Source organism: Herpailurus yagouaroundi, unplaced genomic scaffold (assembly GCF_014898765.1).
Source record: "Herpailurus yagouaroundi ecotype Mexico unplaced genomic scaffold, PumYag 190, whole genome shotgun sequence".
NCBI classification, from domain to species: Eukaryota; Metazoa; Chordata; class Mammalia; order Carnivora; family Felidae; genus Herpailurus; species Herpailurus yagouaroundi.
Window position 1 is genome coordinate 26633876 of NW_024412421.1, and position 72089 is coordinate 26705964.

Genomic DNA, 72089 nt, shown 5'->3' on the forward strand with positions numbered 1-72089 from the left:
TTAGTTGCCTAAAAAATGGAGGTCACATTACTTCGTAGATGATATAGATACATCATATAATCTCAGAGAAGGCTCTTTTTCCTTGTTTTTGCCACTTTCTTGAGTGGTAAATTGCTCTTTGGTTGTTACTTGTGCATGGTCTGCTTATTTTGAGATGCACGGGGTGGGGGTCTCTGTGTTCCTGGCCCAGCCTGGAGTCCTGAGTCTCTGGTTCTTGGGTTGGATTCTCTCAGTGATCCTGCCACTGCTCTGTGTATTAGGAAACATCTAATGGATTGAGTCCAGGTTTCCTGCCCCTTCCCTGAGGGGATGAAGCCTTTTTCCTTTTCTCTTTCTCCACTTGTCCCAGTCACGGTGGATCTTTTACTCTATCTTCTTAGGCATAGGGTTTGCTGCGTTTTCGTTGGTGGCTTACACCCTCCGTTATTTAGTGGAGAAGACACCAGCTGGTACTTTGTGTTTTTCTCCAGGGGCTGCCACTCCGTGTGTTCTGGCCTGCAGCACCACAAGAGGCTTTCCCCAGGCTTTCCCCCACTCCCGCTCTTGGTCGTATAGATTTCTTATGCACCTTCTGAGTCCATGGAGAAGAGTCTCTAGTGGGTGCAAGAGTCTGCGACTTTTAGGGCTTCTATTCTCTCCCGCTAGCTCACACTGGTAAGCCCTGTTCACTAAAAACATAGCTGAATTCCTCGTATCATCTTGTATGAAGATCTCATCGTCCTCCTGGTGCAGCTATTATGACTGTGCTCATGCCCTGTCTTTCCTTTGATAACAGTTGGTTCTTTTTCCTCACCTTTTAATGTGTCCAAGAACCATTATAATTTTGTAAATTATCCTGCTTTTTCTTGTCATTAGGGTGGGAATGACACTCTAACCAGCTTTATACATCTTAGGCAGAAACCTGAAGTCTGCTTCCATTTTCTTTGCCTTCAGTTGCTCCTGATGAGAAGTCACTGGTGTTTAAATCGGTGTTTCCTGCATGTAAGATACCTTTTGTTTTTGCTTGTTCCCTCACCCCCCCCCACTGCTTTCAATGTTTTCTCTGCAATTTTTGAGTGTTTTCCTATGATGTTTTGAGAACTGTGCTCTTCCCTTTTTCCAACTGTGTTCTTCTCTAGAATCTTCTTCATGATACTGTTTTTTGTTTTAAATTTATTTTTCAGTAGTTTCTCCAGAATTGATCAATGTTACCTGTAGGATAATTAGTTAGGAAGGACTGTTAAAACCATATCAGAAGTGGATTGCAAACAATTTGCTTTTACTTCAACCTTCATTCTGTGGCCGTGGTTGTCCATATACATGGCAAGTCTGATGTGATGTAACCTTACTTTTCTGCTTAGCCTGGCCATCCTCTGTGCCGCCAGATGTTAGTTCATCAGGTCCTGCAAACCTGTTGAGCTGGTGGCCGCTGCAATACCACTGGGACATTGTCAACTTTGGTGACTCTAGCAGTCTGCAGATATGACCCCCATTACTGGTTAATTTTAGAAGCTCCTTGGGTGATCCTAAAACCTGATCAATTTTAAAAACCACTTAAACAAGTTCTTATTCTACAGTTTTCATGACAAATTGAGTTTTAAAGGTTGTAGAGGACTTAGAATTGTGGAAGAGTGGAAAAAATTATTCTTGACAGCGGCAGTAGTACAATCAAAGAAACAGCCAGAAAAGTGAGGTGAATGTAATTACTGCTGCATTGCTGGAATAGAGCATGCGAACTGCAGATTAGTTTGGGGCCAGGTTTTGGATGGCCTTGGAAGTCAAGCTAAGGATACTAGGGTTCATTCTCTAGATAATAGCAACTCAATTAAGTTTTTTTGAAATGAAGAATAACATGATTAGTGCAGCCCACAAAAAAGAGACTAATCTACTAGCTTGAATAGCCCTGACTGACATCAAGAGACTAGAAGTGAAAAGACTATTTGCAGTATTCTAGGAGAGAGTAATTGTGGGCTTGAAGGAGAGGTTGGTCACTGGAATGTAAAGGTTGTGATAGATGTGAAAGCTAATAAGGCAAAGGAATCAATAGAGGAGAGGGCAGTGTCAAGGGTAGCACTGAGATTTTAAATGCAAATGATTAGGAGACCAGGCTGTCATTTATAGCAACTGGGAACAGAGAAGCATAAGCAGCTTTGGGAAAAGATAAAACATTTAATTGGGGTTAAAATTATTTGAGGGGTTGGTGGTACTTCCAATTGGTGATACATCAAACTAGTTCAAGTTCATTAATGCAAATGCACAGTTCATCAGGCATGCAAACTTTCTATTTGTAATAGTAAAATTCTATAATTGAGATTTTTCTCACTTTTATCCAGAATACCCTGTGGATATATTGAATTAATATTCCAACTTATTCACTTTGCATTTGATATGTAATATTTGATTTCTAATAGGAATTTGATTTTTCAAAGAGTTCTCAAAACTTTGAATCATTTAAAGAATGAATCAAGAAATTAGATTTACTTACTGTAGTACAAATTCTTAAGACTAATTATCCTCTGTTTTCTTTTGTGATTAATTTTGACATTATGTTTACTTTTTGTGTTATAATTCCATTTTTAATCTGTATTTGAATTTAGTTTTTATCAAATTATAATGCATATACAGAATAACACAGTAAAAATGGACCTTGAAGAATTTTCACGAATGTCCTTCTGTGTGACCCCTTCATTTTATTAGCCACCTTCTGCAAAGAAGCCACTTCTTTCACTGTAGGTTAGTTTTGCCTGAATGGAATCATACAGTATGTACTATTTTGTGTGTGGTTTCTTTTAGTCAAAGTTGCATGTGCGCTGTTGTTCCATTCTGTTGCATTAGAAATACGGTATTTATTTTTATGAATTCCACTAATCTTTATTGACATTTGCCTTGTTTCTGGTTTGCTGCTATTCACACAATGTTATTATAATGTAGTTATGCAAATCGTTCAGTCAGTATATGTATGCAATTTTATTAGGTTTGTATTTAGATTTGTGATTGTTAGTGGGGGATTGATAGGGTATGAACATGTCTGTCTTTTGTAGAAAGCCCCAGTTTTCCACAGTGGAAATGATGAGAGTTCCAGGTTCTCCTCATCTTAGCAGTGCTCAGTGTTTTCAGACTTTTACATTACAGTCATATTAACATATATGCACATGTAGATTGTTGTGGAGTTAGTTTACATTTTTCTGGTGATTAAGGAGACTGAATGCTTTTTCGTGTTTATTGATCATGACATATCCTCTTTTGAGAAGTTGCAAAAGTCTCTTGGCCATTTGTCTTGGTTGTCTTCTACATCTTGATAGTCATAAATTTTTCCTATATTCTGAATATGGGCCTCTTGTTTATGAAATATGTTGTGAATATATGCTTCTACTCTGGCATATATCTTTACTCTCTTAATAGTCTCTTCTGATGAGGATCCCTTCTTTATTTTAATTTGATTTATCAATATTTTTATTTATAATTACCCCATGAGAAAACTTGCCTATTTCTCCTATCTTAAGTTCCAAAGATTTTTTTATTATATATCTTAAAAATTTTTATTCCCTTTATTCTCCTATACTTTTATTTGTATGATGTGAGGTAGGTTGTCCAGTTTAATGGTCATCCATATAGATTGACCAAGTGCATATCCTAATACAATGACTAAACTAATTTATCAAAAAGTCTATTCTGTTGCAATCAAACATTTGTCACTCATCAAGTCTCTACTTAAATGTAATCTGAATCTTGTTCCATTTCGTACATCTGTCTGCCTTTGCTTGACTCAATACAGCATTCTCTTACCTTATTCTTTTTCTACAACAAATGTTGATATCTTGTTATGTAAGTCCTCCAGTTTTTTTGGGAGGGGGCTTTTTAAAGAAAAGATAGATTTGGCTCTTCTTGTCCACTTAGATTTTCCATACAAATTTTAGAAAAAGTCTGCAAGTTTAAAAAACAAATGTGGGTATTTTGATTGAGAGTGCACAAAATCTACATATCGATTTAAGAAAACACAAATTTTGGGGTGCGTGGGTGGCTTAGTCGGTTGAATGACCAACTTCATGTTGGCTCAAGATCTCATGGTTCATGGGTTCGAGCCCTGTGTCAGGCTCTGTGCTGACAGCTCAGAGCCTGCAGACTGCTCTGGATTTTGTGTCTCCCTCTCTCTCTGCCCCTCCCCCACTCCTGTGTGTGTGTGTGTGTGTGTGTGTGTGTGTGTGTGTGTGTGTCAAAAATGTTAAAGAAAAAAATAAATCTTTACAATATTAATCCTTTTGCTCATGAAGAAGTCATAACCCTCATTACCTTACATCTTTATTTTCTTTTGATAATTTTGTATAATTCCTTTTCTTTTAAGTTTAAATTTTTTAATGTTTATTTATACTTGAGAGAGAGAGCATGAGCAGGGGAGGAGCAGAGGGAGATGGAGTCAGAATCCGAAGGAGGCTCCAGGCTCTGAGCTGTCAGCACAGAGCCTGATGCGGGGCGTGGATTCATGAACCATGAGATCATGACTTGAGCTGCAGTCGGATGCTTAACCAACTGAGCCACCCAGGTGCCCTGATAATTTTGTATAATTCTTAATTACACTTATGCCTGATATTTGATGATTTGATGCTATTGTAAATTGTATTATGAAAAATATTCTAATTATTGCCTTTAAATGGAAACAAAAGTGATTTTATATTAACCTTTTAACCCATAAGATTCTTAAAATCACTTATTAAGGTGAAGAATTATCTTTAGATTTATCTATATGTTTTATATACATAATTTATGAACTTAAAGTTTTATTTTTTCTTTGAAATCATTCTAATTTTGATATTTTTATTTATTTCTCTTGCTTGGACCTTCAAGATTATATTGAACAAAGCTGGTGATAATGGACATCTTAGTCTCTCCCTACAGTTTCATGGAGAAACTTCAGTATTCATTATTGGGTGTAATTTTTTGTTGTAAGGTATTTTTTAGATAGCTTAAGGGAATCTTCTGTTAGTATTATAGTGGGTTTTATTGTGAATGCATGAAAGAGTATTTAATATTTCTTCAGATATACTCTTGAAAACATTAATTATTTTGTTAATGTGATGAATTACATGGTTTATTTTCAGATGTTAAAACCAATTGTGCATTCCCGGAATCAGTCCAACTTGTATATGTTTCTGGATTATTTTTGCGAACATTTTCTATATGATTTTGCACGTATGTTTATGTTTTTGTCAAATTTTGGAATGATAGTTATCTTGGTCTCAAATAGGCTGAAAAATTTCCCCTTTATTCTCTAGAAAAGGTTGTTTTTTTTTTAATTTTTTTTTCCACGTTTTTATTTATTTTTGGGACAGAGAGAGACAGAGCATGAACGGGGGAGGGGCAGAGAGAGAGGGAGACACAGAACCGGAAACAGGCTCCAGGCTCCGAGCCATCAGCCCAGAGCCCGACGCGGGGCTCGAACTCATGGACCGCGAGATCGTGACCTGGCTGAAGTCGGACGCTTAACCCACTGCGCCACCCAGGCGCCCCTCTAGAAAAGTTTTTAAGTAAGATTGAGGTTAATTATTTCTGAAATATTTGGAAGAATTCAATAATGAAATCATCTTGGCCTGAAGTTTCCTCTGAAGATTTTCATTTGAGCTGTCATTTTTTTTTTTTCTCTCTTTTTTTTTTTTTAAATTTTTTTTTTTCAACGTTTATTTATTTTTGGGACAGAGAGAGACAGAGCATGAACAGGGGAGGGGCAGAGAGAGAGGGAGACACAGAATTGGAAACAGGCTCCAGGCTCTGAGCCATCAGCCCAGAGCCTGACGCGGGGCTCGAACTCACGGACCGCGAGATCGTGACCTGGCTGAAGTCGGACGCTTAACCGACTGCGCCACCCAGGCGCCCCTGAGCTGTCATTTTTATAGGTATAGGAATATTCAGGGGTGCCTGGGTGGCTCAGTTGGTTGAGCGTCTGACTTTGGCTCAGGTCACGACTCAAGGTTCATGAGTTTGAGCCCCTCGTCGGGCTCTGTGCTGACAGCTCAGGGTCTGGAGCCTGCTTCAGATGCTGTGTCTCCCTCTTTCTTTGTTCCTCCCCTGCTCACACCCTGTGTCTCTCTCAAAAATAAAGACTAAAAAAAATTTATAGGTATGGGAATATTCATATTATCTGTTTCTTCTTGTGTTAGATTTATTAAATTGCATTTTACTAGCAATCTGTTCATTTTATCTAAAATTATATAAAGTCTTCATACCTTTTTACATCTTCTTCTTTCTCCAATTTTTCATTTAAATTCCAGTTAGTTAACATATATTGTAATGTTAGTTTCAGGTGTAGAATTTAGTGATTCATCACTTATATATAACAGGTGCTTATCCCAACAAGTGCCCTCCTTACTATCCTCCATCTCTTACTTCCCCCCTCCCCCTCCCCCTTCCCCCCTCCCCTCCAAGAACCTCAGTTTGTGCTCTATAGTTAAGAGTCTCTTTCTTGGTTTGCTTCCCTTTTCCCTGCCGTGTTCATTTCTTTTGTTTCTTAAATTCCACGTAAGTGAAATCATATAGTATTTTAATATTTTTCATTCCTAATATTATTTGGCTTTTCTTTGTCTCTCTCTTTGTCTTTGTCCCTCTCTTAAAGGTCTTTACATGGAGTCCACAGTTTTATTAAGTTATTATTTATTTTTTTAAACTATTATTTTCCAAACTTGTCATTTAAATTTTTTTCTCTAATGGGTTTTTTTCTTTATTTCATTAATTTTTTATCTTATTTTTACTATTGCCTTCCTTTTACTTTCATTGGATAGCTTACTGAGATGGTTACTTAGATCATTGAGTATTAGCATTTATTCTTTTTCTAAATAAGCCCTCAAGGCTATAAATTTCCATCCTAGTATCTTTAAATGTGTCTCAGAAGACTCAGTATAATTTATGTTTATTGTATTTCCATTTAGCAAATTAAAAAAATAGCACAGCAACTTTAGCTTTGACTCAAATATTGGGAAATTGTCTAGTTAGATTTTTGTTACTGGTTTCTCATCTAATTCCACTTGGTTAGAGATACACATGGAATTGTTTCAATCCTTGTAATCCTGTAGTCCTCTTGCTACTTAAGGTACTAGGGTGATCAGGTGATACATAGAGTCCTGGCCTAAGTCTCTCTCACTGTGAATCCATTGGTGTCATTACTTTTCTGGTGAATTCCCCAGTCCTTCCTTGCATAACAAAGATATATATGTATAATTATAATTAGGCAGAATTCTTACATTGGTTTTCTGTCTTACGGAGAAAGAACCAGAATGTTTGTTAAAAAAACAAGTGGAAATACCTAAAATTCCTCACTGGTCAAGAGACTAAATGAGAAGCCTAATATATCCTAAGAGAAAAGGCAGATTTAGTATCACCCCATGCACTTAAAGAATGCAGGGTTGGTGATCTCCATTGTATTTTCATTCACTTAACTCATCTGAATCCTGAACATATCAGATAGATAGGGAAAATTATGGGGAAGTACCATAAATTTAACCAAGTGATAGCACTGATAACTGTTGGCATCTATTGCAGTGATAAAGGCAAATAACATCTCAATATTAGGAAAATATTCTTGACTGCAAAGACCCCTCAAGGTATCATAGGATCTCCAGAGTCTAAGAACCAAGAGTGGGAGTATTAGTGGTCTCTTTCACCATTATTCCCAGGGACCCACTTGATGAATTTGTGCTTCAGTTTCCCTGAGAGAAATGCTTCCGCCAGGGTACATACAAGAGTTCCACAAAAGCTAAAATCACAGCTGTACTTTAGTCATGCTGGTCTTCCACCATGAAGTATAGAAGGCATTTGAGAAGTTATTACACTGTTAGTGGAAATAGATCATTACTATCGTGTGGATACAGAGTTGCTGCAACATAATAATGAAGGCAGGGAAGTTCCTTGTGTTTCTGTATCTAGTCATTTACCAGAAAGGGGTAATGGCAGAAAGCATGACCTACCAAGAGCATGGTAACTGCGGTCTCAGAATCCTCAGAGATGAAGACCTGGTTTATCCCAGATCATCAGAAGCACTGGCCAATTACCTTGATTGAGTGGTAGAAGAGACAGTAAATATTAGTTACAACTTTCGGATAAACTGCAATGAGGCATGTAACTTGTTCCACTAAAACTCCTGTGCATGTTAATTAAAAAACAAAACCAAATGAAACTTGACCCTGAAGGAAAGGTGACAGGAAAGAGTACACTTAACTTGGGGGCATGAATTGTTTTGAGTGTCACAAAGGTCAGACTGCAGGCTTACTGTATCTGTGTGCTCTAGATAATTGGTGGCTGCCAATAACTGTATGTTCTGCTGTACTCATGGAAGGCTAGAAGTGCTTTGGAACTATTTAACACCCTCAGAGATATCCCTCAGTCAATGCCTGATAAGAAAGGTCATACAAACCTTACCCCCCCCCCCCCCCCCCCCCCCCCCCCCATGGGATGGGGGTGAGGTATGTGCTTACATGTCCCAGAGTTAAGCCAGTTGTTTGTATCCTGCTTATTTGGGTGCTTCTTATTGGTTGTCTCTCTTCCTTCTATCAATTCCCACTTTAGTCTTCATGTTCCTTGCATCTCCCAAATGAACTACTTGCGCTAAAATATTTATCTCTGTTCTGCTTCTGGAAAAACCCCAAATAAGATTTGTGACCATCACTTGGTGCTGGGTTTTTCTGCCCCTTGGCCACTGCTTGGGAATTAGAAAATAAATGCCTTACAGGTGAAAGTACTTGTAAATATCCAGCTCATTTCTATGCTCTTCTTTTCTCCCTGGGTTCTTGACCCTTCAAGTCCTTTCTGACTTGGTATCTCTCTGATGCCTTCAAACAGACTTTAAAAAATGTATCTGGCTATTACATTTGTTCCCATTGGGAGAGTTGGTCCAATGTAACTGATAACCAAAATCTGTTTCTTTCATAATCCATGTGCGAATTAAAGAAACATTAATGAGAACTAAAAACAGTTACTGCCTTCTTCCATGATATTTTGAAAACTCAAGGAACATTTTTAAAACATACCATTCAATTTTATGGAAGCGAAAAATAACCAAGCCAAGTTCAAGGCATTCTTACATTATAACTCTTTGAGTCACCTTTGATTCTTTGTTTTCTGCTAATATCTACATCTTTGGGGAAGTTCCTTTACCCTTATTTTATGACAAAGAATTAGACTTCCAGATTTGCTATTATTTTCATGGTATGTTCAGGGAGTAATTAACAGGCTTTTAAGGATCATCCACTCATTCCTTTGGGGGTAAGGGAGTGAATATAAAACACTCATATTTCTCTTCATTTTTTTTTTTTTTAAATCAACGTTTATTTATTTTGGGGACAGAGAGAGACAGAGCATGAACGGGGGAGGGGCAGAGAGAGAGGGAGACACAGAATCGGAAACAGGCTCCAGGCTCTGAGCCATCAGCCCAGAGCCCGACGCGGGGCTCGAACTCACAGACCGCGAGATCGTGACCTGGCTGAAGTCGGACGCCCAACCGACTGCGCCACCCAGGCACCCCTCTCTTCATTTTTTTATCCAGCAAGTACATTCAGGAGGAGCACAGTGTACTCTTTGGAATAAAATAGAGGTGACAGGAATGAAAAAGTGCTCATTTGAAGAGTTTACCATTAATACTCATTTTGTAGATTAATAGATCACTAGCCTCTAGGGTTAACAAGTCAGCAATTTCATAAAAATTAAATTTACATGAAAATATGGGGAAAATGAATAACATTTCAGTCTTTGTTGGTAGTAGGTCAAAAAGCCATGTCCCCACTGAATTTGGACTCTGCTTTACATTGACTTTTACTATGACCTGTTTTCCAGCTTCGAGTTTATTGACTGGCTAAAGGCTTCTCTCTGAACCAGTTGTTTTTTCTTTTGTAGTTTTAGTTCCACATATTTTAGTTCCACATATTCAGGAAGCTGTGCCCATAAGTTGAGTTGTAAATACATGCTCCTTGTGACTTCTCAATTAGTGAATGCCGTGAAGTTTGAGTGTTTCCTGGAGGGTGAGAGGTTTTGCCATATAATTATATTAAGAAGTTGGACACATTGTCAGTATTATCTTGTTTGCTGATGTAAAGAGTGTCTTTTAACCCCTCACACATTGGAGAAAAGAAATGGGGGGGGGACAGCTGATACTGTATTTATTGTAAAGATTAGTGACAACCTGAATTTTTATCCCATAATAAAAAGATGAAAGAGAAAAATACACCCAAATGTTACCATCAGGCCTGTTAAATGTAGAAAAATGTTTTTCTCTATTCTGTTGGAGAAAGAATATAGCTGCTGATAGAATACTAGCTACCTTCCAATGAGATGCCACGCTAAAGCAAGGGGTATGAAACTTCTGCTTTATACCTCTGAGTTTAAGATTCAAAAAGGATATTAGGGTAATATTCAATGTGTAAAAGCAGAGTAAAGGAAGCTATCCTATTGTCTTGAATTCTTTGTTCCCCTTTCTTACTTCGGTTGTAAACATCATATCAAATCCTAGAATTTGCACTTCTGGTCCAAAATTTACAATTCTTGTGAAAGAACAGAGGTACAGCAATTTTGATTATAGTTATTGCCCACCATTGAATTCTTTGTGCTTATTTGGCCCACACAACTTGGGGTGGTTTAAACTCTGAGGCAGAGACTAAATCAAATGCTTTGAGACAGAGAAATGATCTTGTCCACATTTTTTCTTGATTGTTGTGATGGTGGTGGGTGACCTGCCAAGTGCAGCTAGCAGAGGTATACAAGGAAATATTCTGACCTGGGCAAGATGGATTTAAAAAATTTCCTCATAGAGGGAAAATAAATGTTAGATTATTTAACTTATATATTGTATGCATTCACTAGATATTTTCACTAAATATGTGAAATTTTAATGTATTTGTTATTCGTTCAAAATATATAGAAAACTTAAGCTTGAATATTGCTAAGTGGTTGATTTAAAAAGATTAAAAAATGATTTGCTTTCAAAGAACTGGCTAAACACTGATCATTTCACTTCAAAGTCACACACATATTTCACTAGCATTTGTCTTTCCAAATATATGTCACATTTAGGGTAGGTATTTGTGATATGCTATATGTTTATGACTGTTTTTATTAATGCCATGTTACATGATTTATTTAGAACGTTCAATATTTATTTCAAACCCTATCAGGAAAGAAAATTTAACATGCACTATCCTGAGATCAAGATAGATTTCTGTTATTTTTTTATACATTGTGGACCTGGAAGCAAGAGTCAGTGTAGCATATGCTACTCTTATCTCAAGTAGGTTTTTTTCTCCCCTAATATTCACCAAATGCTTAACATGTACTCAGAACACATTATTCTAATTTTACAAATAAGGAAGCGAACTTGTGAGGTCTTAAATTACATGGCTAGCATGTGTCAGGTTCATCATGGAACCTCTGAATCTGGATCCTCTTGTTTTATGATGAAGAGTACATTAGTCAGAGAAAGACAAAAATCATATGACTTAACTCATATGAGGACTTGAAGAGACAAAACGGATGAACATAAGGGAAGGCAAACAAAAATAATAGAAAAACAGGGAGGGGGACAAAACAGAAGAGACTCATAAATATGGAGAACAAACTGAGGGTTGCTGGAGGGGTTGTGGCGGGGGATGGGCTAAATGGGTAAGGGGCATTAAGGAATCTACTCCTGAAATCATTGTTGCACTGGATGCTAACTAACTTGGATGTAATTTAAAAAAATATAAAATAAAAAAAGATAAAAAAAAATAAAAGTATATTTTTCAAAAAAAAAAAAAAAAGTAAAAGTACAGTGAAACCTTGGATTGTGAATAACTTGTTCTCTAAGTATTCTGCAAGATGAACAAACATTTCTAATAAATTTTAACTTGATAAATGAGCCATGTCTTGCAATACGAGTAGTACGTGATGCTGAACATCACATGAGCACAACTGAGCCAATGGCTCTTCTCTCTCACACGCTGCTGGATTGTGGGTGATCATTAATGCGATGTCACATTTATGTGAAATCCTCAAAAGCAATCAGAAGCAAGTGTCATTGCATAGGTTCCTTGTTAAAGTTGCACAAAAAGAAAAACATTCCATTGAGCCAATAGACAGCAGTGGTTTTTCTCAGTGATAGTGAAGTCATCCTACACAGTAACCCTCCTCTCGTCTCCCTCCAGCCTCCCTCATGTCACACCAGCCACAGAAGTTTTCAGAGACAAGTGCAAGTTAATTTGCTTATTTTTCTTTATATTTTGTATTTTCCTTTATTATTTTGTATTATATGCAATATTGTAATCATTTTTAAATGCATATTTTTGTGTTGTGGAATGAATAATCTGAGTTTCCATTATTTCTTATGGGAAATTCACTTTGATATACAAGTGCTTTGGATTACAAGCATGTTTCTGGAATAAATTATGCTTACATATCAAGGTTTTACTGTATTTAGAATTTTTGTGGGGATTTTCTTCTCTTTCTTAAGTTTTTATTTAAACTCTAGTTAGCTAACATACAGTGTAATACTAGTTTCAGGTGTACAATATAGTGATTCAGTACTTCCGTACAACACCCATGCTAATCACAAGAAATGCACTCCTTAACACCCATCACCTGCTTCACCCATTCCTCCCACCCACCTTCCCCCTGGTAACCATCAGTTTGTTCTCTATAGTTAAGAGTCTGTTTCTTGATTTGCCTCTCTATATGTTTTTTTCCCTTTGCTTGTTGGTTTTGTTTCTTAAATTCCACGTATGAATAAAATCCTATGGTGTTTGCCTTTCTCTGTCTGACTTATTTCCCGTAGCATTGTACCCTCTGGCTCCTTTCGTGTCAGTGCAAATAGCAAGATTCCATTCTTTTTTATGGCTGAGTAATATTTCATAATATATATCTACCACATTCTTGATCCATTCATCATTTGATGGGCACTTGGGCTGTTTCCATAATTTGGTTATTGTAGATACTACTGTTATAAACATTGGGGTTCATGTATCCTTTTGAATTGGTATTTTTGTATTCTTTGGGTAAATACCTAGTAGCGTGATTGCTGGATCAAAGGGTAGTTTAGTTTTGTTTTTAATTTTTTGAGGAACCTCCATTCTGTTTCCATAGTGGTTGCACCACTATGTTTGCATTTACACCAACAGTGTAAAAAGGTTCACCTTCTCCACATTCTTGCCAACACCTGTTGATTCTTCTGTTGTTGATTTCAGCCACTCTGACAGGTGTGAGGTGATATCTCATTGTGGTTTTGATTTGCATTTCCCTGATGAAAAGTGGTGTTGAGCATCTTTTCATGTGTTTGTTGGCCATTGTATGTCTTTAGAAAAATGTCTATTCATGTCTTCTGCCCATTTTTAATTGGATTTTATTTTTTGAGTATTGAGTTTTATAAGTTCCTTATATATTTTGGATACTAGCTTTTATCAGATCTGTCATTTGCAAATATCTTCTCCCATTCTGTAGGTTATCTTTTAGTTTTGTTGATTATTTCCTTTGCTGTACAGAAGCTTTTTATTTTGATGTAGTTCCATTAGATTATTTTTGCTTTTGTTTCCCTTGCCTCTGGCAACATGTCTAATAAAAACTTGCTATTATTGATGTCAAAGATATTACTGCCTGTATTCTCTTCTAGGGTTTTTATGGTTTTAGGTCTCATATTTAGGTGTTTACTTGAATCAGATTTGAAGTTAATTTTGTGTATGATGTAATAAAGTGGTCTTGTTTCATTCTTTTGCATGTTGTCCAGTTTTCCTAACACTATTTGTTGGAGAGATTTTTTTTCCCATTGAATATTCTTTGCTGTTTTGTCAGAGATTAATTGACCATATAATTGTGGGTCCATTTCTGGGTTTTCTATTCTGTTCTGTTTACCTATTTTTGTGCCAGTGCCATACTGTTTTGATTACTACAGCTTGTTAATATAACGTGAAGTTCAGAATTGTGATGCCTCCAGCTTTGCTTTTCTTTTTCAAGATAGCTGTGGCTATTCAGAATCTTTTGTGTTTCCATACAAATTTTAGGATTTTTTGTTTTAGCTCTGTGAAAAATGTTTCTGGTATTTTGATAGGGATTGCATGAAATGTGCAGATTGCTTTGGGTAGTATTGACGTATTAACACTGTTCTTCCAATCCATGAACATGGAATGTCTTTCCAAGTTTCTTTCATCGATGTTTTATAGTTTCCAGAGTATAAGTCTTTTACTTCTTTGGTTAGGTTTATCCCTAGGTATCTTACTTTTTTGGTGCAATTTTAAATGGGATTGATTCCTTAATTTCATTATTGATGTATAGAAATGCAGTAGATCTCTCTTGGTTGATTTTGTCTCCTGCAACTTTTCTGAATTGATCAGTTCTAGAAATTTTCTTGGTGGAATCTTTATATAGTACCTATATATATAGTATCATGTCATCTGCAAATAGTGAAAGTTTTACAACTTCCTTACCAATTTGGATGCCTTTTTTAAATTTGCCTTTTATTTCTTTTTGTTTTCTGATTGCTATGGCTAGGACTTCCAGGTCAGTGTTGAATAAAAGTGGTGAGAGTGGACATCTTTGTCTTGTTCCTAACCTCAGAGAAAAAGCTCTTAGTTTTCCCCTATTTATGATAATATTAGCTGTGCGTTTGTCATATATAGCCTTTATGATGTTGAAGTATATTTCTTCTAAATCTACTTTGTTGAGTGCTTTTGTCATAAATGTTGTACTTTGTCAAATGCTTTTTCTGCATCTAGTGAAATGATCATATGGTTCTTTTCCTTTCTTTTGTTCATGTGTTGTATATCATGTTGGTTGATTTGCAAAGAGCAAACCATCCTTGTAACCCAGGAATAAATCCCATTTGATTGTAATGAATGATTTTTTTAATGTCTTGTTGGGTTCAGTACACTAATATTTTGTTGAGGGTTTTTGCAACTATGTTTGTTGGGGATATTGGGCTGTAGTTTTCTTATTTTGTGGTGTTTTTATCTGGTTTTGGTATCAGGGCAATACTGTCCTCATAGAGTGAATTTGGAAGTTTTCCTTCCTTTTCTATATTTTGGAATAGTTTGAAAAGAATAGCTATCAATTCTTTACATATTTGGTAGAATTCTCCTATGAAGCTGTCTGGTCCTGGACTTTGGTTTGTTGGGAGTGTTTTGATTACTGATTCAATATCTTTGCTAGTTGTCAGCCTGTTCAAATTTTCTATTTCTTTCTCTTTCAGTTTTGGTAGTTTATATGTTTTTGGAGTTTATCCATTTCTTCTAGGTTGTCCAGTTTGTTGACATATAGTTTTTTATAATATTCTCTTAAAATTGTTTGTATGTCTGTGGTGTTGGTTGTTATTTTTTCTCTCTCATTTGTGATTTTATTTATTTGGGTCCTTCCTCTTTTCCTTTTGATAAGTCTGACTAGCAGTTTATCAATTTAAAATTTTTTCCAAAGAACCAGCTTGTGCTTTCATTGATCTGTTCTATTGCTTTTTTAGTTTCTATATCCTTTATTTCTGATGTAATCTTTCCTATTTTCTTCTTTCTGCTTCCTTTAGGCTTTGTTTGTTGTTCTTCTTCTAGCTTCTTTAGGTGCAAGGTTAGGTTGTTTATTTGAGATTTTTCTTGCTTCTTGAGTTAGACCTGTTTTGCTATAAACTTCCCTCTTAGAACTGCTTTTGCTGCATCCCAGAGGTTTTGGACCATTGTGTTTTCATGTATTTTAAAAATTTCTTAATTTCTGGTTGAACCATTCATTGTTTAGTAGTATGTATTTGTAGTCTTTGATATTTTTTTTATTGTGATTGACTTCTAGTTTCACAGTGTTGTGGTCAGAAAATGTGCCTGGTATGACACCAGTGTTTTTGAGTTTGTTGAGGCTTGTTTTGTGTCCTAATATGTGATCTGGAGAATGTTCCATGTGCACTTAAAAAGAATGTGTAGAGGAGAGAGGGAAGATGGCGGCGTAGGAGGACGCTGGGCTCACCGCGCTTCCTGCTGATCACTTAGATTCCACCTACACCTGCCTAAATAACCCAGAAAACCGCCAGAGGATTAGCAGAACGGAATCGCCGGAGCCAAGTGCAGACGAGAGGCCCACGGAAGAGGGTAGGAAGGGCGGCGAGGCGGTGCGCGCTCCACGGACTGGCGGGAGGGAGCCGGGGCGGAGGGGCGGCTCGCCGGCCAAGCAGAGCCCCCGAGTCTGGCTTGCAAAAAGCAGAGGGGCCTGACGGACTGTGTTCTGACAGTAAGCGCGACTTAGCGTCTGGGAGGTCATAAGTTAACAGCTCTGCTCAGAAAGCGGGAAGGCTGGAGGACAAAGGGAAGGAGAGCTGCTGAGCCCCCGGACGACAGAGCTCAGTTTGGTGGGGAACAAAGGCGCTCGCCAGCGCCATCTCCCCCGCCCATCCCCCAGCCAAAATCCCAAAGAGAACCAGTTCCTGCCAGGGAACTTGCTCGCTCCGTGCAAACACCCAACTCTGCGCTTCTGCGGAGCCAAACCTCCGGCAGCGGATCTGACTCCCTCCTGCTGCCACAGGGCCCCTCCTGAAGTGGATCACCTAAGGAGAAGCAAGCTAAGCCTGCCCCTCCTGCCCCTGTGCACCTTGCCTACCCACCCCAGCTAAGACGCCAGATCCCCAGCATCACAAGCCTGGCAGTGTGCAAGTAGCCCAGACAGGCCACCCCACCCCACAGTGAATCCCGCCCCTAGGAGAGGGGAAGAGAAGGCACGCACCAGTCTGACTGTGGCCCCAGCGGTGGGCTGGGGGCAGACATCAGGTCTGACTGCGGCTCCGCCCACCAACTCCAGTTATACACCACAGCACAGGGGAAGTGCCCTGCAGGTCCTCACCACACAAGGGACTATCCAAAATGACCAAGCGGAAGAATTCCCCTCAGAAGAATCTCCAGGAAATAACAACAGCTAATGAGCTGATCAAAAAGGATTTAAATAATATAACAGAAAGTGAATTTAGAATAATAGTCATAAAATTAATCGCTGGGCTTGAAAACAGTATAGCTGACAGCAGAGAATCTCTTGCTACAGAGATCAAGGGACTAAGGAACAGTCACGAGGAGCTGAAAAACGCTTTAAACGAAATGCATAACAAAATGGAAACCACCACAGCTCGGATTGAAGAGGCAGAGGAGAGAATAGGTGAACTAGAAGATAAAGTTATGGAAAAAGAGGAAGCTGAGAAAAAGAGAGATAAAAAAATCCAGGAGTATGAGGGGAAAATTAGAGAACTAAGTGATACACTAAAAAGAAATAATATACGCATAATTGGTATCCCAGGGGAGGAAGAGAGAGGGAAAGGTGCTGAAGGGGTACTTGAAGAAATCATAGCTGAGAACTTCCCTGAAGTGGGGAAGGAAAAAGGCATTGAAATCCAAGAGGCACAGAGAACTCCCTTCAGACGTAACTTGAATCGATCTTCTGCACGACATATCATAGTGAAACTGGCAAAATACAAGGATAAAGAGAAAATTCTGAAAGCAGCAAGGGGTAAACGTGCCCTCACATATAAAGGGAGACCTATAAGACTCGTGACTGATTTCTCTTTTGAAACTTGGCAGGCCAGAAAGAATTGGCACGAGATTTTCAGTGTGCTAGACAGAAAAAATATGCAGCCGAGAATCCTTTATCCAGCAAGTCTGTCATTTAGAATAGAAGGAGAGATAAAGGTCTTCCCAAACAAACAAAAACTGAAGGAATTTGTCACCACTAAACCAGCCCTACAAGAGATCCTAAGGGGGACCCTGTGAGACAAAGTACCAGAGACATCACTACAAGCATAAAACATACAGACAACACAATGACTCTAAACCCATATCTTTCTATAATAACACTGAATGTAAATGGATTAAATGCGCCAACCAAAAGACAGAGGGTATCAGAATGGATAAAAAAACAAGACCCATCTATTTGCTGTCTACAAGAGACTCATTTTAGAACTGAGGACACCTTTAGATTGAGAGTGAGGGGATGAAGAATTTTTTATCATGCTACTGGAAGCCAAAAGAAAGCTGGAGTAGCCATACTTATATCAGACAAACTAGACTTTAAATTAAAGGCTGTAACAAGAGATGAAGAAGGACATTATATAATAGTGACAGGGTCTATCCATCAGGAAGAGCTAACAATTATAAATGTCTATGCGCCGAATACCGGAGCCCCCAAATATATAAAACAATTACTCATAAACACAAGCAACCTTATTGATAAGAATGTGGTCATTGCAGGGGACTTTAACACCCCACTTACAGAAATGGATAGATCATCTAGACACATGGTCAATAAAGAAACAAGGGCCCTGAATGAGACATTGGAACAGATGGACTTGACAGATATATTTAGAACTCTGCATCCCAAAGCAACAAAATATACTTTCTTCTCGAGTGCACATGGAACATTCTCCAAGATAGATCATATACTGGGTCACAAAACAGCCCTTCATAAGTTTACAAGAATTGAAATCATACCATGCATACTTTCAGACCACAGTGCTATGAAGCTTCAAATCAACCACAGAAAAAAGTCTGGAAAATCTCCCAAAGCATGGAGGTTAAAGAACACCCTACTAACGAATGAGTGGGTCAACCAGGCAATTCGAGAAGAAATTAAAAAATATATGGAAACAAACGAAAATGAAAATACAACAATCCAAACGCTTTGGGACGCAGGGAAGGCAGTCCTGAGAGGAAAATACATTGCAATCCAGGCCTATCTCCAGAAACAAGAAAAATCCCAAATACAAAATCTAATAGCACACCTAAAGGAAATAGAAGCAGAACAGCAAAGGCAGCCTAAACCCAGCAGAAGAAGAGAAATAATAAAGATCAGAGCAGAAATAAACAATATAGAATCTAAAAAAAACTGTAGAGCAGATCAACGAAACCAAGAGTTGGTTTTTTGAAAAAATAAACAAAATTGACAAACCTCTAGCCAGGCTTCTCAAAAAGAAAAGGGAGATGACCCAAATAGATAAAATCATGAATGAAAATGGAATGATTACAACCAATCCCTCAGAGATACAAACAGTTATCAGGGAATACTATGAAAAATTATATGCCAACAAATTGGACAACCTGGAAGAAATGGACAAATTCCTGAACACCCACACTCTTCCAAAACTCAATCAGGAGGAAATAGAAAGCTTGAACAGACCCATCACCAGCGAAGAAATTGAATCGGTTATCAAAAATCTCCCAACAAATAAGAGTCCAGGACCAGATGGCTTCCCAGGGGAGTTCTACCAGACGTTTAAAGCAGAGATAATACCTATCCTTCTCAAGCTATTCCAAGAAATAGAAAGGGAAGGAAAACTTCCAGACTCATTCTATGAAGCCAGTATTACTTTGATTCCTAAACCAGACAGAGACCCAGTCAAAAAAGAGAACTACAGGCCAATATCCCTGATGAATATGGATGCCAAAATTCTCAATAAGATACTAGCAAATCGAATTCAACGGCATATAAAAAGAATTGTTCACCATGATCAAGTGGGATTCATTCCTGGGATGCAGGGCTGGTTCAACATTCGCAAATCAATCAACGTGATACATCACATTAACAAAAAAAAAGAGAAGAACCATATGATCCTGTCAATCGATGCAGAAAAGGCCTTTGACAAAATCCAGCACCCTTTCTTAATAAAAACCCTTGAGAAAGTCGGGATAGAAGGAACATACTTAAAGATCATCAAAGCCATTTATGAAAAGCCCACAGCTAACATCATCCTCAACGGGGAAAAACTGAGAGCTTTTTCCCTGAGATCAGGAACACGACAGGGATGCCCACTCTCACCGCTGTTGTTTAACATAGTGCTGGAAGTTCTAGCATCAGCAATCAGACAACAAAAGGAAATCAAAGGCATCAAAATTGGCAAAGATGAAGTCAAGCTTTCGCTTTTTGCAGATGACATGATATTATACATGGAAAATCCGATAGACTCCACCAAAAGTCTGCTAGAACTGATACATGAATTCAGCAAAGTTGCAGGATACAAAATCAATGTACAGAAATCAGTTGCATTCTTATACACTAACAATGAAGTAACAGAAAGACAAATAAGGAAACTGATCCCATTCACAATTGCACCAAGAAGCATAAAATACCTAGGAATAAATCTAACCAAAGATGTAAAGGATCTGTATGCTGAAAACTATAGAAAGCTTATGAAGGTAATTGAAGAAGATTTAAAGAAATGGAAAGACATTCCCTGCTCATGGATTGGAAGAATAAATATTGTCAAAATGTCAATACTACCCAAAGCTATCTACACATTCAATGCAATCCCAATCAAAATGGCACCAGCATTCTTCTCGAAACTAGAACAAGCAATCCTAAAATTCATATGGAACCACAAAAGGCCCCGAATAGCCAAAGTAATTTTGAAAAAGAAGACCAAAGCAGGAGGCATCACAATCCCAGACTTTAGCCTCTACTACAAAGCTGTCATCATCAAGACAGCATGGTATTGGCACAAAAACAGACACATAGACCAATGGAATAGAATAGAAACCCCAGAACTAGACCCACAAACGTATGGCCAACTCATCTTTGACAAAGCAGGAAAAAACATCCAATGGAAAAACACAGTCTCTTTAACAAATGGTGCTAGGAGAACTGGACAGCAACATGCAGAAGGTTGAAACTAGACCACTTTCTCACACCATTCACAAAAATAAACTCAAAATGGATAAAGGACCTGAATGTGAGACAGGAAACCATCAAAACCTTAGAGGAGAAAGCAGGAAAAGACCTCTCTGACCTCAGCCGTAGCAATCTCTTACTCGACAAGTCCCCAAAGGCAAGGGAATTAAAAGCAAAAGTGAATTACTGGGACCTTATGAAGATAAAAAGCTTCTGCACAGCAAAGGAAACAACCAACAAAACTAAAAGGCAACCAACGGAATGGGAAAAGATATTTGCAAATGACATATCGGACAAAGGGCTAGTCTCCAAAATCTATAAAGAGCTCACCAAACTCCACACCCGAAAAGCAAATAACCCAGTGAAGAAATGGGCAGAAAACATGAATAGACACTTCTCTAAAGAAGACATCTGGATGGCCAACAGGCACATGAAAAGATGTTCAGCGTCGCTCCTTATCAGGGAAATACAAATCAAAACCACACTCAGGTATCACCTCACGCCAGTCCGAGTGGCCAAAATGAACAAATCAGGAGACTATAGATGCTGGAGAGGATGTGGAGAAACGGGAACCCTCTTGCACTGTTGGTGGCAATGCAAATTGGTGCAGCCGCTCTGGAAAGCAGTGTGGAGGTTCCTCAGAAAATTAAAAATAGACCTACCCTATGACCCAGCAATAGCACTGCTAGGAATTTATCCAAGGGACACAGGAGTACTGATGCATAGGGGCATTTTACCCCAATGTTCATAGCAGCGCTCTCAACAATAGCCACATTATGGAAAGAGCCTAAATGTCCATCAACTGATGAATGGATAAAGAAATTGTGGTTTATATACACTATGGAATACTACGTGGCAATGAGAAAAAATGAAATATGGCCTTTTGTAGCAATGTGGATGGAACTGGAGAGTGTGATGCTAAGTGAAATAAGCCATACAGAGAAAGACAGATACCATATGGTTTCACTCTTATGTGGATCCTGAGAAACTTAACAGGAACCCATGGGGGAGGGGAAGGAAAAAAAAAAAAAAGAGGTTAGAGTGGGAGAGAGCCAAAGCATAAGAGACTGTTGAGAACTGAGAGCAAACTGAGGGTTGATGGGGGGTGGGAGGGAGGAGAGGGTGGGTGATGGGTATTGAGGAGGGCACCTTTTGGGATGAGCACTGGGTGTTGTATGGAAACCAATTTGAGAATAAATTTCATATATATATAAAAAAAAAAGAATGTGTATTCTCTGGTTTTGGGATGGAATGTTCTGAATATATTTGTTAAGTCCTTTTGGTCTAGTGTGTCATTCATAGCCATATTTTTCTTGTTGATTTTTTTGTTTAGATGATGTTCATTGATGTAAGGGGCGTGTTAAAGTCCCCTACTATTATTGTATTGTTATTGATTATTTCCTTTATGTTTGTTATTAACTGTTTTATGTATTTGGGTGCTTTGATGTTGGGTACATAACTATTTATAATTGTTATATCTCCTTGTTGGATTGTCCCCTTTATTATTCTATAGTGTCTCTTTGTTTTAAGAGAAGTTTGTTAGACATAAGTGTTGCTACTCTGGTTTTCTTTTGACAAACATTTGCATGATAGATGTTTCTCCATCCTCTCCCTTTCAATCTGCAGGTGTCTTGAGGTCTGAAATGAATCTCTTGTAGGCAGGATATGGATGGGTCTTGTTTTTTTTGCTTTTTGTTTTTTTTATCCATTCTGACACCCTGTCTTTTGATCAGATATTCAAATTACATTTGAAGCAATGATTGATAGATAAGTATTTTTTTAAGTTTATTTGAGAGAGAGAGAGAGAGAGAGAGAGAGAAAGTGAGTGAGTAGGGGAGGGACAGAGAGAGAGGGAGAAGGAGAATCCCACGCTCCTTTCCTTGGTAACAGTGTGGAACTCAGTGCAGGGCTTGCTATCCCAAACTGTGAAGTCATGATCCGAGCCAAAATCAAGAGTTGGATGCTTAACTACCTGAGCCTCGCAGATTCCCCAATAGGTATGTATTTATTGCCATTTTGTTACTTGTTTTGTGGTTGTTTCTGGAGAAATAAAATCTTGATTTTTTTTTACAGAAATACTCATTTTTATTGCTTTTGTTTTTCCTACCTTTATACTGTCCCTTTCAGTTTTCCTTTCTACTCAAAGAATCCCCTTAAATATCTTGCAGGGCTGATGTAGTGGTCGCAGACTCCTTTAGTTTTTGTTTGTCTCTCATTCTATTCTGTATGATAGCCTTGCTGGATAGAGTATTCTTGGCTGCAGGTTTTTCTCATTCAGCCATTTGGCTTGCAAAGTTTCTGTTGACAAGTCAGCTGACAGTCTTACAGGTTTTCCCTTGTAAGTTAATGGCTGCTTTTCTCTTGTTGCTTTTATGAGTTTTTCTTTATATTTTGCCAATTTAATTACAGTATATCTTGGTATGGGCCTGCTGTTTGTTGTTGATTTTGGTTGGAGTTCTCTGTGCCTCCTGGATCTGGATGTCTATTTCCTTCCCCAGATTAGAGTAGTTTTCATCTATCATTTCTTCAAGTTAATTTTCTACCCCCTTTTGTCTCTCTTCTTCTTCTGGGACTCCTGAAATATGTATGTTACTATGCTTGATGGAGTCACTAAGTTACCCAAGTCTTTTCTCATTTTGCATGTTTCTTTCTTTTGTTCAGCTTTATTGCTTTTCTGCTATGTTGTCTTCTGGATCATTAATTCATTCCTCTGCTTCTTCCAGCCTGCTGTTCTTTACATCATTTGTGTTTCTAATCTTGTTTGTTGCACTCTTCATCTCTGATTGAATCTTTTTTAACTCTGTTATCTCTGTGGTAAGGGTCTCACTGATATCTTCCATTCTTGTCTCATGCCCAGTGAGTATCCTTAGGATGGTTGCTTTAAATTCTCCATCAGGCAGATGGAGATTATTTTACAGAAATATTACTTTTATCTGTTTTGCTTAGATCTCTGGCTATGGCCTTATCACTTTCATTCATTTGGGATACATTCCTCTGTCTTCTTATTTTGTTTAAGTCTCCAACTGCTTTTCTGTATTAGAAAAGCCAGTTGTGTCTCTTGTTCTTGAAAGTAATGGCCTTATGAAGAACAGATCATGCAGTGCCCAGTCCCTGGTGCTTCAGGTAGTGTCTCCAGTGTGTGCTGCCTGTACCCTCGTCTTGTGTTTTGGCTACTCTATCCTTCAGGCCAGTCATCTGCAGAAGCTCTCCTTGCCTGCTTTGGGTAGTGTTTGGTTCCTGTCCGGAATGTGGTGAATTTTAACCACGTGTGCTCTTGTCTGCTTGTGCAGTGACACCCTTTACCTCCATTGGAACTGAGGCCCTGCAAAACTCTCTGGTCAGGAGATGTGGTATGGGCAGGGGTTTGTGCTGGCCTCCTTGGGGAGGGGTCAGCTGTGCATGAGTGAAAAGGGCAATTTACCAGAGTGCAGGGGGGTGGGATATAGTATAAACAAGTTAGGCAGCCAGCCTTGGTGCTGCACTGCTTCCCATCGGTGGCTGTCTGTTGATGCTAAGGGTGGTGGAAGGAAATGGCACAGGCCAGCTCCTTTGTTACTGGAGAGGTGTCTCTGTGGATACTGCCTCTCAGGGACATGCTCTTAGAACAGACATGCTCTTAGAACAGCATACAATCTCCCCACTGTGTGTCCTAGGTCCTCTTCAGATCACTGTTTCCATGCTGTATGCCCCTGAGTTGTTTTCCTGACTTCTCTGCAGGAGCAGCACAAGGCCCTCTGAGCTCCATTCCAGCAAAGCCCGCTGACCTTTAAAATTCCAAGCTTTAAGGCCTGCTGGTTGTAAGAACTCATAAAATTCAGCCCTTCTCATTTTCCAACCCAGTGGCTATGGGGAAACTTTTTCCTTGTGTGTTTCTCTGTCATTCTTCTCTGTGACCATGGCTTCCTCTTCTCTGCAGCATCCAGGATCCATTTTTCCCCTAAACCGTGTCTCTGCACTTCCTACCTTATTTGATGTGGCCTCTTCCCTCCTTTTAATTGTGGAGCTTGTTGTGTCAGTCTTCAGGTCAATTTCTGGGGTAATTAGGGTGATTTGATAGGTATCTAGTTGTATTTGTGGGATGAGGAGATCCTAAGGGTCCTCGTACTCTACTGCCGTCTTCCTGTCTGAAGAACTTTTCAACTTAACACATTACAGGTTTATGGTAAGTTATAGCCAAGAAACATACCATTGCTGGCCTCACAGGCCCAGCAAAATGCTTACTTGTGTTTGGCATGGGAGGTCATCCTACTCCAAATGAGAAGTTTAGGAAGAGTGAATAAGTACTTTAGGACGTATATGGTATCCTAGAAGTTAATTTTAACCGTCTCATCTATACTTAGCCACCTATTTTTCCTGAGTAACACATGCAGTCATCTCTAGGATTTGGGTATTTGTCTGAGTTTCTCTGATTGGCCTAAAGCAATGGAGAGGAGGGGAAAGTGACCCATGGGCAAAATAAAGGGAAGGAGTGAAGTGGCATGACAGAGTGATATCGGAGAGGAGGATGCACAAAAAGATGGAGATGGAGAGGAGCCAACCTGAAATACCAGAGTGCTTGCTGGATCTCTGGCAGGCACCCGTTCTGTCAGTTATTCCCTCCTGCTCTGGTGAGGAGGGATAGAATTCATCACTAGCTTCTTTTCTTCTACTTCCACACCTGTCTCTGGGGTTGGGAAAGGTGAGCAATTTGTTGTAAATGCATGATGAATTTCATTAAGTATTCACAACTGCTGTTAAAATCACTGGAGATCTGCAAAATAGAAACCCAACATGCCCAGAACAGGTTTGACACACAGAGCAAAGATGTGAAATTTGCCAGAAATTAAAAGCTGTGCTGGTAAATTCAGGTCCTTTATGATTCACTTTTTTTTTCCTGAGCAGAACATGATTTTATTGAAATAATGACAGTTACATGTTTTATTAATGTGCTTTTTAGACAGGCTTCATAATATGATCTCATCATAAAATCCTGGAAGGTAATGGATTTATCATTCAATGAGTTAATGCAGTAGAGAGTGCTTTGTAGTCTGGAAAGTGCTAAATAAATACTAGTTATTGCAATCATAATCCACATGGCATTTTGTCTTACAGATTTTTTATTTTAAAACAATTTTGGGGTTACAGAAAAATTATAAAAAAGTACAAAAAGCTTCCAAATATCCCAAATCTAGCTTCCCTTGTTATTAACATTTTAAAGTGATATGGTACAATTATTATGATCAATGAACCAATATAATACACAATTTAAAGTCTATATTTTAGTCATATTTCCTTAGTTTTTTACCTAATGTCTTTTTTTTTTTTTTTATTGTTGTTGTTATGTGGTACCATCCAGGATACAACTTTACTTTTAACTCTTAGGTTTCCTTAGGATGTTCCTGTCTGTGGCAGTTACTCAGACTTTCCTTGCTTTTGATGACCTTGACAGTTTTAAGGAGTTCTGGTCAGGTGTTTTGTAGAATGTCCCTCATTGGAGATTGGTCTGGTGTTTTCCTTATGATTAGACTGGGTTTGTGAATTTTTGAGAGCACGAGCACAGAGATAAAGTGTAATTTTCATCACCACATATCAAAGGTACATCGTATCAACATGACTTACCAGTCTTAACGCTTCCCTTGATCATCTGGCTGAAGCTGTGTCAGTTTCTCCACTGTAAAGTTACTCTTTTCCTCTTTTTTTTTAATACTGTACTCTTTGGAAGAAAGTCACTATGTGCAGCCCACAATCAAGGAGTAGAGAGTTGTACTTTACCTCCTTTAGGGTGGAGTGTCTACATAAACTACTTAAAACTCTTCTGCTTAGGAGATTTGTCTTTTTTCCCATTTATTTATTTAATCATGTGCTTATATCTGTATGGAATTATATTTATTTTTTACTTTGCATTGTCATCCAGTACAACTTTATTTTATTGTTCAAATTATTTTAGCTTTGGTCATTGGGGGCCATTTATGTTGGCTCTTAGGTCCCTTTGATATATCCCCATCATTGTGAGTGTGTTTTCGTTTTATTGTTTTGTTTAGCATTTACTTACTTTCTGGCACCTGAAGATGCTCCAGGCTCATCTTGCAGATATCCTGCCCCAGTACTAGGATCAGCCATTTCTTCAAGGAGCCCTGGTTCCTTTTATTGAAGAATGGCATTAGAAACCAGTATCTGAGTGATAAATGCACTCATTGCTACTGAAACATCATTCATTCTTCTGGGCCGCCTTAGCTGACAAAGCAAAGTATGTGTACATACTAACGTTTGTATATACACATATCTATAAATATTTTACAGGTAACCATCGGCATGCACACTAAGATAAACATGAGTTCGTATTGATGTCTTCAACAGCAGTCTATCACCACATGGACCACCTGCTCCTGCTTATCTTAAACAGCCCATTCTAGCAATGAGAAACCTGACTCCCAGCTTTGCCATTCATTTACTTACCTGCTTTACAGATTTCAGCATTTACCATTAGTATGCTTCTTGTGTAAATAGAAGATAGAAGGTAGAATTAGACATGTACAAGATTTGTTAGGAGATAAACCTGGGTGGGGAATAGGATCAATAGGGGAAGGTTTTAGATCATGAGACACATCTCGAACTTGTGAAAAGAGAAAGAGAAGGAGGGAAGGAAGGCAGTAAGGAGAGAAAGGCAAATGGGGTTGGAGAGGCCTCACACTGTGGTGCACCTCTGAGAAAGTCTTGACCAGGACACTGAGGGGTCCCAGAGCAGTTATTTCCCACCAGAGGAGATTCATGTAGGGCAGAAATGGCTGGCTCTAGTGTTCCCACTGTGCCCAGTCATTGACTAGGAGCAACTCAGAGATAGTGTGGCTTTGGGGTAAACATTGCCACAGAACTTAGAGTATAGCAGCTGGGGACTACCAACAAATGACACAATTTATTGTAGGATATCCGAGCCACGCATTCCCATGGCTATTACAGGTCTGTATTGTCTAGCTCTGTTTTGTGCTGGATTGTGTCTACCCAGAATTCTGATGTTGATGTCCTAACCCTCAGTAACTCTAAAGAAGTAATTAAGGTAAATGAGGTCTTAAGAATGGGCCCAATTCTAATATGACTCATGTCCTTATTAGAAGAGGAAAGTAGGACACACACACATGCAGAGGGAAGACCATGTCTTCAAGTGGAAAGATGTGACCATCAAGTTGGCCAGAGAGGCCTCAGAAGAAACCAGCTCTGCCAGCATCTTGAACTTAGACATATAGCCTCAGAATTGTGGGAAAATTTCTATTGTTTTAGCCATACAGTCTGTCATACTTTGTTATGGCAGCTTTAGCAAACTAATACAAGGTCTTAACATTTAAAAGTCTTTAATTAAAAATTAAAGGAAATTTTTAAATTTAAATTTTACAGGGAAAAATACTATGATATCTAGAATTTATTTTGGCATACTCTGGCGGGGGATAAAAAAAAAGGAGGATAGATGATAAAGAATGCCAAGATGATTACTATGGAAATTTTTTGAGTCCATGAAAATTCATTATGTGTTCTCTTTACCTTAGTATATGATTGAAAAATGACATAATAAATAGCTTCAAAATGTAACTAACTCATTATTATTAATTATTGATGGGACTACTAGGCACAGCCTGCCAGGATCTGTATGGATTTTAAAATGTTAAATTTAGAATACCACAAGAATAGTAATGGCTACCCACTGAAAATCAGGAGTTCTACAATACACATTAAGTAAACTGTTCTAATGATTACAATATAGGCCAGTAAAGTAACTGTTATTGGCATTAATTTATACAGTTAGTGAATAACTTAGTTTGGACTTGAAGAATAGCCTACCTGTTTCAAAAGCCAGTGTTGTTTCCACTATACCTTTCTATTATGTCACTGTCTCCCATAAAATAACTGCTTTTACTGAGTATATGTCAGGTATTTTGTATAAGCAGGAAGGAATGTCAGAGTTGAAAAAATACTTCTTATGCATCTATGGATACAGTCATATGGTTGTTCTAATTTATTCTGTTAATGTGGTAAAATTGATTTTTAATAACTTTATTTGGATATAATTGACATATAATTAACTGCACATATTTAAATTCACAGTTTCTTAGATTTTAATATATGTATGCACCTGTGTAACGATCACCACAATCAGGATGATTACTATTTCTATCAGCCCCTAAAAGTTTCCTCTTCATTTTGTATAATCCCTTATTCCTGCCACCTTCAAAACCTCACAACCAGTGATCTGTTTTTATTTATTTGTTTATTTATTAAAACATTTTTTTAATATTCACTTACTTTTTGAGATGGGGGGCAGAGAGGGGCAGAGAGAGAGTTGTACAGAGGATCCTAAGTGGGATCTATGCTTACAGCAGCAAGCCCAACGTGGGCTCGAACTCACTATGAGATCGCAACCTGTGCCGAAGTCAGATGCTCAACCGAGCCACCCAGGTGCCCCTTTATTTATTTTTTTAAAATACGCTCCAGGCCCAGCATGGAGCCCAGTGCAGGGCTTGAACTCATGACCCTGAGATCAAGACCTCAGCTGAGATCAAGAGTCGGTTAAGCAATAGACTGAGCAACCCACGTGCCCCAACCAGTGATCCATTTTATGTCACAGTAGGTTAGCGTACACTTTTTTAGAGCAGTGATCAGCAGACAATGTCCTATGAGCCAAATCTGGTTCAATTACCTGTTTCTGTAAGCAGCATTTTAGTGGAACACAGGCACATTTGTTTACCTATTGTGTACTTCTGGCAATGTAGAAGTCTGTCTACTTTGGTTTTAAATTTTCTGCTGGGTCCTGTGTAGTTTCTCTGAGAAGACAGAAATTCTCATGATCCAAAGAGGGATGTCTGGATCATTAGGACCCCTTCTTCATACGTCCTTAGCATCTGCAGTTTTGCGTGCGCACATGGGCATCCTGGTTGCTTGAGATCTGTGGGAGCGTATCACGGGCTCATTCTGTGATCCCTGGTTAAGTTCTGGCTAACTTAGACAGGTGCTGCGTGTCTCAACCAGAATTGCAACCTCATGCTAGCTGTGTTTTAAGTATCCCCGGTTTTTGCTACCAGGATTGCTGCTGTTGTGGACAATGGCCAGGAGTTTGGTAGTTTTCTAGTCTCTGTTCCAAATTAAGTCAGTGCCCTCTGGCAGGGAAGCTGATGCTTCCTGCTTAGCCAGGCTGGTGTGGGAGGAATGAGGCAGATGAAAGCACCCCCAAGGCAAAGCTCCAAGTCCCACTGTTCATTTGCCTCAGATTGGGTAGTTTTCTTAAATTAACTCTTCTGGATTTGTTTTATATGCCTCTGCTTGATCTCCAGCGTGCCAAAATGATTGTTTTGGTCACTTTTGTCCAGTTGCGACATTACTTCCTGTGGAGGGATTTTGCTGGGCTCTTCATACTATGGTTCCAGAATCCCTGCCTCCTTGAGGCCCTCTTTTAAGAGGTTTCTTATAGGCCCTATAACTCCCTCATTCTCCTCACTAATTCGCATCTTCCAAGAGCTGTCAGCTGTAACTGTAAGTTTTCTTTGGCACACTTAAAAAACTTAGTTACTGTTATGTGACCTTGATGACATCTTCTGTACTGTGTTTACAGATTATTTTCTTCACTTAACATGTATTTACTTTGTATTTATCATCAGTGTGAAGGGTTCTGAGTTAGGAGAGGTGCTGCAACTTGAGTGGGCCCTTGCTCTCCTGAAATTCACATTTGTGTTTATAGATTAAAAAGTACATATATAATAAGTAGATAAAATTGTATGTGAACATTATTAGTGCTTTTGGGTAAACAAAACTATGTACTAAAACGATGATAACTGGTGGTAGATAGGAACTGCTTCAAATAGAATGACATGCTTTTCAAAGGTGATAGTTATGTTGCAGTGTGAATGATGAAGAGTTCTATGTGATAGTCTGGGGGATGTGTGTTTCACGCAGATAACCCCAAGGACAAATATTTTTAAAATGCTGGGTAATAGTGTGTAAACTGATAGACCTGGAGCTTAGGTGATAAAGAGTCATAAGCAGGAGTAAAGGTAAAAACAAATAAGGTCAGGGGCACCTTGGTGGCTCACTTGGTTAAGCATCCCATTTTGGCTCAGGTCATGATCTCACGCTTGTGAGTTTGAGCCTCACATTGAGCTCTCTGTTGTCAGTACAGAGCCTGCTCTGTCTGGATCCTCTGTCTGTCCCTCTACCCTTTCCCCACTCATTCGTTTGTGTTCTCTCTCTCTCTCTCTCTCTCCCCCCCCCCCCCCCCCCCTTTTCTCTCCCCAAAAAAAAAAAAATAAAAAAAAAAAAAACAAGGTCAGGAATTGCTACAAGTATTGGAAAACTATGTATTTATATGAATTGGAGTATGTAAGTAACATTTGACGTAGATCTCGGCAGTGTGCTGAAATGACATTGCCCTCTTTGGAGTTTCAAGAATACAATTTTATTTTCAGTCAATGGAGAAAGTCCCCAACTTTCAAATGGATGCTCTCTCTTTACATCCTACCAATTGAACGCTTTTGTTATCTCAGTTTCAAAGTAGATATGTGAATTATGGGACTTGGAGAAAAGAACTCAGACATAATTTTAACATTTCAGTGTGGATTGGCTGATATTTCAGTTTCTTATACTATCTGCATGTTTCATGGACAAAGAAATGGATTGACACAAACCCCAGGTTTTGGTTTTCTCTCACCTACTGATGGAGGCTACAAAGCCTTAATATGATAGAAGTTTTCTTATTACAAGTATTAGGGCCCTTGACCCTGAAGCCTGGTTAAAAGTTAGAGTCCAGTGTCCTTATTTTTCAAACTGAGGTTTTATCACAGCTAAACATCAACCAGGGGATTTACATGTTGTATGGTTATGGCAGTGAATTATAGAGTCCCATCCTGACCTTACTTTTTAAGAAGCATTTTCAAAAAAGGCAAGCAGGAAGACCATTTTACTTTCAGATATGAAACAAAAATATCTAAGCAAGTATGCAGATAATGAATTACTGTTTGGGGCTGGGCATTAACAGAAGCAGATGTGAACAATGGCATCCACTAGGGGAACATCTCAGCACCTTGTGTGGTGTCCCGCCTAGCTGGAGAAGAGAAGGAGAAACTGAGCTCCTCCAAACAAAGAAATTTCTTGATAGATGTGACTTCTGAAGAGCAGTGATAATTTTGACGTTATATGCCACTTCATGGTTAGGTATGACAGTTTTTAGATATTTGTGAAGAAATAGAAGCAGATGAACTCATTTCTCCTAGAATATGGATACATATTCTTCAAAAGGTGAATGTATCCTGCATTAATACCCCTTTCAGCAGAGAACTGAAGTAAAACAAGTATTTATTTTCCATGAAAATGGTGAAACTGGAAAGGTGAAGTATAAAAAGAATCTTCAGAAAAATAATAAAAAGAAGACAATTACTAATAGACATAAGTGTGTTACTTACATCTGCATTTCCCCCCATTTTTACCTCTGTTCGTGTTGTACACTGTTAGTGGCACCTTTTTGATCTCATTAAAAAGCGAAGTGCCCACTTCACTCGAGTATTAACATACATAGATATGCATGTCCTTAACCACCTGTGGATGAATATGCTCTGTGAACTAAACAAGTAAATCACATTCAGATAAATAGGGCATGAAATATTTCAGAGCATTTTACAGTGTCACTAACAGCCAAAGAAGTATTATGTTTCTTACTTAAAGAAAGGTTTTAAAAGCAACCACAACAGCATTACCAAATCTAAGTTAATTAACAGTAATTCTGTATTGTCATGAAATACATGGTAAGTATTCCAGAATCCCCAAATGTATCATTTTTCTTTTTAAAAAATTTTTAAAAAATGTTTATTTTTGAGAGACAGAGACAGAACGTGAGTGGGGAGGGACAGAGAGAGAGGGAGACAAAGAATCCAAAGCAGGCTTCAGGCTCTGAGTTGTCAGCACAGAGCCCGACGCGGGACTCGAACTCACGAAGCGTGAGATCATGACCTGAGCCGAAGTCGGATGCTCAACCGACTGAGCCACACAGGCGCCCCCTCTTATTGTGGTTTTTAATTTACAATTCCCTGATGGCATATTATGTTGACCATTTTTTATATGCTTATGTCTTGTCTATATGTCTTCTTTGGTGAGGGGTCTGTTAAGTTTTCTGACCATATTTGAACTGTGAGTTACTCATTTTTTTTTAGTGTTGTGTTTTAAGAGTTCTATGTATATTTTGAATAACAGTCCTTCCTTAGATGTATTTTGCAAGTATTTTCTCACTGTCTATGGCTTGACTTCTTATTCTCTTGACATTTTTGGTTTCACTGAAGTCCAGCTTACCAATTATTTTTTTCTATGGATCATGCCTTTGGTATTATATCTAAAAGTCATCACCATACTGTAAGTCATCTAGATTTTATTTTATACAGTCTTCTAAGAGTTTTCTAGTTTTCCATTTTATATTTATGTTTGATTCATTTTGAGTTCATTTTTTTTTGAAGTATGTAAAGTCTGTATCTAGATTTTAGAGGGTTTTTTTTGTTGTTTTGTTTTTGGTTATTGTTATTACTGTTATTGTTTTCTATGTGGATATCGAGTTGTTCCAGAACCATTTGTTGGAAAGACTTGTCTTTTCTCTATTTCACTGCCTTTGCTCCTTCATTAAACATCATCTGACTTTATTTGCGTGGGTCTGTTCCTGGGTTCTCTGTTCTGTTCCACTGATCTGTTGGTTTACTCTTTCTCTAGTACCTCACTACTTTGATTTCTATAGCTTAGTAATAAGTCTGGAAGTATGGTAATGTCATTCCTCCAACTTTGTTCTCTCTTTCAGTATTGTGTTTGCTATTCTGGGTCCTTTGCTTTTCTATATAAACTTTAGAATCAGTTTGTCGTTATCCATAAAATACCTTGTGGATTTTGATTGCATCAGTTATATCATTTTTTAACTGTATGTATCAAGATCCAAATAAGATTCAAGTATTGAAAATTATTTACATATGTTTAAGAGTCTTTTAATCTACCAATTCTGTTTCTCATCTCTCTCTCCATGCATCTTAATGATAGAAGCAACTTATTAATTATTCTGTAGAGTTTTCCACAGTTCTGATTTTGAATAGTATATCTTTCTGGTAATATTTAGCATGTTCCTCTGTTGTCTTTGTTTCTTACAAACTGGAAGTTGATCTACAGGTGTGATCGAATTCATTCTAGAATTTTTGGAAGAATTGCTTCATAGCTTGCCTTCTATACTTCCGTTAGCATGTACTTCATCTCATCTCATCTCTATCTCTCCCTCTCTCTCTCTCTCTCTCTCTGATGTTAGCAGCCATTTGTAAAATAGTGATATTCTATTTCCTTTTCAAATATTAGTTGGAATACTTTTTTTAAAAAAATCTCCTTTGTCAACTATTTGGTTACTCAAGAGTATGGCTTATTTATCATAATCAAGAGTTGGTTCCTTAGCATTCTTCAAAGTTTATTGAGACAATTCATCACTAATTATGAAAATGTCTTTAACTTCATTAAAGGATGTTATGAATAACTTTATGGTAATAAATTTTAGAATTCAAGTGAAATTTTATTTATTTCATTTCATTCATTCATTTATTCATTCAAAGATTTTATTTTTAAGCAATCTCTACACCCAGCATGGGGCTCAAACTTACAACCCCAAGATCAAGCGTCTCATGCTCTACCAACTGAGCCAGTCAGGTGCTCCTCAACTGAAATAAGATTTAAATTTTTTTCATTTATTTTTCAGACAGAGAGAGAGAGACAGATTGTGAGTTGGGGAGAGGTAGAGAGAGGAGGCAGAATCTGAAGCAGACTCCAGGCTCTGAGCTGTCAGCACAGAGCCCAGTGGAGGGCTCGAACTCATGAACTGTGAGGTCATGACCTAAGCCAAAGTAGAATGTGTAACCAAGTGAGCTACCCAAGTGCCCCTGAAATGAGTTTTTAGAAAATTTCCTAGAAAAATACAGTGTACAAAACTAAAACCAGAAAAAAAGGAAATAAAAATGTGTAATAATGGTTACAGATATTAAAACCCTACAAAGGAATCTTTGATGCAAAGTCTTTAGTCTTACATGGTTTCCACCAGTGAGTTTCTAAAAAAATATTCAGTAAAGAAATATTACAATTTCTACGCCAATTATTCCATTATAGAGAAAAGGAGGAAATGTTTCCCAGATCATTTTATGGGTCTAGTATATCCTTGATACCAAAGCCTGACAAGAAAAGTATAAGAAAAGAAAAATATAGAGAAATACATTACATGAATATGAATGCAAAAGTCTAAATAAATTATTTGCATATCAAATGCAGTGCTTATAAATAGGACAATAAATCATGAACAAGTGAGGTTTATTCTAGGAATGCAAAGTTGATTTGACATTCTTATACCCATAAATACAGTTCAAGCATTAACAGAATAAGTAAGAATAAATGTCAAATTCCCATCTCAATAGCTAAATAACAACCACTTGATAATTCCATACTCATTATGTTTAGAGCATTTAGCATGTTATCAATGGAAGGGAACTTCCTTAATATGATAACATATATAGTGATTTAATGACTTAATTCTGAGAAGGAGAATAAAATAGGTCTGCTATTATCACTTTAATCAACAAAGTAGCAGACAGCTCCACCAGTTCAGTAATGCAGATGCTGAAGTGAACAGAATAAGGAAAAGGAAACTGGTCATCAGTCATGGTATACATGAATGTGTACATGATTATTTCAAAGACTCAAGCACAGAAAATTAGAAAACGCTAATATCTAACAACATATAAAATTAATGTTAAATTATATTTCATATTTTATAAACCTGTAAAGACGGTGAGTAAACACCTTTCCTCAGGTCTGTCTTTGCATTTATTTAATACAGTAGAAAATAGGGGCGCCTGGGTGGCGCAGTCGGTCAAGCGTCCGACTTCAGCCAGGTCACGATCTCGCGGTCCGTGAGTTCGAGCCCCACGTCAGGCTCTGGGCTGATGGCTCAGAGCCTGGAGCCTGTTTCCGATTCTGTGTCTCCCTCTCTCTCTGCTCCTCCCCCGTTCATGCTCTGTCTCTCTCTGTCCCAAAAATAAATAAACGTTGAAAAAAAAATTAATACAGTAGAAAATATATTTCTATTTATTTTCAACTCAAAACCAGGCAGCGGTATGTATTCTCTATAATCTCAAATGATTTTATAATATTTTATTTACCAGACACAGGAACAAAATTCCTTCCAAAGATTATAATTAAATTTTATGTATACCAGAAATGACCTGCCATAAACAGAGATAGAAATGATGAAAATTAGTGCAACGTGGTACATGGATAAAAGAACAAATAACATTTTGTCTATCTTCAAGAATGTTTCTTGCTTTTGAAATTAAACCCAGCAGGTAGGAAGATTCTAAACAGACTTCAAATTGTTGAACAGCTGCTCACCCTAGCACAATCTAAAACAAGGAACACATAACATTTTACAATGGTAAAATTCATACAATCTAGTTAGAATCATTACACTATTAAATTTGGGGGGGAAAGCATGTCTCAAACCCAAATGTTTTCACTTTCAAGTGGTAAAACACTATTAAACTGTTCCAAACAGCTCTTTAATTTTGTTAAAAATAGTTGAATATTTTTTTGCTAATGTAAAATGTAAATGTAAAATTTTGAAAATGTAGATTGCAGCTTTAAGATGAGGCCGCTTCATTTCCTTCTTTCATACCCATGTGGCACTCTGACATGTTCTGGTTTGCTGCAGATACGAGAGGGCTCACTTCATTTTGGGGTGACGAAAATGCCCAAGAATTTATTCTAGTTATTCATGTAATAAATACTCAGAAGAAGGTGACTTGGTCCTTCTAGTCCCGATGTTATCATTCACAGCCCTTGACGAGTTTGGACAGTCACCCTCTGTAGAAAGACTTGACCCATCCCGATTTGCCTCCATCCCAATACATCCTCCTGGGAGGTACAAACCAGTTGGCTTAGAGACCTTAAAGCCCCACTGCATGAATGATTGCCACAGATGGCTCAAGAGTTTTGTATTGCACAGCTGATTTCATTGCCTCAGCTCGTCTTCCGTGCAGAAAGTACGAAGCTACCCTTCAGTTCTCCAGTTGGTCATCTTCGTAGTTGCAGACAAAACACGTTGTACACTGTATGACATCCTCAAAAAGATGAAAGTATAGTGATGAATGGATCCATGGTTCTCAGGGCTTAAGGGGAAAGAGGAAGGTGCCACTACCAAGGGCTAGCTCGAGGAGGGGGGGGTTCTGAGGTGATAGAATCGTTCTGTATCCAGATTATGAAGGTAGTTGCATGGATCTGTGTATGTGTTAACATTTGTAATGTGTACACCCAAAAAAGTCAATTTTACTGTATGGCAATTTAAAAAATAAGTCGTCCTAAAAGAAAATTCAAAGTGTCGTTATTTGTAGAGAGGTTCTGTTGCTGACCCCAGATCCACACCCACACAATTCAGTTAAGTAAAAAGTTTTCCAAGCACAGGCTCCCATGCCACTCTGTGTCTTAAACAGGATTATTTAAAAGCATGCTAAGGCAATTATCCCCTGTTGATGCCTAAGGAGAAGAAAAAAGTTGCTTTTTAAAAAGCTTTTAAACATTTAAAGTAATAAACAGCCTTTGAAAAAGCTATTCTCTTTTGTTAAAACAGCCCCCAGTGCCCCACCACCACAAATGGTGCTTTTGTTGGTGCCTGTATGAGATTGCAAGGGAAAGCAATAGTTTCAAAATTCTTTGCTTTACTGTAAAATTGATTTGAGATTGCCCTTTGCCCTTTGCTTTGTCTAATTGTCCTAACGTGAAGATCACATATCTGTATCGTTATTCAACAAGAATTAGAACAAAGAAAAACCCTGTCCTTGATTGCACAGCAATATAGAAAAAAATGAGATTCGCGTGACTATTTTTTTGTTGCATTGTGTCCTTTATGTTTGTTACTTTAATTTTTTCCAAGAGTTGAGAGTTATCAGATAATAGAGATGTAGAGCTAGGCTGAAGCAGAACTGTGGTTCTCTAATTTGTCTAAGAGAAACAAAAGCCATAAGCTTATCAAATTCTAAGGGCTATGTCTCTGAATAATTCATTTTTAAAAGGATAATTTGTATAAGAATTTGTATGACAAAACTGCATGCGTGGCTATGGAACCTGAAGGAAATCAACAAGCTAAATATCATGGAACTTGTATCAGGGACTTCAGCAATGTTCTTTGGTTTTTGACCTTTCCTCTCCATGCAAAGGGCAGTAATCAACTTTCTTAGAAGATAGTTAAATGGTAAAGGAGTCTTTTTGTGTTTTTGTTTTCATGTAAATTTATCTCAGTGAAATGAATACTTGACTTTCCTTCAGCTGAAATCATTGCTTTCCTAGCTAGAAATATAGGTGTTTTTTCCTGGGTTTGCTCTGGGCTTGTTCATTCAAGATAACCTAGTTCAGAACAAAAGCTTACCCAACTGCAGTGAGTGTGCAGGACCAGACACGGACCAGGCCCTTCTTGGTCTGTACCTTTCCTGGTGGTGTCAAGATGCTACAACCTAAATTACTCAATGTTTTTCCTCCGTGAATCTGAGAATTGAAAATTTAATGCAACGAAACTTAGTTCTAACTCCAAATGAGAGTATTATCACTCTGTGATTCCTTTTCTGAATCTGTTCATTAAAATATTTCTGTTGGCATATTGCATCACCTGCCTCAGAAAATTGCTTTCATATTTTTGCATTTATTTAAAGTTGTATTTAGGTTGCTACTTCTTCCAGAGATAGTACTAAATGCTTTTCAGAAATAAAAAGTTAATGACATATGGTGTTCAAAGAAAACATATTCGTGTGTATATATTACTCTGTGATGATTTGTGGCACAAACACATTCCTGACATCCATAAGACAAGAGACCTTCTGGATAAAGTCAAAACAAAAAGAACTTGAAAAATAAGTCAGATCTTCCTCAGAGCTGATGGTGAGAAATCAGAGTTGATTAGTGAAGAAAATTGGTAAAGTATATTAAATTACATTCAGAAAGGGGTAGCACAGAATTACGGAACTATGTAAATCAGCATGGAAACTCACTTGTTCATCAAATACCTGACTTTTCTTATAAGCAATGTGATTTTGCCTGAATTAATTCATACATTTGAGGCATAACTTTCAGTAAAATTAGACAGAAATAACTTTCTCTTAAATTTGCCGTCGGAGTGAAACAAAACAGTATCTACATTTTAAAGAGGTCTAGTATAGTTCTAGACACATAACAAGTGTTCCTTCTCCCTGGATTTTGCTATTTAAAACCACATTCTCTAAACTTTTAAAACTCATAGGACCTTTTATTTTCTAGTAAACTCTCACCTGGAACCTAACATATAACAGATGAAATCAGAGCTTTTTTGGTTGCGGAGGAATTGAAGTCCTGGCTTTGGAGTCCCAGGGTCTCCTTCTGTCTGCTTTTCTCCCCTCCCCACTTCGATCTCTCTCTCCAACTTCCAGACTCTCCTACCCCCACCCCCGCCCCTGCCGCCCATACTAAGAGGGCTCTGGAAGCTCTAGGACTCCATCGTCTAGGACTCCATCCGAGAAACACAGTTTGAAAACTCCAACACCACCGTTTGGAAAGACAGCATTCTCAGATTTAATAGCCACAGTATCTTATGTACAAATAATACTTACCATGAACTTATTGGACACAATCATGTTGGTTAAAGAGGAAAAATCTTAAAAATCATTCATGTTAACCTAATGCTTGGAGTTCACTAAAAACCACATACATGTACATTATTTGTAAGTCTTTTCATGTAGAACCAATTTTTTTTTTTTTTTTTTTTTTTTTAAGGAGCAGTGTTCAATTAATGTAGTTCTTAGGAAAACTATACCTGTGATTATATTATCTGTGATATTTAGTTTGAATTTTTTGTAATGTTTGTTTATTTTTGAGAGGGAGAGACAGAGCATGAGCAGGGGAAGCACACAGAGAGAGGGAGACACAGAACTTGAAGCAGGCTCCAGGTTTCGCGCTGTCAGCACAGAGGGTGATGCTGGGCTCGAACCCACAAACCGCAAGATCATGACCTGAGCTGTAGTCAGATGCTTAACCAACTGAGCCACCCAGGTGCCCCTAGTTTGACTTATTTTTAAGTGCACAGTTCAGTAGTGTTAAGTATATTCACATTATTTTGAAATAGAGCTCCAGAATTTTTCATCTTGCAAATCTGAAACTCTATTCCTATTAACTCCCAGGGCTCCTGGGTGGCTCAGTTGGTTGAGCGTTCAGCTTCAGTTCAGATCATGATTTTGTGGTTCATGAGTTCAAGACCCACATCAGGCTCTCTGCTGTCAGCCTGTCAGCCCAGAGCCCCCTTCGAATCCTCTGTCTCCCTTTCTCTGCCCCTCCCCCACTTGCGCTCTCCCCCAAATAAATATTTAAAACAAACAAACGAAACAAAAAAACAACTTCCCTCTGTCTTCCCTCTGTCCCCTGATGGCTTTTTTTAAGTAAAGTAAGATATTGAAGAGATTCATGTACCCATCTAAGAGCAAAATCTTTCCATTTATGTTCCTAAATTTGTCTTGGACTGTCATTCAAAAACATTTTTATAATATGTTCCTTTATTGTGTCTTTCCTAAGCATTCAAATTACTTTTCTCAAGCAGATATTATGTCTCCCTCATATTTCACATATTATAATTGTATTGTAATTTAAATTTCATAGTTATTTCAAACACAACTACTGTAGGATAGAGGAAACATACCCACACACTTTTAGTGAGCACATACCTGATTGGAGAAGCAATGACAGGCATCCTAGCAAATGATCATAAGCCATGAGCTGTAGCATGTTATGAACATTGGCTGGTATGACTAACAGAAAGGAATTTATCGATTAATATGGTGTTCATCAAATGTAGATCACTGACAGAAAGTGTGTTGTTATCCATCTATTTGTGTGCTATATAATCTAGAGGAATATCTATATCCATATCAATTTGGAAATACAAAGCTGGTAGCTATGTAAATGATCATTGCTGTTGATTGTACACTTTGAAAATGGTTATATGTAGTTAGCAATATTATGTAGATCAAATACTTTGCTATTATGCCGAAGACATCCACTAGAAAAGGCAAGTAAATAAGTCCATAAATAGCGTGTGACAGTAAGCAATATAACTTCCTTTCCTTAACTAAGATATAAGGAGTGTCTATTTTTTTTCTTAAATATAAAACAAATTGCCTTTACTCTTAGCCTATAGTATGGGGAGGATGAGTATTTTGAAATCTGAAATGGATGGAGTGAGGAAGGCAAAGTAGTTTTCAATTTAGGAGAGAATCTAACCAAAGATTACAAATTTGGGGGGTATATAGACTTTTAAACAATAACCTTGGGGTTTCTACAATCTCAAGACCACATTGGCAGTTATAAAATGTTTCAGAGCTCTGTCATAGCTGTTAAGTTGATAAAGAATTTATCAGTGGATTGCTGCTAAGGTAGGGCAGCTCATCTTTTCCTCCTTGGAATGGTAATGAGAACTTCTTGTCTCATTCTTTCATGCCTGTGTTCTTCGCTCACATTGGTTTGTAATTAGGTATAACTCAGTTGAAATCTTCATCACCTGCTGTTTCAATGGGCTGGGAACTGATCCAAATCTTTGATTTAGTGCCATTTTCTTGTTTCTCTTTCTAGCCTTTCCCTTTAATCCTTAGAATGCTGTCTATCATAATCTGTCAAACTCCATCTTTAAAATATGGAAGTCCAGGATAGACACTACAAATTTAGGCTTGTTTTCTATCAATTTTTAAACATATCTGTTTTTATTTTTTAATGCTGACAGAAATACTGTGGTGAAATCAATGGCTTTAACTCACATTCTATGAAAGCAGCTCTCTCATACTTGGTTCTAGGTTTTTTTTTTTTTCCTCCAGAAATCCTATTTGTTTTTTGAAGAGTTCAACTGCATATTCTCTTGCATATGTGGCAAAATTGAGAATTCCATCCATAGATTATGTTCTTGAGATGAGTTACATGGATTGGCTCAACAAGGGTATAATACAGAAACAATGTCTATGAATTCTTGGAAGGAAACAAACAAGTACTTAACCAATTACTCTGCCATCTGTAAACGTGTTTTAAACTGTGTTTGGTGTGTCAGCTAAAAGGGAAGCTGTGTAATACACAGTTTTGGCATCTCAGTTGATGAGAGAATATGTTCTGCAAGCTACCTTCCAGAACACGATCATCTTTCTGGGATTCTGGTTGAATAAACTGTTAAACGAGTGAAATTAATACTTAAAAAAATTTTTTTTTTGTTTTTTTAATTTTTGAGAGACATAGTGCTACTTGGGGAGGGGCAGAGAGAGAGGGATACACAGAATCTGAAGCAGATTCCAGGCTCTGAGCTTTCAGCACAGAGCCCCACGTGGGGCTTGAACCCACGAAACCTGAGATCATGACCTGAGCTGAAGTTGGATGCTTAACTGACTGAGTCACCCAGGCGCTCCAAAATTCATACTTTTAACAGTTCTTCCAGGCTTGCTTCTCAAACAGGTATATTGTGCTTATAGCAGGTAGTTTCTGGTTTCTACATCAATCCTTTACTTAGCTAATGAGTCTGTAGTTTGTCACTGCTTGTGAAGAATGCTTGTCTCCTCCATGTGGCATCATTCAGGATGGCTTAGTTGGCTGACATGACTGACAAGTAGGCATCTTTGCTCCCCTTCAAATGGGTGTCTCCTGCTGGGTCTTTGCAAAGGCTGCCCTGCTTCCTTACAGCATGATGTCTGGGGTCCAAAAGTGAATGTCAAAAGAAGCAAAAGTGAAACTTCCCATTTTCCTAAGACAGGTGCCAGAAATTGGCACAGCATCTTTCCCACCTTATTCTATTGGTAAAACACAAATCCCAGATGCAAGGGGAAGAAGGCACATGGAGCTCATCTCTTGATAAGAGAGCTATCTTCCTTTTTTAAAGAACAATTTTTACATTTATTTATTTATTTTTGAGAGATAGGAAGACAGAGCACAAGTGGGGGATGGGCACAGAGAGAAGGAGACACAGAGTCCGAAGCAGGCTCCAGGCTCTGAGCTGTCAGCACAGAGCCTGACACGGGGCTCGAACTCATGAACTGCAAGATCATGACCTGAGCTGAAGTTGGACGCTCAACCAGCTGAGCCACCCAGGTGCCCCAGAACTTTCAAGGAGTTATCAAAGAAGGCTATGTTTTAATACTACCATGTCATTTATTTAAAAATATTTTTGAATTTAAATTATTCCTTCTTGATGTATAGGTTAGTTAAATAGGAATTTCTTATTCTAAAATACAAGGAAGTTTTCTAGTTATATTTTTGTTACTGAATTCAAGTGTAATGTGTATTACGAGATTACTTATTACATTTCATCAATTGTCAGCATGTTTAGGAATCATTTTGTATTTCACAGTATGATTAAAAGAATTTTTTTTAATGTTTATTTTTGAGAGAGAGAGAGAGAGAGAGAGTGCACACAAGTGGTGGAGGGGGCAGAGAGAGAGGGAGACACACAACCTGAAGCAAGTTCCTGCTTCGGATGCCGTTGTCTACTTCTCTCTCTGCCCATCCCCCGCTTGTGCGCTCGCTCGCTCTCTCTCTCTCTCACTCTCTCAAAAAAAAAATAAATAAATGTAAAAAATGTAAAATAAAATAAATGTAAAAACTCACAAACTGTGAGACCATGACCTGAGCTGAAGTTGGACGCTTAACCACCTGGGCACCCCTCAGTATGATTGGTTTTTAATGGTTCTTTTTAGAAATGGGGACTATTTAGATATATTCCAAAGTTGTTATTTCATGCAGTCCGATAATCTACATACATAATGTATTACTATCGTTTGAATTTTTGAGATAAATGACTGTTTTTCTTTCTTCTACCTGTTCATTTCTTTTCCTCTCCTTTCATGCCATGAGTTAACATGTATATTTTCTTACGTCTTTTCTCTTCTATTGTTTTATAAGTTACACATTCCTTGAGAATTATTTCAGTAATTTCCCCAGAGCTGCATAGATTCATGTCACAGGCATAGTTAATGTATCAAAGTTAACATATATTAAAAATTTCCTTACTTCCCAGAGAAAACAGCATTCTTAGAATGCATTAACTTGATCTGTTATTGTTCTCAGGCATTGTAATCTTCTGTATTATGTATTTTAAATGTCACTGTGTCTTCTTATTATTGTTTTATCCAGTCATCATTCATTTAGATTCACCAAGTATTTTTACATTTTCACTCAGAATAAAATACTTGATTGGCATTCATTTTTTAAAATATCATTTGAGAGATCTCATACCATGTCTCCTTGTTTCCATAATTTTTGTTGAGAAGTCTGTTGTCAGACTTATTCTTGGTTCTTTGAAGCTACTGTATGTTATTCCCTCTGGGTACTTAAATTTTTTTCCTTTTTATTTGGTTTTCTGAAGGTTATTTGGTTTTCAAAAACATCAAGAAGTTTTCAAAAATATGATCTGCCTGTAATTATTTGTTGAGTTTTTTCTTTTTTCCCCTTTAGCTTCTTAAATTTGCAGGTTGATGTCTTTTGCCAGTTTTGGAAAATTCTCAGTCCTTTCCCTGCCCCTTTTTCTCTTTTCTCACCTTCAGTTCTTCAATAATGTAAACTCTTTTCTTCATATAAGTAACTTATACACTACTTTTTTCTTTTTTTTCTGTTATTTAGCTTGGCCGTTTTGTTCTCTGCTGTATTACAGGTAACTGAGTTTCTGTTTAGCTCTGTATAATTTGTTGTTGAACACATTCATTGTTTTCCATTTAAGTAATCAATAATTTCCCATTCTTTTTGTATCTTTTTGTGGTTTACTGTTTTTTTTCCCGTGTTTTGTTTTATTTATTTATTTTATTTATTTATTTTTTCAATATATGAAGTTTATTGTCAAATTGGTTTCCATACCACATCCAGTGCTCATCCCAAAAGGTGGTGGTTTACTATTCTGTGCAAAAATTCTTGATCTGATTTTTATTTCCTTAAACATATTATGCAGAGTTATTTTACAATTCATGGTAATTCTTTTACCTGAATCCTGTATGGGTTTATTTGTATTTTCTGTTGTCTCCTTGATTTTGTTACTTAGTAGCATCTTGTAGTAATGACCTTTTAAGAATTCAGTGCTTGGAGCACCTGGGTGGCTCAGTCGGTTAATCGTCTAACTTCGGCTCGGGTCATGATCTCACAGTTTGTGGGTTTGAGGCCTGCATCGGGCTCTATGCTGACAGCTCAGAGCCTGGGGCCTGCTTTGGGTTCTGTGTCTCCCTCTCTTTCTGCCCCTCCACTGCTTGTGCTCTGTCTCTCTTTGTCTCTCAAAAATAAATAAATGTAAAAAAAAATTAAATTCAGTGCTGTATAGTGTGAATAAGAAATTGACAAAATAATTTGCACCCTAAGAGAATGTACCCTTTTCCCAGAGAGGTTGTGCATTTGCTTTGGATAGAAGGTAGGGTCATTAGCAGTCATTAGTCTTGTGATCTATCTCAAGCTTATCCTTATCTTATGATATGGTCCTTTTGTTTTCCAAATCACAGCCTTTCTGATTTACCAAGTCTCTCTCTACTTGGAGGTTCCTTAATTCTGTGTTTATACTCCTAAATTTAGAAATCTGTCAAAAGCATCTTTTCAGCCTCTCAGACACTTCTAAAATCAACGTCAACTTTTATGATAAATATATATTTTAATTCTTGCATCATCTCACCAAGTTTCTTTTTTTTTTTTTTTATTTTAAATTTTTTTTCTTTTCAACGTTTATTCATTTTTGGGACAGAGAGAGACAGAGCATGAACGGGCGAGGGGCAGAGAGAGAGGGAGACACAGAACCAGAAGCAGGCTCCAGGCTCTGAGCCATCAGCCCAGAGCCCGACGCGGGGCTCGAACTCACGGACTGTGAGATCGTGACCTGGTTGAAGTCGGACGCTTAACCGACTGCGCCACCCAGGCGCCCCCATCTCACCAAGTTTCTTATGCTGGACTTTCACCTTCTAATTTTTTTATTGCCTCATTAATTCTTTGATGTCTTTAAACAGAAATTTGTAATTTTAGTTTTTCTAGGTAATTTCAATTAGAAGGTTGTTCTTGTGGTAACTGCAATTCAGAGCAGTGGTAGCCACAGGAGCAACAGTTATGCTGAGTGCACAACACAGGATTATACCTGCTTAGTTCTACAGAGGGGACATACAGGTCAACAACCATACTTATACAGTATACTGATACTGTCTGGCTGTAGGTACGTCTCAAGGACATTTCTGTTCTGAGGTCAATAGGACCATGTGAGGATTATCACCAGTGTCTGACAAATGTTCCCAGTATATTCTTCCCTGATTTATCTGCACATAAATGACAGATCCTTGCCATGCAGAAGGATGTTCTTCCTGTTAAAACAAAACCTGTTGACTTAACTGTGGCGTGTAATTGGGAGACTAACACTGAGACATGAGGTCACAATAATTTTACTATTTGCCTGTGACAAGGACCACATCAAATTGGGGAAGTGGGAAGATATTACTCAGTAGTCTGATCTTTTATATTTAATACCTTAACACATCTAATTCAGATCTACGTAAAGAACTTTATTTTTTTAAAAAAAAATTTTTTTTTCAACGTTTTTTTTATTTATTTTTGGGACAGAGAGAGACAGAGCATGAATGGGGGAGGGGCAGAGAGAGAGGGAGACACAGAATCGGAAACAGGCTCCAGGCTCCGAGCCATCAGCCCAGAGCCTGACGCGGGGCCCGAACTCACGGACCGCGAGATCGTGACCTGGCTGAAGTCGGACGCTTAACCGACTGCACCACCCAGGCGCCCCAACGTAAAGAACTTTAAAATAAGAATCTCTAAAAAATCATGACATTTCAGTCATTGGAATAGAAGATAAAGATAGGTGACATTTTTATTACAGATAATATGACATTTAGAGACCCTATCAAGAGAAGGTATTTTTGAAACAAAGTCCTAATTCTAGAATGCAGACATTTTATTGTCATCTTCCAAAGTAATAGGAATGTAATATATTTTCCTCTTTTTTCCATTGTACTATTATATGCTATCTGCCAGTTTTCTAAAAGTTGTGTACTGTATCTTATATCAAGTTTATCAGTTTTTGGCATAAGTGTATATTGCTAAAAATGTTTTTACCAATTTTATTTCATAATAACCTTATTTGGAGATAGGAAACAAAGTTGTCTTTATCTTTAACCACACTAATTTACATTTTAATTCTATCCTGAGTGAGATATAATTCTAATGTAATGTTTTGTATTAAGTATTCTATATTTTTAATTTATTGTATCTTGATTATTAAACATGTATTGATTTGAAGGAAAACATTAAAAATACCAAGAAACACGTCCCCTATAAGAATTTCTACTTTCAAAGAACAGGTTTTCAGATAAACATAAGCAGTTGGCTTATAAGCATTAAACTAATTTCATTACCCTTTGAATCGACAAAAAATGGCACTAGTTTCTGAACATAAGAGAAACGTATCTCATGTAAGGTGATTTCAATATTATGTCTAGCTTCTCTATTACTAATATGTGTTGCTTGCAATTCACAAGCCATTATATAATGCCATATAAATTTAATATGCCCTGAAGGGAATATGCTCTAGGGACACATTAAGAAGGCTAAATATGATTTTAAAAGCTATAAACTATGCTTTCCAATCTAGTGTTATTCAATCAGACCTAATTTATACTTCCAGCATAAGCTAAAAACAGAATAGTCAGAGTTTGCCTGGTTAATATCTAAGGCAAAGAGGAACTTTTAGCAAATTCTCTGATGTATGTCTAATTGATACTTCTATTGATAAAAGTCTGACAATGTTTATTAGTAGCCCTTAGGAAAAAGAAATGCTTCTGATGGCTATAAGTGCATTTGCAAAAATTGTGTTGTAGTTTGGATCAGTGCCTTTATCTCAGCCAACTTCTTTCATTGGTCCGGTTTCTAAATATAGGCTTCTGCCTATGTTAATACTAAAAATTTCACTGTGAGTGTGATTCAATATCTAATTGTTTTCCTATCTTTGGCTGTTAGCCAGTAATCAGTTTTTAAGCATATGTACCATAACCCTAAGTACTGCCATTAACACCATGACCAACAAATGCAATACACTCTCATCAACATGCCCCAGCTGTGTTGTCAACCAGGACATGCAACTGAAATACAAAATGCTTCAGCTAAAGGAAAGCCTTTAGAGAACTCCAAGGTCAAAAATACATCTCATGGACCTTGGTATATTTAGGGAAATGATACAGTGTAGTCTTCTCGGTGAAGACAGAAATGCCCACATTTACAAGTGATAATTTAGTGTACTAGAGTACAGTCTAGTCCTCTAGTGGTTATAGTCTTCTGTATAGTCTGCAAAACTGCAATCACCTGTGTGATTTTTAAATAGCATTATTGAGGTATAATTTACATACCATAAATTTTTTTCATTTTAAATGTACAGTAGTTCTTTAATTTCCTTTAAATTCTCTTTAATTCCCTTTAAATTCCCTTTAATTTCCTTCCCTTTGGAAATGTGTCGAGTAAGAAATTGCTGCGGCTGAGGTCAAATAGGTTGTTGCCTGCTTTCTCCTCTAGGGTTTTGATGGTTTCCTGTGTCACATTCAGGTCCTTTATCCATTTTGAGTTTATTTTTGTGTATGGTGTAAGAAAGTAGTCTAGTTTCGTTCTTCTGCATGTTGCTGTCCAGTTCTCCCAGCACTATTTGCTAAAGAGACTGTCTTTTTTCCATTGGATACTCTTTCCTGCTTTGTTGAAGATTAGTTAGCTATACATTTGTGGGTCCAATTCTGGATTCCCTATTCTATTCCATTGGTCTATGGGTCCGTTTTTGTGCCAATACCATACTGTCTTGATGATTACAGCTTTGGTAGTGGAGGCTAAAGTCTGGGATTGTGATGCCTCCCGCTTTGGTCTTCTTCAAAATTACTTTGGCTATTCGGGGCCTTTTGTGGTTCCATATGAATTTTAGGATTGCTTGTTCTAGCTTTGAGAAGAATGCTGGTGCAATTTTGATTGGGATTGCATTGAATGTGTAGATAGCCTTGGGTAGTATTGACATTTTAACAATATTTATTCTTCCAGTCCATGAGCATGGAATGTTTTTCCATTTCTTTGTGTCTTCTTCAGTTTCCTTCATAAGCTTTCTGTAGTTTTCAGATCTTTCACACTTTTGGTTAGGTTTATTCCTAGGTATTTTGTGGTTTGTGGTACAATTGTGAATGGTATCCGTTTCTTTATTTCTCTTTCTGTTGGTTCGTTATTGGTGTGTAAAAATGCAACCAATTTCTGTACATTGATTTTGTACCCTGTGACTTGGCTGAATTTCATGTATTAGTCTTTTGGTGGAGTCTTTGGGGTTTTCCATATAGAGTATCATGTTGTCTGTGAAAAGCGGAAGTTTGACTTCTTTGCCAGTTTTGATGCCTTTTAATTCATTTTGTTGTCTGATTGCTGATCCTAGGACTTTCAACGCTATGTTAAACAACAGTGGTGAGAATGGACATCCCTGTTGTGTTCCTGATCTCAGGGGAAAGCTCTCAGTGTTTCCACATTGAGGCTGATGTTAGCTGTGGGCATTTCCTATATAGCTTTTATGATGTTTAAGTATGTTCCTTCTATTCCGACTTTCTTGAGGGTTTTTATTAAGCAAGAATGTTGTATTTTGTCAAATGCTTTTTTGCATGAATTGACAGATCATGTGGCTTTTATCCTTTCTTTTATTAATGTGATGTATCACATTGATTGATTTGCGAATATTGACTAGCCCTGCAGCCCAGGAATGAATCCCACTTGAATGATTCTTTTTATATGCTGTTGAATTCAATTTGCTAGTATCTTGTTGAGAATTTTTGCATCCATGTTCATCAGGGATATTTGCCTGTAGTTCTCCTTTTTTGTAGGGTCTCTGTCTGGGTTGGGAATCAAGGTAATGCCAGCTTCATAGACTGAGTCTAGAAGTTTTCCTTCCACTTCTATTTATTGGAACAGCTTGAGAAGGATAGGTATTAACTCTGTTTTAAATGTCTGATAGAATTCCTCAGGGAAGCCATCTGGACCAGGACTCTTATTTTTTGGGAGACTTTTGATAAGTGATTCAACTTCTTCACTAGTTATGGGTTCAACTGGTGCAGCCACTCTGGAAAACAGTGTGGAGGTTCCTCAAAAAATTAAAAATAGATCTACCCTATGACCCAGCAATAGCACTGCTAGGAATTTACCCTAGGGATACAGGAGTGCTGATGCCTAGGGGCACATGTATCCCAATGTTTATAGCAGCGCTTTCAACAATAGCCAAATTATGGAAATCACCTAAATGGCCATCATCTGATGAATGGATAAAGAAGATGTGGTTTATATATACAATGGAATACTACTTGGCAATGAGAAAGAATGAAACCCTGCCATTTGCAGCAACGTGGATGGAACTGGAAGGTATTATGCTGAGTAAAATAAATCAGTCATAGAAGGACAGATATCATATTTTTTCACTCATATGTGGATCTTGAGAAACTTAACAGAAGGCTAGCGGGGAGAGGTGGGGGGAAAAAGTTACAGAGAGGGAGGGAGGCAAACCATAAGAGACTCCTAAATTCAGAGGAGAAACTGAGGGTAGATGGAGGGGTGGGGGAGAGGGGAAAATGGGTGATGGGCATTGAGGAGGCCACTTGTTGGTATGAGCACTGGATGTTGTATGTAAGCCAATTTGACAATACATTATATTAAAAAATGTATGGTAGTTTTTAATAAATTTATATTTTTGCATGTAACAGCACAATCCCATATTTCCATCTCCCTAAAAAGATTCCTTGTGCCCAATCTCACTTTCCACTTTGAGCCACAGGCAAACAAGAATCTGCTTTCTGTTTACAAAATTTCATTTTTTAGACATTTCCTATTTATGGAAACTTCCTTTAAATGGAAACATATAATGTGTGGTCTTTCAGATCTGGCTTTTTTCACTTAGCATAATGGTTTTGAGGTTCATCTATATTTTGCCTGGAGCAGTAGTTCATTTTTTTTTTTTTTTTTTTTTTACTGTTAGTAGTATTGCACTTTGTGGATATACTACATTTTATTTTTCCATTCATCAGTAGATGAACACTTTGATTGTTTTCACTTTTTAATTAGTATTAATAATGCTACTGGAAATATGTGTTTACAAGTCTTTGTGTAGACCTGTGTTTTCAGTTATCTTGTGTAGTTATCTAGAAGTAGAATTGATGGGTTATATGAGAATTTTATATTTAAAATTTTAAGAAATAAATTGTTTTCCAAAGTGGCAACACTATTTTAATTCTCATTATAAATACGCGAGTTTGCCATTTTCTCCATGTTCTTCCTAAGAGTTATTATTATCTGTTCTTAACTTTTTATTACTTTATTCTAGTAGGTGTTAAGTACCACATGTGGTATTTATTTACCTTTCCCTGATTAATGATATCTCTTATGTGCTTGTTAATTACTCATTTATATGTTTTTGGGTAAAAGTCCATTCTACACTTTTGTCCATTTAAAATGAGCTTTTCTTATTTCTTAGTTTTAAGAGTTCCTTATAGTTTTTAGATACACATCTTTTATGAGATATTTGATTTGCAAATAATTTCTAACAGTCTGATGCTTATTTTTTTAGTTTCACTAATGGTGTCTTTTAAAACACAAATGTTTTGAACTTTGATAAGGTGTTTATTTTTTCATTTTTTTTCATTTATAGAATGTATTTTTGTTGTATCTAAGAAGGTTTTGCATAGCCCAGATTATATAGATATTTTCTCCTATGTGTCATTTTTAAAATTTTATAGTTTTAGCTCTTACATTTAGACACATTTTTAGTTAGTCACATGGCTTTCTCCATTTTTAAAACCAGCAACAGAGACTCTAGAGTTCTGAATTCGAACCTCCTTCTTGTTTTGAATCTCTTTCTCCAGGAAGAGCCTTGTTTATTTTTCAGAATCGTCTGATTAGGTCAGACCCAGGGTGAATCATATCTCTTTTTTAAAGTCAACTGTGTTGTATAAAACAACCTAATCATATTCTGGCATATTCTTTAGTACCTTCCACACTCAATAGAAGGGGCCTATAGAGGATGTGGATCATAGGGAGTAAAATAGAACTACTGGAGATACTAGAATTCTGCCTGATGCTACTACTGATGTGTCTGTTGAAGCAAAATACATTGAGGGGAAAACATATACTAAATACAGTTTCACTTACCACTCTCATGGAGCTTTTAAAAAGTTAAGAGTAACAAAACAAAATCAAAACCATTTACTTCACAACTTTATGTATTAAAACATTCTCAAACTATGATTTTATGTTAAAACTTTCTTAAGTGTATAAAATCTGAGGCCAAGATTTTAATATGCAGTGGCTTAAGCTGAAATTGTTACAATTATTATCTAATAGTAGGCAATGTAAAGTTTCAGATTTTATGATTGGATAAAGATATATATATATATATATATATAGATAGATAGATAGATAGATATAGATATATATATATATTTTTTTTTTTTAGAATACTGTCTCATTTTCCATTAGTTCACTCCTAAGATAAAGACAAACACAATGTGGTGTCAGATAAGTATATTTTCATGATAAATAAGAATCAGTATGGTTGCCTTCAGAGTTAATGTGCAGTTTGAACTGGTCTTTTTCAAATTCAAGTGCATGATAATTTACACTGATTGCATTTTCATAAAGATACCTGTGCTTAAAAATGATGGCCTCACAGGAACTATAAAATGTTGTACTTGAATGGCTTTGAAAATAAAAATACAATTATTTGAAAACTGATAGGTTGAAGAGCTTAGAATATATTTGGTTTTAAAGGCCTTCACCTACTCTAATTCTTCATTAAGGAAAATCAATCATAGGATGAGAACATGAATTAGATATCCCTAAATGTCATAACATTTATATATTGGATTTTATTTTTACTTCATTAAGAAACCAAATAGGACTGTAATTAAAGAAAACGATAGCATATGGTAGAGAGACTGTTCATGGTTTTCCCAACTTTAAACACCATTAGAAATTCTACACTGTGAAGGACAAACCAAGTGAACTATATGCATAATTGATTAGAAACTTATCCACTTTTAAATCACAGGGAAATCTACTTTGATTTAATTTGAAATCTGTTACACAACTCTGTTTGAAATTGAATGCCCTAAAATTTCCCATGATATCTGAAAGGAGATGAGAATGAACAAGATGGTGAGGGCTTGAAAACTCTTCTGGCAATATTATTTAATTTTGTAGACTTACTTAGATATATCATGAAATTGTGTATTTATAACTTCCATAATCTCCCTCTGTAAAGCCTTGATTCAGTAAAAATGATTTGGATACCTACTGTGTACCAGGTGCCAGGAAAACATTCTGAGCAAACTGAAAAGATTTTCCACCTCGCTGAAGTGGGGTGGAAAAACAAGACAAGCACAAATTGTATTTATAATATGTTGTGATAAATGCTCTCGGGTCTGGGAAGAGTGGGACACAAATCAACACGTGATCTTAAAAGTCACTCTGATCACCCACAGGTTATCAGGATTTAACTTTATTTTTCCCTCTCCCATTCTAGTTTTCGGACTTACTTGTATAACCATGAATTTCCTTGAATGTATTCATGTATTTTTGAAGTATGCACAAAAATATCTCTCCCTCAAGTCCATAATAATTTTTATTTGGGTCAGTATTCTGTGGCCATGAAAAGAGTAGAAGAATGAGGCTTCCTTGAATCTCTGCATTCTCTGTTCCCACTCAAGATTGAAGCAGTACAAGTGTGTAGCAATCAAGTGATTCACATTTGTATGTTTGATGTGAGGGGACTCATGTGTGTGTGTGTGTGGTTTATTGTGATGGTAAGTGTGGGATGGTGTGTGCTGTGCTGTGGTGTGTGGTTGATGTAATGTGGTCTGTTGGGGATGGTAGATGTGGGCGTGGGTGTGTAGTGGAGTATAGTATACTATGTGTTGTGCTCTGTGGTGCAGTGAGGTGTGTTAGGGTGACACGGGTGGGGTGTGTGTGTGTGTGTGTGTGTGTGTGTGTGTGTGTGTCTGCGTGCATGCACACTGTGGGATGTGGTGTTAAGGGTGGCTTGTGTACTGTAGGGTGGTAGATGTGTAGATGGCAGGTGTATGGGAGATGTAGGCCTGGGAGTCTGGGGTTTGGTGTATGATTCTGTACTTTATACTACATTTTTTAAGTATCATGTTCCTGAAGTCCTATAAACATTGAAGGAAACGTGTTCCCACAAATTAACAAGGAATCCAGGTTACACTCATTTAGTATGCACTGTGTGAACTTGCTAAGTTTCAGTATGTGTTTCCTGGTCTGAATGCAATAGCACACACACAGAGAAGGCTTATTGGACATAAGTGGGGCTGGGTGTTCCTAACATGAATATGACAAAGTGAGTAGGTATCCTCCATGAGCTTCAGTCTAGGAGGAGTATAAATTTGCCACCAATATGTAACTTTTTTGATCTTGACAGCAAGCATGACCTTTCCGTATAGGGAAGGCTATACGTATATGTATATGTATATGTAGATGTAGATGTAGATGTAGATGTAGATGTAGATGTATATGTATATTTAAATGTTTATTTGTTTATTTTGAAAGAGAGTGAGCAGGGGAGGGGCAGAGAGAGGGAGAGAGAAAATCCCAAGCAGGCTCTATGCTCAGTGAGGAGCCTGATTTGGGGCTCGATCTCACTGTTGTGGGATTATGGCCTCAGCCAAAATTAAAAGTGGGGATCTTAGCCAATTGAGCCACCCAGGCACCCTTAGGGAGGGAAATATTTTAAGGGTAATATCCTGATAGATACCTTGAACTAGAGGGTGCGGTTACCAGGCCATGAGTGCACCCAGTCGCCACCAAGAGCTACTCAGTACAAGGAAATAAGATGACTCTTTGGTTCTTTCATCTTTGTCTTTCTGATTGGGAACGGGGGAAAATATGAATGAGAGAAGAGATGTGGAGAGAAGGGATGAGTGAGATTGTGCTACCTGGGGACTGGTGGGGGAGGGGTGAGTTGAAGGGAAGCTAGCAGGTGTTTTAACAGATACTTCATGTTTAAAATCAAATCGGTTACATTCTTGTCGTGTGATCACAGCTTTCATTTCCATCTTTAAAACACTGACTTTTCCTTTAAAATTACCACGGACTTTAGTAACCTCAGAATGATATGCGGAGAGAGAGTTCCAGAAGGTGCTGTGAAAGGAGATAGAATCAGGAAAGCTTGATGTGGACTTTAGGCAGAGAGGACCCAGATCTGAAATGCTTAATGTCTGTGTAGATAGGGGAGAAGATTCTCTACTACTCCAAGAAGGAGTTTCAGGGACTTGCACTACTCTTGAGGAACAGGGGAGAGACCCAGCTGAAGTCCGATTTATACTTATGAGGCCCATTCTTCACCTTACGGGGGGGGGGGGGGGAGGGGAACACAATGGTGTCAGAGTGTAGTTTCTCATTACAGTTGAGGCATGAAGGATGAGTAAGTGCCACCGTGGTATAATTGGCCAGAAGAACTGGGCGCCTTATTGACTTGAAGGAAAAAGAAAATTGAGAGAAACTTGTGTAATTGTCTCATGTAGAAAGACAGGATGGATATGGAACAAGAGAGAGCTGAAGCTCATCTTCTTTTCCTTCCCATGAAATCGTTGCTCTGCCATTACTCTTCTGCTCACCGTGGCGTGGATGTGTTTCCCCTTCTCCAGTCAGCTCTCCCTCCTCTTGTTTCATCTTTCCTGTTCTTTCCCCATAGCTCCTGCTGACTGATCACCATCTCCTCTGTCCCTCAGATTCCACAATGCAGACTGTCAAAAGTTGGTGCCAAAAATCCCATTTTGGTGGGCGGACTCTAGAGCATCCCCTGTAATTTCTGCCCCGCCTCCTCTTTAAACCCTTAAGTGTGGATGGGACTTGTGACTGGCTCCTGACCAATAGAATATGAAGGAAGTGGAGGATTATTGCAATTATTGTAATTAAGGTGTCACATCAGTTGATTTTGAGTTAATCAGAAGGAAGAGGTGCCTGGGTGGGCCTGGCTTAATCAGATCAAGGGCCCCTACAGCTGCAGCTGAGCTCTCCCTGAGATGAGAAACACACTCTCCATCACTGTCTTGAAGAAGTAAGCTGCCACATTGTGAGAGGGTCTCTGGAGAGGACCAAGGAGCAAGGAACAATGGATGGCCTTTAGAAGCGGAGAATGACTCTTGATTGACAGAAATAAAACAAAAACCTCAGTCCCACAGCTACAAGGAGATGAATTATGTCAACATTCTGAGAGTATCTGGAAGCAGATCTTTTTCATTCAAGGTTCTTTTTTTTTTTTCTTTTTTCTAGGAGTTTACTTTTTTATATTTTATTTTTTTAATAGGAAATTTGTCAAATTGGTTTCATTCAAGTTTCTAATGAGACTGTAGCCCTAAAGGACACCTGCATTTTTCCTTGTGTGTTCCTGAAGCAGACAACCCAGGTAGGTTGTGACTGGACTTTTGACGTATGGAAACCACGAGATAATGAATGAGTTTGGTTTTAAACTGCCAAGTTTGTGGTAGTGTGTTACACACCACAACGCTATTACAGTCACCAATTTTAACTGTACTGAATTATCCAAAAAGATCACAGTGGTCTGAAATGATCAAAATACCATATACTGGTCAAAATGTAAAAGAATAGGTGGCTTAAACAACAGGAATTTATTTTCTCACACTTCTGGAGCCTAGAAGTACAACATCAAGATTCTTGGTCTTCAGTGAAGGCTCTCTTCCCAGTTTGCAGACAGCTGCCTTCTCATTATGTTCCCATATGCATATATACAGAGATTGATTACGTTTTCTTCTGTCTCTTCTTAAAAGAACAAAAATCCTGTTGATTCCAGGCTTCACACTTTTGCCCTCATCTAACCTTAACTACCTCCTTACTCTAGTTGCAGCCTTGCTGGCGGATAGGGCTTCAGTGTGTGAATTTTGAGACATACATTCAGCCCATAATAGTACTTTTCCTCATTGGATTTCATGTACTCCGTAAGTGATGTATAATACATAAATCTATAGGACATAAAAAAGCTGTTACAAAATGAGCAAAATGATGACCAGAACAATAGAAAATTTGGCAGAGGAATCTGTAATGTTTTCTGAAAAGATCATTTGATGTCCTAATGATAAATATAGATGAAAATTATGGCAGTGATTTTGCCTATTAAATTTGCAAAGATTAAAATACTGAAAAGGTTCTCAGTGATGACAAAATGTGGGGAAAAATAATCTGCATTTTGCTGATTTGGCAATTTCTCAAAATTTAAAATGCACATACAGTGTAAGCATATAGAAAGATGTCGATTATAACATTGTTAGTGGTAGCAATATATAGGACTCATCTGAATGTTCCATTAAGAGGACAGTAGTTAAATGAATTACTCTGGATATCACTCTAGGAATTTGAAAAACAGGTCGACCTATTTGTATTGAATTTAAAAGAAGGCAGTTACATAGTATTAAGTGGAAAAAAAAAAGTGGCAAGTTACTTGTAGTGCATTATCCTAGGATATATTTACTTATTTAATCAATCATTAATCAACTCGTCAATCAATTTCATCCATGCCCCTAACCACCTCCCCTCTGGCAACCACCAGTTTGTATTTAAGAATCTTTTTTTTTCTCTCTTTTTTTCTTGTTGTTCATTTGTTTCTTAAGTTCTCCATATGAGTAAAATCATATGGTATTTGTCTTTCTCTGACTGATTTATTTCTTTTAGCCTTATATCCTCTAGATCCACCTATTTGTTGCAAATGGCAAGATCTCATTCTTTTTTATGCCCTTTTGGTATTTACCCAAACAAAATAAAAACACTAATTTCAAAAGATATATGTACCCCTGTTTTATTGAAGCATTATTTACATTAGCCAAGATATGGAAGCAGCCCAAATGTCTATCGTTACATGAATGGAGAAAGATGGATGCTATATAGACAGTGGAATATTACTGTGGTATCTTTTTTACAAATGTACTTAGCGTTGTGCATACAGATCACTGACAATAGTAATAATACCTGGATACTGAGATTTTGGAATGATTTCTGTTTTTTGAAATTTTCTGTATTGTTTGATTTTTTTAATCAATAAAAACTTTTCTACCGTGGAGTTTTTTAAAAAGGAGACCGAGTTATGTTTTGCAGGAATGTTTATATAATTAAAAATAAAACATCTCATTTTTATAAACAACTCTAGGTTTTTGTTTTGTTTTTAACCAAGTAAAAGGAAATTCATTACCCTTATAACTGTGCTAAAGCTTGCCAGTGTAACTGTACTAGATGATTCAGCTTTTCTATTATTCACTTAGATGCAATACTTTTTCATTTTTAACAATATCTGTGCAGTTTGTGATTCATTCCAGCTGGTTTGGTGAGTTATGTTCCATTGCTGTACCTCCTTACAAAAGAGAAATACAGACTTTAATAAGAGTCATTACTTTGTTGAAATTAAACAAGTCAGTAATTTTTTCCAAGTGGTCCCCCCAAACATGTCAGAATATTATTTTGGTAATTTTGTACTTGATTCTGTTACAGAGCTGCGATTCTCTCGTATACAGAAGTTCTGTTGGTTTGACTATATGGATAAGATCTAGATAACACTCCCTCTCTCATCTTACCCATTATTCTTTTATCAGTGCATTCCTCCATTACTTCATTAAGAAACAAGTAATACCATGATTGTATTGAATGAACATGTTCAAATCATGATGTATGCAGCCACTGTGAATTTTAGTCGTTCCTGTCTCTTTTTTCTTTTTCTAAGGTTTGTCTCCTTTTGTAGGATATAATTACAGTCTAATTTGATTATATCATACATATACAAAATAACATATTTATCTGGCTCAAAAGGGAAATCCTAAAAAGGCCATATGTCACTGGCCCTAAGTAAACATGATTTATGGTAAGACGACACTCTTTAAGTGACTAGGAAAATATGATAAGACAGCACCCTTTAAATGACTGAGTTGAGAAAAATAGCTCAATCCAGCAATTACAAGCATGCCATGCTAAGCATGACACAAACTCGTCTCTGAGTCATGCACTATATCCTATCTCCTTCCTTCTTGACAATGAAATGTCCTCAGTTCTGTCTGGCCCTTGATCCCTGTCCAGGTTCTGTAGTGGACTGGATACAAATGACCTGCACCCTCAGTTTCAGACACACAAGCTTTGTGCAGATGTAGATGTCTCCATGAATAGAAAATAGATATGATATTTGAAGCAATTGTCTAGATAACTAAGGCACTAACACATTTTTCCTTTAAAAACATCAACACTCTGATTCCTGTATTGACCAAATTGGTCTTTTTCTTTGCTGTCTGAGAAAACACTTATGTAGACATAGTTAAGGAAACAAAGAAGAGATTTGAAAGTGGAATTTAATCTTATAATCAAACTTTCTTTTCTCCAGTCTCTTTGATGTTAATTATATTTTCAAGTGGCAAAATATTTGAGGCTCCTTGGAAATGAGCCCCGATAGAATTTTTAGTAAGTTACCAACACTCTCCTAGCAATGAGCCTCAATAATGAGGAAGATTGTGCATTTCTCATCTTTTTTGTTTAACTCTTGAACATAATCCATATTGCTACATATCTTTATAACCTAGGCTAAGACGTGAGACCATTTAGAAAAATTATTGAGATAAATGGGATTACTATACCTTAATTGTCATACTGGATTAAGAAAATAAAACATAGCATTTTTTTCAGTAATAAAACTAAACTTTGAAAATCAGTCTTCTTTTCCTAATGGTGCCTATGTTGACATAACAGTACATGTTGAAATTTGCTATCTAGCTGAGTAGAAACTGATGTTGCCCTTAATTTGGATCCATTATTCCGCCTCCAATGGTCTTTTATATTATTATCTCTGCTCTGAGAGCACTAAGATATATCAAACCCTCTCAGAGAATGGATGTGTGACCTTGCTCATTGTATCTTTCTTTGAGACTCTGTAAACAAAATGACGTGATGTGTGCAGTAAACCCTACCATAAAAATATCAATGTGTAGGGGCGCCTGGGTGGCGCAGTCGGTTAAGCGTCCGACTTCAGCCAGGTCACGATCTCGCGGTCCGTGAGTTCGAGCCCCGCGTCAGGCTCTGGGCTGATGGCTCAGAGCCTGGAGCCTGTTTCCGATTCTGTGTCTCCCTCTCTCTCTGCCCCTCCTCCGTTCATGCTCTGTCTCTCTCTGTCCCAAAAATAAATAAACGTTGAAAAAAAATTAAAAAAAAAATCAATGTGTAAATTTGATTAGTAATAATAGTAAAAATAGAATATACATTAATAAGATTATGGAGGAAAATTTTAAGATCCAAAGGTGTCTATTTTGTGTTTATCAAACTTAATCTCATTAAGTTTTAGGATAGTATCATACAGGATCCTTCAACTCAATCTTTGTTTATTTATGAATTCAGATATTTTACTAAACATTATATGTCAGACATTCTGCTCTGCTCATTGGACACAGAGATAAATAGGAGACCACGACTGCTCTCAGGAGCTCACAGCACAGGGGGAAACCAATATGGAGTCTGAGGGCTTTAATGAAGTTTGGCGGGTACAACCATAGAAGTACATATGGGTTATTAGTGTAGCATTGGGAGGACTCATGAACCAACCTGGGGCTGGCCTGGGAAGTTTCCGAGAAGAAGCTACAGATAATCTGAGATTTGAAGGCCCGGCAACAGTGTCAGCAGAGGATTAGGGAGTCTTCTTAGCCATGGAGAGCCCCGCGGGGGGGGGGGGGGGCGCGGGGGGGGGGGGGGGAATAGCCTGGGGCTAGGGTGAGCAGCAAGGGGACCAGGTAGGCAGTCAAGTCTCCAGTATGGAGGTGGGAGACAGGAAAGAAGCCAGCAGTGTCTTGAGCATAGTCATTGTTTTTAGTGTTTAGTATAAAAAAAAGCGTTGTCCTAATAGAATGTATTACCCTTGAGAATTCCCCTCGGCTAGGGAAAAAACCCAGTATTTTTGTTTACAACCAAGAATAATTTATATGCGATGCACTTATTTTATCTTTAAATATTTAGTAAAATATATTGGAATGAAATTTTGCGCCCATATATTTCTTTAATTTTTAAAAATTATAGTGTAATTTTTATACTGTACTATATAGTATAGTGACATAATGTTAGTTTCAGGTGTACAACGTAGTGATTCTCTATATGTTATGCTATGTTCACCATAAGTGTAGCTACCGTCTGTAACCATACATCACCATTACAATACCATTGACTGTATTCCCCTTGTTGTACCTTTTATTCTCCTGACTTCAAAATTCACTCTCTCACTGGAAGCCTAAATCTCCCACTTCCCTTCACTCGTTTACTTATCGCCCCCCCCACCCCCACCCCGCTCCCCTGGCAACTATCAGCTTGTTCTCTGTATTTGTAGGTCTGATTCTGCTGGAAAAAACAGTATTCTTGATACTAATGCTCACATTACTTCCATTTGAAACCTATCTTTTTTTCTGGAAAATGTTCAACCTGTTCAAAATACAAGCTCAGTTGTCCAAACTATAGATTCTCGAGTGCTGATCTACTGCACTCCCTCTGGATTATTTGGTACCAAGGCAGGACTAACAGTGATTTAGCAAATGACTTACAAAGAATTATAAAGAATTCTCTCTGTGTGTAAGGGCAGTTGGAAGAAGGGCGCTGAGACAGAAGAGGGTTGGGAAGACCAGAAGCAGGGGATGCCCAAGTGAGGAGCAGTTATCTGCAATGTTTCCTGCTGAAAAGACAGATAGAATCAGGAGGGAGAAAAGGAAAAAGACATTGATGGGAGGGGATTGTTTCCCTGTAAGAAGTTATGGTAGAATGATGAGAATCCTACACAGATAAAAATTAAGTTTGCGGTGGTGTAAGGAATGAAGGGTAGTGTAGTGCTTAGAGACTGTGCCTCAAGTTTAAGGCATTTGATGGTGAAAGGAAACATGGAGACAGCTTTTGAGGGAGGGCAGTGGGTGCATATATAGTTGTCCCTTGAACAACATGGGTTTGAACTCTGCGGGTCCACTTATGTGTGGCTTTTTTTTTTCCTGGTAAGTACAGTACTGTGAATGTATTTTCTCTTCCTTATGATTTTCTTAATATTTTCTTTAGCTTTTTTTAAGAATATAGTATATAATACATACAATATACAAAATATGCATCAGTTGACTATGTTATCAATAAAGCTTCCAGTCAACACTAGGCTATTAATGGTGATGTTTTGGGACGTCCAGATTTTCACCTGTTCTGGGTGTTGGTGCCCCACACCCCCATGTTGCTCAAGGGTCAACTGTATGTATATATACATATACATATATGTATACACACACATACACACACACACACACACACACACACACACACACACACACGTTCCATAAGGCAGCACGTGTGATCCCATTTTAGTTTAAAGGACTCTTTTTGGGTTTCATTTCGTTCTGTTTAGGATCAGAAATGAATTCAAGCTTCTAAAATACTGTTACTACTTTGTGCCTGTGTAACACATTCATTGTTCTTCAGATACTTAAAGTCCTTCACATACCTTTGCTAAAGTTGTTCAGTGTTTTAAAGATGAGCTATTTCATGTCAGCTGAGTGCTCAGGGAGGCCGCTTCCTAGAGAGGCAAAGCGTCTCTTTCTCAAGAAGCTTACAGCTTAAGTTAAAAATAAACCTCAGGAAAATGTTCATAGGAAGACATTTATAAAAGAATTCTGAAAATGTTCTACTAAAGATGTATTTAGGTAAGAACATGTCAAACTCTCTGATAATATTCATTGTAAATATACGTTTTTCTCCTCTCCTATATGAAGGATGAGAAGTGGTTGGAATGGAAATAAAACATCTTACTCTGGTTCACTTTTTCCTTTTACTATATTAACTTCAATTCCCAGTCTTTTCTGGTAAAATCATGTGTTGTTTTTTTTTTATCAACTTTCCAATACCAGAATCACTTTGTAAATAAGATCTGAATGTTCAAGTCACAGAGGAACCCACGAGAGAAATAAAACAATTGTATCTTCCACGGCCTTGAAGATTTCACTGATTTAATAACCCTCAAGTACATTTAGGATTATTGCATTTCAAGCAAAATAATTGTCTGCCAATTATTACATTAAAAAAGAAACTTCTATTAACTTTGAAATAAAGTAATTTCTTTCTTTGAATGAATAGAATTAAGTTGGAGGTGATTTTGATGTTATTGAAGAGGCCTTAATCACACTGTCTATTTAAGCTGTTTATCCAGATCTTTTCATGAGAATGCCTAAGGGATGTCCCCCCCCACCCTCATTACTACACAATTGGGAAAATATTAGATCTTAATAGCAAGCCATACTGGTACATTTTCTACTAGGATCTTTTTTTAATCTGGAATTTAATTTAAGGATTTAATCTAATTTTCTCTTGAATTGCTCATTTTTTTTCACACGGTTGAAGTGTGGGTTATCATTTAAGAAAACCTCCCAATTATTCAGTATTGTGTGAATACACCAACATTCGAATAAAAATTAAAAAGGAGTTTCATGTATCTGAAGATGTCTCTTACCGCATCACTTTTATTGAAGATACAATTTAATGCTGAATATAGAAGAAAATGTATCCCATTTGCAAAGCTGTTTAGAAAAGATAATAATAATCCCTGGGACTTCCTGATCACATAGCATCTGCCAGGCATTGCTCAAATGATTTGCGTTCATTATGTTACTTATTTCTCCCAGCAACCGTACAGGATAGATACTAATATTATCACCCAAGGCACAGAGAGGTTAAGTAACTTAAATAAAGTCACACAGCTGGTGAGAACAGAGTCCAGAATCCATACTCAAGCAGTCTATTCAGAGCTATAGCTGATTCTCAAATTATACCCTTTGTGTAACATTTCATTGCTCAACAACTGTTAGCAACAAGAACTGGTCTTTAAATGTAGTATTAAATTTTGGCAACCAACAAAAATTGAGAAATAGCTGACTGCTTACTAGCTGTAATATTTTACATAAATCTGTCTCAGAAATTTAGTAGATTCATCTCATAACGGAAACTTAAAACTGTTTTTCGTGTGTTTTCTTGAGTATTGTTTGTATTCTTTCTGCATCCTAGTTCAAATGATCAGTAGAAATGCTGAACAGGACAGCCCTGGCCAGCGTCCCGTCACAAAACGTAAATGTCACTCACGGTGGAAATCAATCCAGCAGCTTTGGCAAATGATAGATAAATTAAAATGCAAAATCACCGAAGAGTACTGAGTCCACATTTCACCGTTTTTTTTTTTTTTTATTTTTTTTTAATGTTTATTTTTGAGACAGAGAGAGACACAGCATGAGCAGAGAGAGAGGGAGACACAGAATGTGAAGCAGGCTCCGGGCTCTGAGCTGTCAGCACAGAGCCCGACGCGGGACTCAAACTCACAAACTGTGAGATCATGACCTGAGTCGAAGACTGAACCACCCAGGCGCCCCCATTTCACCGTTTTGTCAGTTCAGATGGAAAGTTTCACCAAACGCCTTGGCAAAATTCAAATACTCACATGTTTTAGGGGTGAACTTTTAAAAGGGCCAAGGCAGTGTTTCTGCCAGGCTACTATGATCTCTGACATTACACTTAGCCATGAGAGGATGTTTATAAGTGTACAGGAATGAATGTGCCATAGAAGCAAGGTGTCTTGAAGGTTATTCAAGTGGGAGAGGAGGGATGACCCTACTCATGACTTTCTGCTGTATACTAAGATCTTGAAAGAAATGGTGTCTTCTCACTATGTGGAAAGGCTCTTGGTCAGGGACAAAGTGCAGATGATTGGGCTTTCAAGCAGTATTCTCTTCCATTTGGATGCTAACCAAAAAAAGTAGTGAATTTTGTGTTGGGGAAATCTCAGCAAAGAAAACTGGTTGTACATGCAGTAAATAGATTATCCACAGTAGGTTTCTGGAGCTGAGCAAAGAAGCAAGAGAAACAAAGTCCACAGGGGAGGATGCAGAAGATGTAGGAAAGGGGAGGAACAGAAAAGAGACAGTTGAAGTCAATGAAAGGTGAAGTACAAGAACACGCGTTCGTGTACATGGCATATGGTGCCAGCCAAGATGCCTGCAGCGTGAAGAATGCTGACTCAGCTAGCCTAGGTAAAGGATTCTTCCGGCTCCGACGTGAAATTCCTGTCAGCATCATATGCCTATATGTTGTTGTGCTTTTCGTTTAATCACTCAGTGTGTTTGTTTAGAAGTTTACCTAGAGGGTCACTAAGTAATTCTTTTTTTTTTTTAAATGATCCTTGCTAGTGTTCTGGTTAAATTATTTGGTGAAAGCAAAAATAATGTGGAAGGCTTTAAGTGCCATGTTCCTCATGCCCAGACTGAAGTCCAACTCCAGATGATGTCAAGAACTGAATCTGTCTGCTCTTGTACTTATGTGGGATGAAATAACCACAGAGCATAAAATGGGGCTTGTACAAGGAATCGCTAGTGAGATATATGAGATTATTTAAATTTAAATGAGAAAATCTTCTCATACACATATTTTTCCTATTCTTTAATCATCTTGGTTGTCTCAAGTTAAAAACACCAGTAGTACAAGATTTTACACACACACACACACACACACACACACACACACACACACACACAATTTATTTTTAGATTTTAAAGTTAAATCTAATTCAAGAGACAAGATTGGAAATATTTCACTGATTGAAAATGTTACGATATGAAAAAGATCTTAAATGCCATTTAAAATATGAATCTTCAAATGACATGCTTAGTTTCTTTTCACTGTGAGCATAAAGCTCTACTCTGTGGTGGGTGGCTGGAGGGGCATGGAGCTTAATAATCTGATTCATTACTTCAGAAGTAAGCATTTGAATTTGGGTTGTCCTTTGGAGATACTTTAATGATTACAAATATCAAAACAGATTGAAGTCTCATAAATCCCAGAATCTGTCATGATAATTGTCGTGTCCTATCTACCAATTTTTCTTTAAAAATTTTGTTTTGTTTTTATTTTATTTTGAAAGAGAGATAGAGTGTGAACAGGGAAAGGACAGAGAGAGAGGGAGACACAGAATCTGAAGCAGGCTTCAGGCTCTGAGCTGTCAGCCCAGAGCCTGACGTGGGGCTCGAATCACGGACTGTGAGATCATGACTTGAGCCAAAGCCAGACACCCAACCGCCTGAGCCACCCAGGTGCCCCTATCTACCAATTTTTCTTTAAGAACAGTAATAATTGGATTTGGAAACTCTGTACTAGTATACATCAGTAGCAAAACCCCTGAATTTTTCACGTGGACAATCTGCATTTCCCCTACTGACCACAGCTGCATTTTGCCACACTACTGTCTCCAGATTTGGGCTGATTTGACAGTTTGAATCTTGCAGATCAGGTAGGTAGACCAGTGAAACACTGAGCAAATCATGAGCAGATGGATTTCTGGACTTTGTTGGGTTTTATCTTTGGGTATTTTAGGTTCAAAGTCATCTTGAAATTTATGTTTTTAATTCCTACATTTATAATGATATGTAAGCCAGAAAAAATTGCTATTTTCTATTTCCCTTCCACAATTTTTGTGTATTTTGTGCTTACAATGAACTGTTAGATCACATAAAGGATTGGTTTTACCCATTTATTAATATACTACCTCCATACTTCAACCTAGTCTCATGACCCATGATATTAACCAGAGTATGGTTGTTTCATCACACCTTCAGAGGACATCCTGTTTCGATAGCAGATACTTTTATGGAATCTAGGTTGGCTCTACGAACCCCCATAGGAAGATGTTCTCCTGAAGAGAATTGGGTCCCAGCCAGGACGGTTAGATTATACAGCTCTGGGAGCTGCTGGGTGGTTCAGTTGGTTAAACATCCAACTTCAACTCAGGTCATGATCTCATGATTTGTGGGTTCAAGCCCCGTGTCCAGCTCTGCGCTGACAGCTCAGAGCCTGGAGCCTTCTTCGGATTCTGTGTCTCCATCTCTCTCTGCCCCTCCCCCACTCATGCTCTGTCTCTCTCCATCTCTCTCAGAAATGAATAAACATTAAAAAAAATTAAAAAAAAATTGTACAGCTCTGTAGGGACTCAACTACACCGTTGAAATGGCGTGGCGTGGGAGAACACCTGAGAAATATGACCAAAGTGGCATGAACTAAAATCAATAAAATCAATCAGGAAATCACAAAGCATATATTCTGGGCTATGAAGCAGAACATTTTCCCTCAGTGGTAGAGAAATTGTCAGTAAATGGACTTGATTAAGAATAAAGTGAACATGAACCAGCATTTCACACATCTGTTGGGAAAGGATGGTCCAGGAATTCCTTCTCAGTATTCAACCACTTTATAGTAGATTCTGGAAATAGTGTGCTGAAGAGGAAAGAAGGAAATCCGCATTTATTGAGCACTTACAAAGAGTACATTTTGTGCAAGACTCCGTATGGGATTCTCATGGCCGCTCTTGTGAGATAATTATTCCCATTTACAGTTAAAGTCAGTGAGGCCCAGAGACACGGAGTCATTTTGACACATCAGAGTCAGAGGCAGACTCCGCAGCCAGGGCCATTTAATTTATGATCGTGTGCTCATCCCCAAACCATATAATTTGTGAATTTCATTGTTCATTTGTTTCGATAGAAGATGTTCTTTTATTTAACAAGTAATTCCTGGTAAGTCTCTAATATTTCAGACCTTGTCTCCTCTCTCAGACCCTCCTGATACATCTCTCGTTTGCTGGTGTTCCTTGTGATTCTGTGCTAGACCCTTTTGATCATACTCTGCATGCTTTTCACAGGCACCCTCATCCCCTTCCATGGGTGTAATTCTCTCCCTAACCAGTGTGCTGGCTTCACTGATACCCACCATTACATTCTTCAGTGAAATATATTCATTGATTCCCACGGGATGTTGAACCATTGAGCCTGGGATATTGCATTTTCCACTTTTCCTCCTGCTGGTAGAGTTGTATGCTTATCTTGGTCAGTGGGTTTTGTTCCCAAACCTGTTCAGGCAAGTTGGACATGTTATATTGTTTTCTGTATTTTATTTTTTTTAAGTTTGTTTATTTTTAGGGGGTTGGGGGTGGGCAGAGAGAGAGAATCCCAAGAAGGCTCTGCATTATCAGTAGAGTGTGATGTGGGGAACCGTGAGATCATGACCTGAGCCTAGATCAAGAGTCAGATGCTTAACCGACTGAGCCACCCAGGTCCCCCCTGTATTCTGTATTTTAGGTACAGATTATGCCAGTTGAAAATAGATTCAGACAGGGGCGCCTGGGTGGCGCAGTCGGTTAAGCGTGCAACTTCAGCCAGGTCATGATCTCGCGGTCCGTGAGTTCGAGCCCCGCGTCAGGCTCTGGGCTGATGGCTCAGAGCCTGGAGCCTGTTTCCGATTCTGTGTCTCCCTCTCTCTCTGCCCCTCCCCCGTTCATGCTCTGTCTCTCTCTGTCCCAAAAATAAAAATAAACGTTGAAAAAAAAAATTAAAAAAAAAAAAAAAAGAAAATAGATTCAGACAAAAACAGAGTTGTTTCTATAAAAATCATGTTGAGTGCATTGGAAAGACTTGTTATAGGAAGTCATGAAATTTTTTTCCCTGTTGATTTAAAGGCAGAAAAGAGTAAGAGAATAATAAAAATCTAGATTTCTGTGCTCTGATATTTTTCACAATGTTTTGATGTTCTCATTCCACTTTAAAAACTTGAAACCAGAAACAATTACATAATGCTTTGTGAGTAAAGTTTTGCTTTCAGGGTAATGGAAAACAAAAAGTAGTAAACCTATCCTAAACCAGAAAATCTTTTGTGTGTTTTAAGTTAAAGTGTTTAAAACATATTACTATTTTATGCTTTTTCCTTTAGCTAACGTTTTCATTTAAACAGGGAAATTGAGGAAAATTAATGGGGTGGGCAGGGTTTAGGGAAATTAGTGAAGAATAATGCAGTAATTCAGTGCTACAGACCTAGCAACAGTGAGGGACACTTTATTTCCCCTGTACTTGAGGATACCCGGGGACAGTGGCCTTTGGTAGAGGGGCAATTAAGGTTGATGCAGGAAGAAGGAAGCCATAGAAAAAGCCACCGACCTCTTTTTCTGCCTCTGATATCCAGCTGGTGCCCGCTATTGGAGAGATTAATAAAAGACACATAGCATAATCCATCACTTTTGTCTTTTACATCTGCTTTTGATTTTTATATGGTTGGAAAATTTGTGCACTCAACAGTGAACTCACAAATCTCATTACATAATGTAACATCTTGAGGAAATACCAAATAGAACATATTCCCAACTGTAAAATACTAGCTGTGCCACTGCTGTTCATATAAGGTAGCAGGGAGAAGTGGGGGGTGCAGTTGACGACGGTGACAGCAAACATTACTGGAACAGCCCCCATTTGTATAGTTCATCACAAAGCCACAGTCAGTAATCAGAACGTTATTCTTCTACTACAACCATTTCTGTGTTTCGCTTATTGTGCATTACAACCTTGAAATTAATGGCATTCTTTTTCTGGAGGGGTGAGTCAACCCTTCATTACTAAAAAAAATCCTTGAATATTTAGTGTTCCTATTCTTCATGGAGTTGCCTTAGTTTTTCATTGTTCAGGACTATTGGATAATGGAGTACTAAGGGACGTCCTCTTTGGTCCCCTAAATTTCACATAAAATTTTGTTTGCACATACCCCTCTGCACCATTGTGTAGCAGCAACTCCGTTCCCTCTCAGTAAGAAAATCAGCTTCTTGCCCCCCTTCTTATTTTGTGTATACAGCACATGAGGACCTCACAATGAGAGACTTGCCTCATTACTCAACTCTGTCAATCCTTAACTGTATTTTTCGGTGGAAACTTTGCTCCTTTTGACACTAGGACTTTCAAACTCCTTCAGTCATAGTGTTGCCGGACAAAGAAATAAAAAATTTATCAAGTGATAACAATGATGAGGACACTCCTACCTCTACCTCGTGGTTTTTGGACCCACAGATTCCTGCACATTACATTAACTGCTCGCCTAAAGCATAGCCGTATTTTGTTGTACTGTCCTTGACCTTGCAAAGCAATGTCTCTTAACTGGCTTCACAGACTGGAGCATGTGATAAGTCCAGTGATTTATATGGGAGTGAGCCTGTTGTTAACTCCCTTTGCTGTAAAAGGTGTTACCCTGGTTTGAGGCAATGTTACATGGGATGAAATGGTAATGCATAAGTTATTCTATAAGTCAGGGATGATAGGAGCTGGATACCACCTGAGACTCTAGGGGATGAGGTGTTCCTTCAAAGTTGCCATCAAGACTTTCGGATTTTCCCCTTGTTTTGTAAATAGGACAATCTTGGTTTTCCATTTCTCTTTTTATCCAAATACATCCTCTACACCTCTCAGGAGCATCCAGCTGACTCTGTTCTCATTAATATTACTAATTCTACCATAGCAGCTAGTAAGTGTTATGCCCGCATGACCTCTTACATCCTGCTTTCCACGTGCGTCTCATACCAGGTCATCACCAGGGAAAATCTGAATCATCATGATGCCACTTCATCCCGTGGCTTTCCATGAGGCTCTCAAAAATACCAACAACCCATTCTCAGAGTCCCATTTGAAAATTCATTTCTGGGGCATTTCTCGTACCACTTACTATATCTGCCAAGAGTCTCACATGAAACACAGGACATACAATAGGATAATTGAAGAGAATTTGTTAAAGGGACTGTGTATAGAAGTGTGGACAGGATTTAATGATACCCAGTAAGGACGGCGTATGCTATAAGGACAATTGACAATAGGAAGATTTTGCTCTTTGAGCGTCTCCAGCCTTTATTTACTCTTGTGCAGTAAAAAAGGTGAAGGGAGCAGGCTGCAACAGAGGGTAGCTGCAGGGAAAGAGCTACTTCCTTTCTTAGCTTCCAGTCTTCCATGTGACAGGTCTGTCTTTTTTAATTGGAAGGGGAGTGAGAAGACCATCCTTCTCCTTTTGCCCTTACCCATAGAAATAAACTGGTGTGTGTGTGTGTGTGTGTGTGTGTGTGTGTGTGTGTATGTACTCATATGTACACTAACATTTTCAGCAGTTTTTAGATATCTGTAACTATACTGAAATAACATGTATTTTTCAAGATACATTGAGATGTAGAGAAGAGACTAAAGTCACTGAAGCTTTCATTGATATATAGGAAATAATATGGGTTGATTATTGCTATATGGTAAGAAATATGTGAGAAAATATTTCATAGAATACCAGTCATACTCTGAAGAATGGTATATTTTTAAATGGATAATTATAATGCATGCATAATTCCCTTTATATAGAGACCTGTGTTTGGATTGTGTTCTACATGGACACAAAGGAATAATACTATACATGTATTTCATGGTTTATAATTGCTCACCAGAATATTTCTAAGTAGAATAGCATGAATAATCTGCCATCAGTAATAGCTTGTATTTTTGTAACTATGACGACTCTTCCACAATGCAAATCATAATATGAGATGGTTTGAATGAGAATCACTCCTGTAAAGCTCTTGGCCAGAAACGCGCGCGCGTGTGCGCGCACACACACACACACATATTCACATTGTTAAACTGCATGTATTATTCAAGTTGACTTGAAAATTTAAATTGTGAATTTGCTAATGAAATGCATTCTTTGAAATAAACAAATACATGAGTCATTGTCTGCAATTTGACCAAGCCAGGCTGTTTCAAAGCTGTGAGATCAATCAGTTCCTTGAAAATCATTGCTAAATTGGATGTATAGAATTGCATTTTTAATTTTACAGAACTTAATTTCTTAGTTTAATTACTCTGCATTGCTTAGGTTGTAAAAAGACCTGATGAGTTATTTTTATTTATAGTGCTCCCATTCAGGGTGCTCATAATTATGTTTCAATGCAATGGCAATATGCAATCATCTATTTCAGTGTCTTTACATTTTTTGAAATCAAGCTTTTGCCAAAGGTTAAGGACCTGGTTTTAAAGATAAACTACTATTTGCTAAAATGATAAATGAGGAAATTTTCACATAGGCACATTACAAAATCATCACATCTGGGTGAAGTTATAATTTCTATTCGGCAAAGTCATCCAGTTTGAGAATTGTTAAATATTTATTGAGTACCTTCTGTGTACCATGCTTGGAAATGTAGAAATTTGATGTTTTCAAGAATAGAAAAGAAAGTCTACTCTTATTTAGGAGGTGCTTTGTGAGTATTGTAACAGTCAGGCCATGTAAAGATACATTTCAGATTCTTTAACTTTGGCTTAGAAGACCTTTCATGGCCTCCCCGTCCAGTCCCAGACTGATCTCTCCCTTGAGCCCATCCCCTGTGACAGCTGTCCTGACCTTATTTCAGTTTCTCAAAACACCTTGCTCTCTCTCACTTCTGATCTTTTCCCTTGCTCATCCCTCTGCCTGTCTTGATCTCCATTCCTGCTCCCACATTGTCACCTTCCTGCCGAACCAAGTCCACGTCATCTTTCAGACACAAGCTTAAATGTGGTCTTACTCGTTTA